Below are 72,089 nucleotides of genomic sequence, written 5' to 3'. Positions count from 1 at the left end.
TAGCAAAACAAATCCAACAATACATTTAAAAAATCATTCACCATGATCAAGTGGGATTTATTCCCAGGATGTAAATGTGGCTCAATATTTGCAAATCAATCAACTTAACACATCACATTAACAAAAGAATGGATAAAAACCATATCATCATCTCAACTGATGCAGAAAAAGCATTTGACAAAGTGTAACATCCATTCATGATAAAAACTCTCAGCAAACCAGGTTTAGAGGGGACATACCTCAACAAATAAAGGCCATATATGAAAAGCCCATAGCTAACATCATACTCAATGGTGAAAATCTGAGGATGTCCACTCGCACTGCTTTTTTCAACGTAGTTCTAGAAGTCCTAGCCACAGCCATGAAAAAGAAAGAAAAGGCATCCAAATTAGGAAAGAAGAAGTAAAACTCATATTTCCAGATATTATACTGTATATAATAAATCTTGAAGACTCCACCAAAACTACTAGACTTGATAAGTGAATTCAGGAAAGTTTAGGGACACAAAACTAATATACAGAAATCTGTTGCATTTCTATACACTAATAATGCAGCAGAAAAAGAAATTAAGAAAACAATCTCATTTATAATTACACCCCCCAAAATAGTAATAAACTTAACCAAGGAGGTGAAAGACCTGTGCTCACCATAAATTTGGGAAAGATAGCAGCCTGAACATGACCTGGATTCTTCTCCCTTTCTTTTCTCTCTTCTCATGAGAGAGACTGAGAGAGAGAGAGAGAGAGAGAGAGAAAGAAAGAGAGAGATTGAGAATAAAGCAAAAGTTTAGATAACATGGTACTGTTCCATGAATTCTCCTCTTCAGAGTCAGAACTCAGGTTTGGGGTCAAACAACCCATAGGTTTGGAAAGCCCAGGGCTCAAGCAGCTCAGCAGGGCCTGGCACCTGAGGTTTAATCCACTGCAATCTCTGTCTTGAATTTCTTAATAAATTTATCTCTGAACTTGTACTTTATATGTGAAGTATGATGGGACAATGAAGCATGCACTTGGAGCTCTGGCTCATGCAGTCCTGCCTCCTGTTGCCTGTCTGCCTCCACAGGACAGGTTCTTGGCCACTCACTCCTCCATCCCCTGGTACCTTGGGTCCCACCTGGTCTTACCCTCCTCACTTCCTGTCCTGAAAACTGCTTTTGCCTTCACCCTGGACCAGGGCCAGGGCCCAGGTGTGAGAGGATCAGTATAGGGTTCATGCAGCTTGTGGCATCTGGAGTAAGGCATGGCAGCAGCTGCCCTCCTCCCCACCAGGTGGCAGCACTGTGCTATGGCAGATGGAGGCCTCCTCTCTGCTGGAGTGAGTCTCTTGCCCACCCCCAATCAGGGCACCTAGTGTGTTCAAGTGCATAAGTTGCTCATCTGCTATAGGTTGAGATGGGGAGGCCGCTGTACGGAAAGATACCAGGTTTGACTTCTTCAGACACCGTCTCTGGCTGGAGCATGAGGTAGTGGTCCAATGGCTGCTGGCAGCTAGCAGACTGCACACACACTGACTCATCAAGTGATTACGAGGGTCTGCAGTTGGCCCAAGAGTATTCGCATGTCCATGGGAGCATGACATTAATTACAAATAAAAACACAATGACCAAGGGGCGCCCGGCTCAGGGGGTTAAGCATCTGACTTCTGCTCAGGTCATGATCTCACAGTTCGTGACTCTGAGCTCTGCATCGGGCTCTGTGCTGACAGCTCACAGTCTGGAGCCTGCTTCCGATTCTGTGTCTCCCTCTCTCTCTCTGCCCCTCCCCCACTCACGCTCTGTCTCTGTCTCTCAAAAACGAATAAACATTAAAAAAAATTAAAAAATAAAACAGCCCCCCCCCACTATGACTGATAGAGAGTGACTGTGGAAGAAAGGGAAAGCTTTATATCTAAAACTTTTAACACTATTTTTCTTCTGATTCTTGAACAAGAGTCTTCTACAGTCTAACAAATTATATAGCCAGTTCTGGATGCAATAATGCAAATAATGGCAGAACAGCATATACTATGGCAGTTGCCTCTAGACAGGATTTTAGTGAATACAAACTTAAAAAAAATTAATGTTTATTTTTGAGAGAGAGAGAGAGAAAAAGAGAGAGAGACAGAGAGAGAGACAGAGTATGAGTGGGGGAGGGCAGAGAGAGAGGGAGACACAGGATCCAAAGCAGGCTCCAGTCTCTGCGCTGTAAGCACAGAGCCCAACTGGTGCTCGAACTTATGGACCGTGAGAATGTTACCTGAGCCAAAGTCAGACACTTACTCGACTGAGCCACCCAGACACCCCTAGTGAATACAAATTTTAGACATAGATAAGAGAATTCGCAAACTGAAAAAAAATTTTGAAAAAAAGTCTACAATGAGTCATGGAAAACAAAATGATAGAAAATATGAAAATACTTCAAGTCAAAAAGGACAATATGAAAAGGTGACATATATATCTTTTATGAAAATCTAAAGTGAAAAAAGAAAATGAGAGAGAATCAATATTTGAAAAGATAATGACTGGTTTTTTTCAGAATTAATGAAAGATCCTAAACTTCAGATTCAGAAACTACAATAAATCACAAGTGGGATAAATTAAAAAAAAAAAAAAGAAAGAAACCTATAATAGTGAGACACCAAGGGCAAAGTTAAGTTCTTTAAACAAAAAAACACAGACAACCTAAAAGACACAGCTATGAGACAGTGGACTTTCCAACTGCAGCAGCAGGACCCAGCAGAGAATAATTTTAAAGTCTTAGGAGAAAACAGCAACCAACCAAGAACTGTATTCTCCGAGAAACTGTTTTTTCAAGAATGAGGATAAAATAGGGGCACCTGGGTGGCTCAGCCGATTAAGCGTCCGACTTTGGCTCAGGCCATGATCTCGCAGTTTGTGGGTTCGAGACCCATGTCGGGCTCTGTGCTGACAGCTCAGAGCCTGGTGCCTGCTTTGCCTTCTGTGTCTCATTCTCTCTTTGCCCTTCCCTTACTTGTGCTCTTTCTCTCTCTGTCTCTCAAAAATAAATAAATGTAAAAAATTAAAAAAAAAAAAAAGAATGAGGATAAAAGACATTTCAGAGACATAAATGCTACACAAATTTATCCCTAAGTAATACTCCCTAAAGAAACCCCTAAAGAATATACTTCAGGAAGAAAAAGGAATGTGAGAAGACTGTAATATAAGAAGCACTGTTGAGGAAAAAATAAAGGATTTAGATGGATATATCTAAATAAAAACTGATTGGCTGAAAAAAAAAGTCCAATGTGAAGCATAACCTAACAACTAGATAGAATCAAAACAACAGAGAAGAGCAAGCCACAGACCCGAAGAGGAACTTTGGAGGGAAAGACATTGACTTTTACAAGAAACGGGTAAAGACGTTTGTTAACTAAAGATTGCAGCACCATCTACAGTAGCTAAATTTAACAAATGTGTGTAAGATTTCTAAACTGAAACCTTTATAACTTTGAAAAAATAAAAGGTTTTACAGCAACAGGATTAACTATATTCACATATTAGAAAACTCAATATATTAAAATGTTAATTTTCCCCTATTTGATCTAGAAATTCAATAATGTACCAATCAAAATATCAGAATCCTTTTAGTAGAAATCAATAAGCTGGTGTTAAAATTTAAATAGAAATGCAAAGAACTTAAAATAGCTGAAAAACGTCCTTATTAACAAGTAGAAGTAAAGCTAGAAGACTGGTAGTGTCTGTTTTTAAAATGTAAAAGTCATCTGGAATAATCCAGAAAGTGTGGTATTGGCATTAACAAGAGACAAATAGAGTAATAAAATGGGATAGAGTCTCGACAGAAACAATTGACCTTACAGTGTCAACTGACTTTTTAAAAAATTATTATTTATTTATTTTGAGAGAAAAGAGAGAGAGACAGAGACAGAGAGGCAGAGAGACAGGGAAAGAGAGAATCCCAAGCATGTCCCATGCTTACAGTGGAGCCCTACCTGGGGCTCGATCCCATGAACCCGAGATTATGACCTGAGCCAAAATGAAAAGTCTGGTGCTTAAACGACTGAGCCACCCAGGCGCCCCTGACTTTTGACAAATGTAAAACAGCTATTCAGTGGGGAAAAAATTCTTTCAACAAATAATGCCATAACATGTGTTATATAAACATAAGGGAAAAAAACTTTTGACCCATCCTCATGCCATTCACAAAACATAAACTGAGGTCGACCACTGATCTATATGCAAGCTAAAATGACAGACTTCTAATTTTTTTTTTTTTAAATTTCTGAGAGAGAGAGAGACAGCGTGAGCAGGGGAGGGTCAGAGATCAAGGGAGACACAGAATCTGAAACAGGCTCCAGGCTCTGAGCTGTCAGCACAGAGCCTGACGCGGGGCTCGGACCCACAAACTCTGAGATCATGACCTGAGTCGAAGTCGGACGTTTAACCGACTGAGTCACCCAGGCGCCCCTGAAATGACAGGGAATAGAGGTGAGTATCTTCATATCTTTGAAGTGGACAAAGGTTTCTAAGACTCAGAAGTATTGACAATTAAAGGGGAAATACATAAATAGAACTTCATCTGAAATTAAAATTTCTGCATATAAAAAGACACCATTAAGAAAATGGAAAGGCAAGCCATATACTGGAAGACAATATTCACAAAACATATATCTGACATAGGACTTGTATAAAGACATGCTAAAATTAATGGTAAAAGGACAAACAACCCAAACAAAAAGTAGGTAAATGACTTATAATTTACAAAAGACCATTTGGGAGTGGCCAATAAGCTCATGAAAAGATACTGAACATCATTAGTCATCAAAGAAATGCAAATATAAACAACAATGACATACTATTTAATTGCCATTATAATGAAAACACCAAATATTGGCAAAAATATGGAACAATTGGAATGCTCATACATTGCTGATAAATAATTGCTTTTTAAACTTTTTCTTACAAAGTTTAATATTTGCCTATTCCATGATCCAGAAATTTTATCTCAGAAATAGAACTGAAATCAATGTCTGCAAAAAGACTTGTACAAAAATTTACAATAGGAGCTCTAATCATAAAAGGTCCAAACTGGATGACATCCAAATATGCAACCGCAAAGAAGAATGAAAAAACAAATTGAGGTATAATTATATAATGATACTATTTAAAAATAAAAAGGAGCAAACTACTGAAACATACAACAACATGGCTTTGTCTCAAAAGTCTTATATTGAAGATAAGAAGCCAGACACAGAAGAGTACATACATTCTAATTACATTTATGTAAAATTCAAGAATGGAAAACTAAGCTATAGTGATGTAAATCAGAACAGTGGCTGCCTCTAGGGATAAGAGATTGACTGTAAAAGAAAACTTTCTGATGAGGTTGAAAAATTCTATATATTATTTCACATGATGATTATATAGGTATGTATAGTTGTCAGTCTACTATAATCTCATAAATCATAGTAACTCAGCAAATTTTTAGCAAATGTGGAGTATCTCAAAAGCAACCATGGCGGGAGGGGGTGTGTGGAAATCATCTACAAAGGAAATGTAACTATACTGATGATTAATAATATCAAATTAACAGAGTAGAAAAATTTTTTCATAATCTGAGAGAAAATAACCATGAAACTAAAATTATTTACCCATCAAAATGTCTTTCAGGAATAAAATTTAATAAAAACATTTCATGACAAACAAAAGCTTAATATTTATTATTGACCGATTTTCTCACTAATGGAAATTCTAAACAAAGTATTTCAGGGAGAAATAAACTCAGGTAGCACTGAGACATAAGAAAAATTCTTGTATAAATGTAAAATACAGGTAGAGTAATCAAATTTGAGAGTGTAAAAATAAACTAGGGCTAAAATATGGAATATAATGGCATACAAAACTGATAGAGGTATAATATCAGAGTAAAGTATTCAAAAGATTATTATATTGTTCAAGAGAAGAATAAATGTATTGGTTAAATTTAGACTTGATACATCTAAAATTATTGGAGTATCATGTAAGATAGACATACAATTCATAATTTTGAAACAAGTATGAAGGAAAATTGAATCAGGAAAAAAAGAACAAGAAAAAAGGAGAAAAGAACTGACTAGAATGACAATATTGACTGAGGCATGATTAGGATTAAAATATTCTAAAGATGTAAAGGGTCTTAAGCAGATAAAAGGAAAGCACATTAATTTTTTTCATAAATATAAATGTAAGTAATCACAGTAAACATAAATGCACTAATTTGGCTGATTAAAAGCCAAAGATTGTCATACTAGAAAACACAGAAAATCCAGCTTCAAGGCATTCATTAATGAAACACTTAAAATATAAGTTTATAGAAAACTTGAAAAATCAATGGATAAAGACCCATGAATATATCAACATGAGATAAAACAGAACATGAGGCAAAAAATGAAAAAGGATTACAGGTAAGAAGCAAGGTCACTACAAATAAAGTTTCAATTCTTCAAAAGGGGTCAGTAATCCCAAAGTTATATACACCTCAAATATAACCTCGAGATGACCTCGAAATCTGAAATAAAAACTTAGGTACCTCTGAGGAAAAGTGACACATCTACCATTCTAGTGGCACATTTGGCAGAGCCCTCTCATTAATTGATAGATCAAACCAACAATGAGTCAAGTAAGCACACAGAAGATCTGGACAGTTGACTTAACAAATCTGATCTACTTTTGTGTGATTATAGTATCTGATCTAACAGTAGGAAAATGTATTTTCTATGGGTACACATGGGATATTGTGAAAACTGACTAGACACTAGGTCAAAAACTTACTCCAGCAATTCTTGTCCCAATACAGTCAGGTTATAATTAAAAACATTCATAGGTTTGTAAATTGAAATATGCATTTAAAAAACAGTTTTTGAGAGAAAGAGAGCACGAGTGGGGGAGAGGAGCAGAGGGATAGAGAGAATCTTAAGCAGGCTCCACACCCAGCACATAGCCTGACATGGGGCTCGATCCCACGACTGTGAGATCATGACCTGAGCCAAAATCAAGAGTCAGATGCTTAACCAACTGAGCCACCCAGGTGCCTCCAAAAATGCCTTTCTAGCGAACTCATTGGCCAAACAAATTGTAGCAAGGATTAGAAATTTATTTCTGAGCAATAAAGAAAACCACACTTAGGATGTGTTTGCAATATTTGTTGAATACAGTCACAGAAGTATGTAGAAGAAAAGTGATTGCCTTAAACACGCATATTAGAAAAAAAGAGAGCCTCAAGCCTAATGGGCTAAATAGCCAATTGAAGTTTTAGAAAAACAAATTCAACGAAATCATAGAAAATACGAGTCAAGATAAAATAGACTGTAATAGACAAGCTCAAAAAGTCAAAAGATGGTTCTCTTGAGAAGACTAATAAAACAGGGGTACCACATGGACAAGGAAACAAAGGAAGGCACAAATTAAATTATTAGAAATGTTAAAACAGAAGTGTAACTACAGCCACCTCCGACTAAAAAATACAGGAGAATATTACAGACAACTTTATGATATTAAAATTGATACTAAGATTGCTAACTGAAGACATAAATACATTTCTGAAAAAAATACTACTTACAAAAATGGATTTAACAAGAATTGGAATTCCAAAATAGCACTATAACCATTAAAAAGTGGACCTAACACTTAGGAATACTTCCTCCCCCCCCCCCCCCCCCCGCCCCCGTCCCATGAAATCCGGATCCAAGTAAATTTTAGCGCAAGCTTCCATCAAATACTCAAGGAACATATACTTCCAGTGTAACACAAAATCTCTCAGAATAGAGAAGCATGACCACTCCTAAGTTACATGCTGAGTCTAGCACACTCCCGATACCGAATGTGAAGAATGACAGTACACAGGGAGTAAGACTGAAGGCCAAACTCACTCGTGACATCCACACCAGAAAGATCTGAATGGAACAGCAGCAAGGAAAATCCATCAATGTACATGAAAGAGAATTCACCAAGAATTCTGGAATAGCTGGCCTATTCCAGAAATACTAGGTTAGTTTAATATAGAAATATTAATAATGATTTTCTTCATTAACATGGTAAAACAGAAAAACCAGATGAACTTTGAAGTGTAAGTAGAAAAACCTTAAATGAACTTCAGCACCGATTCATAAGCAAAATTCACCGTCAACTTGGAATAAAAGGGAACATCCTCAACTGGGTAGAGGTTAATTCATAATTGGTAATAAATATTCTGCAAAATTGTGAGAGCCTCCCTTTTAAAATCAGGAATAAGACAAGGAGGCCTGCTTTCACCCTTCTAGGAAACATTGTGTTTGAATATTCTAGCCACGCAGTCAGAATAAAAGAAAGAGAAGATATACTTAATTGGAAAGGGATTAAAAAAAAAAGTCAGTATTTGTAGGTGATAGGATTTGTAAAAATTCCAAGAGAATATATAAATAAATTATTAGAATTAATATAGGAGTTTAGCAAGATTGCTGAATAGAAAACTCAATATTCAATAGTAAGTTGTATTCTATACCACAGGAAGATCTGGATAGAAAATGTAGTTTCAAAAAACTGCATGTAATAGAGACAAAAATATAAAGCATCTAGGAATAGGTCTAATAAAAATGTCCAGGCACTTTTTGAAAAATTACAAAATATTTTTGGCAGACATATAAAAAGACCAAAATATATGGAAGGTTATATACTGTACATGAGCTGAAACTCTCCATAATGATTTAAATATTTAGACACATTATAAGAATCCGTATGATGAGAGTTTTGTGGAATTTGACAAACCAATTCTAAAAACTCATAGGCTCAAGACAGAGCTAAGAGACTCCTGGGAAAGAACAAAAGTTGGGGTCAGAGTGGGCCAGGCATTTGCACTGTCATTCATCAAGATTTGAAAAATGAAATTGTAGCAATAAAGATAATGTAGTATTTATTAAGTAAACAAATAGATCAGCCGAACAGAAGAGCCAGCTGGGAAGAAACACATAAATACATGGAAAATTGATCTATGACAAAGCAGACACTATAGGTAAATACATTATTCAATAAATGGGTCTGATGAGATTAATTATTCACATGGAAAAAAAATAAAATTTATCCATATCTCCAAGTGTATTCAAAAACTAATTCCAGATGGATTAAGGACCTAACTGTGGAAGTCAAAACTATGTGCAACTTTCAGAAAACAACATAGGAGGCTATTTTTATGAACTTAGAGAAAAAGATTTCTTAAATTGCTTTAAAAAGTCACAAACCAGGGGCGCCTGGGTGGCTTAGTCGGTTAAGCGTCTGACTTTCACTTAGGTCATGATCTCGCGGTTCGTGGGTTCGAGCCCCACGTCAGGCTCTGTGCTGACTGGCAGCACAGAGCCTGGAACCTGTTTCAGAGTCTGTGTCTCCCTCTCCCTCTGACCCTCCCCTGCTCATGTTGTCTCTCTCTCTCTCCTAGAAATAAATAAAAATATTTAAAAAAAATAAAATAAAAAAATAAAAAGTCACAAACCAATTAAGGTAAGAGCTGGTAAATTCTTCTATGATAGCAAGGACCTCTGTTATCAATAGAGATCATAAGAAGTGAAAAGTTGCATGAACTGGGATAAAATTCTTTCAATATATATATTGAAATATATAATGTCCTAGTCATTAGAATGAAACCTTGTAAATTATTCTGAAACATAAGAATAACTCAATAATGGGTAAAAATGCTCATTGAGCAGGGAGGGAAGAAAAGTTCCTCATTAATAAATGAAAATATGCTCGATAGTAATTAGGGAAATGCAAATAAATAGCACAATGACACAACTGCACATCTACTAGACTGGAAAGTTAAAGTCAGGTAATGTTGAGGGTTGGTGAGGAGGTAGCACAACGGAACACTCACCCACTGCTGGTGTAGATGTAGATTTGAATTATCTTTTCAAAAGGCATTTAGGCATTACCAAGTAAACTTGAACAAATGCATATCCTACTTTTAGTCAATTGTACTTTGAGGTCTATATCCTACAGAAGCTTTCATTTCTGTGCATCAGAGTAGGACATCCTAAACAATAATGTACATATGACGACTCAGAATCTTGTTAAAATGCAGGTAACAATCTAGGAGGTCTTGAATGAGGTCCCAGATTCCGCATTTCTAAGTAGCAGATTCTACAGTGCTGGTAATGTTCTCTTCTGTGACTTGTGTGATGAATACACGGGTATTAGTTTCAGTGCATCCTTTACATGGTATTTTTACAGGTGACAGATTGTGAACATTTTTACCACTTACATGACAGAAAAACACTTAGCTCCCACTGAGCTGTCTCTTTGGGTTCACCTGCCCCCGAGAGAGGTGTTTCTCCTTCTGATTTTGCTTCCACGGTTCATGACCAGATCAGAGAAGTGTGAAGGCCCATCTCCTTCACCAGCTCTCCGGGCTCAGTGTGTGTGAGTGAGATTGGAAGCCTGTGAAACTGGATATCAGTGCTTTTTTGGTAGATTCTCTGCTCTGATGGCCCCCTGGTTGCTGCTTGGAGGAAGCAGAAAATAACCCATTTGGACAGAGAGCCAGGTTCTATTCTCCAATTCAGCTGTACTAGGAATTTTTATCCCCAAACTACCCTCTATTTCTCAGTTGTTTCAAAACCCACAAGAGGAAGCTGCAGATTGGTATCTCTGAAATTCCCAACGAGGACAGAAGCCTGCCAGGTTCAGGAGCAGCAGAGACCCAATCCTTGCTTCTTGGTATGAGTCTGGGAAGGGGCAGTATTTCCGAGGGGAATGGAATGTGTACTCCTGGAAGGGGTGGCTAAAATCTAGGTATCGGGGCTTCTAGTTCAAAAAATGCATATAAGCTGCAGAGCCATCTGACTTTTAAGGGACCACGTGGACCAAGACAACTATCAGCAACAACCACGCTTTACAGAAGACACAAGCCTTTGGATCGGGTCTGCCTGGGTCACGTGTCAGTCCTCAAGGGATCACTGTGGGCCAATGAAAGGCGAGGTTGAAGAGTCCTCTGGAGAGCAGGGGCCACATAATACACAGTTCCCTGTACCCTATCCGGGCTTAGGATATTGCCATGACTGTGACACTGAAAAATATTCTGATTCATTGATGGTTTTAACTTATCAAATGACTTTCTGATCCAGTTAATTATTTTTTCCTGTACCAGTCTCCTCTTTCTAGTTACTTCCATTCCCTCTCATGTTACAATGGGTTGGAGAAACTATGTATATAATGGAAATAAAAGAGGACTGCAGTCTGAAAAACCAGCATCAAATCCCAATGCTGTCTATTAGTAGCTGTGTATTATTATCCAAATTATTTACCCTATCCAAGCTTATATTTCCTCATTTATAAAGATAACAATACTCACATTAGTGTTTATTATGAAAATTGAGAGAGATAATTTACATCAAGTACAAACATTAAAAGTATAGTGGTTGCTACTCTTATTTTTATTGTTTGTTTCCCAGTATTAGTCTGGCACTTTACTTGAGGGTACCTTGATTGGTGAGTGAAAAGCTTATATGAAAAGTATGATGTAGATAATCCATATTGTGGTTAATTAAAAAATTAAATCTAAATATTCTGAGAAAGCATTAATTATCTTTGTATTCAAGACTGCCTTACTTACATAACTTTATGATACCACAGGAAGCAGATATGAGAATTTTCCACAGACAAATTGCGTTCTTCATCTGAGTCCTAAAAGAAAATGCCAAAGAAACTATGATATATGAAGGTAACTTTAAGTACAAATTTGGATACAGGCAGAAAAGTCACAGAGGCACTAAACTAATGATCTAAGATGAGAGGAAGTGTAATGAACACATTTGGGAATAGAACTAATGAATATTCATGTAATACTGGTTCAATTCAGTAGCTACTCTCTGTACTTATGAACTTACTACCGTGAGTGACAAGTTTGTTATATCTGTGTTTGGAAATGGTAAAACATGTATGTATTGGTCTTCACACCCAGTTCCTGCTCATCTTTGGTCTTTGACCCGGTTCCTGAGGTAGAGCTCCTACAACTCTCATAATCTCCTGAATGATGGTGGTGGGGGGGGGGTGGGGAGGTGAGGTGGGGGAGCGGTGACACAGAGCTCCTCAGTCCCTTTTGTTCTAATGAGGCAACTCAGGGTGGGACCCTGGATGGGAACTGATCACTAGAAAGCCCAAGCCATGATTAGAAGCTTGGAACTTTTAGCTCAACCTCCCACCCTTTGGAGAGAGGAAAGGGACTAGAAAATGAGTTAATGATTGATCACGCCTATGCACTGGAGCCCCACAAAAACGAGTTTGGTAAACATGTCCACATGCTGGCAGCGTGACACAAACCAGCACCACGGGGTCGGGAGCTCTGTGCACAGGGCCCTTCCGAAGGCCTTCCATAAAGCCTCTGCCTCCTACAGCTCTTCTCTGGCTCTTCACCTGCATCCTTTATCATATCTTTTATTATAACCTCTAAATGTGTTTCCCTGAGTTCTGTGACCTGGTCTAGCAAATTATTGACCCTAAGGAGAAGGTTCTAGGAACCCGGATTTATGGACAGTCGGTCACGAGGACAGGTGACAAACTGGGACTTGCAATTGGCATCTGAAGTGGAGCAGTCTCGTGGGACCGAGCCCTTACCTTGTGGATGGGAAGTTAACTCCAGGTAGAAAATGCCAGAACTTTGAATTGTATGACACTCAGCTGGAGTCAGAGAATTAGTCAGTGTGGAAACCAACCCCCTATACCTCATGTGGTAACAGAATGTTCTTGTGAGTGTATGAAGGAAAATAGTGAGTTTTCCTGGACAGTCTTACTCACTGAAACACAATTCAGTTCATTTCCTTCTTTGATGGTTCTGAATCAGAGACGATTTTGCTCACCAGGGGACACCGGCAAAGCCTCGAGACATTTTGGGTTGTCATCTCTGAGTGCTTTTGAATGGATTTCTAAAGTCACATGTACATACTTAAAGGTTATAAGATCTGATGGCACTGTCCATAAATGACAAAGATATTCTTCTCTATGCATGTGTTTGTGTGTGTGTATAGCATTGCACATTTGGGCTTCTAACACGCAACAAAAGGAAAAGGAGTAAGCCTTTACTTCCTCGGAATTGTGTCCATGAAACTGGTAAAGATTCATAAACTCAAAGCCCTCAAATTAAAATATTTTTCAATCGACAAGTTTTGAAACAATGAATTAATAATCATTTGGCCTCTTCCGCATCACTCTACTTGTTCTCTGAAAATGAAGGTTAGGAATTCAAAAGAAGCCACAAGCTCCAAAATAAAGTCAAGATGTGTCACACGGAGTCTCTCTGGCAGTGGCGTCACACACACTTGTGTGGGAATATCAGCTGTGAGTGTGTGGCCGGCACGTGGTACTAATTAGTAGAGAGCCAATGTTATTAACGCTTAACTTCTCTTTTTGTAAACCAGAGAGGATTCAACATCACTCTCCTGCATGTGCATTCACAAATACTTTCTTGAATCGAAGGAAACAGAGTAAAAAGAAACTTGCTAGAAATGGCTTTGTAATCCAGGGAATCGCTATAAGTATGTGGCACGAGACCCACTCACTGGGGAATACTGTTACCAGTAAGGTGGTAACTGGGGCTTTCACACACTTCTTGGCAAAAAGGCCAAGGTGCAAATCACATACCAGTTCATAACTTTTAATCTGCTGTGAGATATATCTGAAAATTAGAGGCGGATTGACAATAACTTAAACATTCCTCTTCTCTAGGATTAACACATACTATTTAGCATGGATTAAATTAGGTTGAAAGCTCAAAATAAGGCAAAGAAAATGTAACGGAGATAGTTACTCAAGATTTAATAAGTTATCATTAAAATCAACTCACTGGGCCCACAACAATTGGCCTTATTGTCTGAATGCCAGGAGAAGAACACCGCAGCTCCGTCTGGGGTGAGCTAGTATTTACAAAGAACAGAAAGAGAAATAAGCACACGGGTTAGAAACTGTCCCCCCCCCCCACACTACTTTTTAAGCCTAAAAACATTAATTGTATGCTAATAAGAAAAATAAAAAATACAGCAATATTTTACATTTATCCTATTTTCTTAAATTTTTTTTTAATGTTTATTCATTTTTGAGAGAAAGAGAGAGAGATTGAGAGAGAGAGAGAGAGAGAAAGAGAGAGAGAGAGAGAGAGAGAGAGAGAAGCTGGAGTAGATAAAGAGGGAGACACAGAATCCGAAGCAGGCTCCAGGCTCTTAGCTGTCAGCACAGAGCCTGAGGCCCGGCTCGAACTCATAAACCTGGAGATCATGACCTGAGCCAAAGTTGGATGTTTAACTGACTGAGCCACCCAGGCGCCCTATATCTTATTTTCAAAGAGATTTTGTCTTTCTTCTCACATCTATTTACTGAGAAGCAATTTACATTCAGTCATGGCGTTAAACCTGGCTGTCCATGCTACATGAATACTTTTTTATGTGTAAATACATGCATTATATTGACATTAGCAGCAAAGATCTTACCTTTTATTTTTCACAGAACAAGTTGCTGGCACACTCCACTCAGAAAATGATGTTCCTTCATACTCTAACTTAATCTAAAAAAGAAGGTAAAATAGTTCAAACAAAAAATCTGCTCCAGGATTCTTTACCTGAGTACTCAGATACAGGGTTCACTTTTCTGTGTCCGTATCATTGAAAGAATGACTAAACATTTTATTGCTTTAAAATTGTACAAAATAATAGGCAAAGGAAAAGTAACTTAGCTTTTCCAAGAGACTTCAGTAGTCTCCCTCAGAAACTGTAAGATTTCTTCGGAGTTAAGACGACAGAGAAGTAGGGGCTGAGATTGCCCTGGTCCCTCAAACACAGCAGTGACTGAGGTCAGATCGCTTGGAACACCCAGGAAATCGATCTGCAGGGTGGCAGAGGGATCTCTACAGGCGGAGGGAGACATCTTGGCGGGACTGAGGTGGGTGTATAGGAAGTGGTAGAGATAAAGTGGCACCTGCTCAGAAGGGACGGAGGCCTTTCTATGCAGAGGCAGAAGGGAGCGGAACAGAGAGAGCTTGTAAAAGTCGGCATTGAGTTATCACAAAAGGAAAACCTCTCTGGACTGTGGGTGGGGGAATGAGAAATATGGAGAGTGCCAGTTTCTACTTTGCAAACAGCTTTAGGAGCTGAAACTCAGAGGTTTCTATAGTGCACGACTTTCTCTGGAGCTAAGCCAGGAGCCAAGCAGGTGCTCCTGGGGAGGGGGAAGCCGGACCAGAGCGCAAGGCAGTGTCGGGATCTCTGGGCACGCTGGAACAGAACAGTCCCCTTTCCAGAGTACTTTGGGAAGAGGGTTTATTGCCTCCCCAAGGACAAAAGACCCTGCAAGTGCCAGCCAAAGACTTTTTTTTTTTAAGTTTATTTATTTTGAGACAGAGAAAGCACAAGTGGGGGAGGGGCAGAGAGCGAGGGGGACAGAGGATCAGAAGCTGGCTCTGTGCTGACAGCAGAGAGCCCAAGGTGGGACTCAAACCCACAAACTGCAGGAGCACCTGGGTGGCTCAGTCGGTTAAGCGCCCGACTTCGGCTCAGGTCATGGTGTCACGGTTAGTGAGTTTGAGCTCCGTGTCAGGCTCTCTGCTGTCAATGCAGAGCCTGCTTCAGATCCTCTGTCTCCCTCACTCTACTCCTCTTCCAGCCTCTCTGTCTCTCAAAAAGAAATAAACATTAAATTAAAAAAGAAAAAAACACCCACAAATTGCAAGTTCATGACCTGAGCCAAAGTCAGAAACTCAACTGACTGAGCCACCCAGGGGACCCCTGCCCCCACCGTCAAAGGCCTTTTATCAGCAGAGTGGAGTGGCTGCACATCAGAACAGGGCCCCCGCTGTGTGGGATCCTTTAAGACTGGGTTTTGAATCCCAGCTGGGCTCCTAGAAGGCACTGGAGAACTGTGAGGAACAGGGCAAGCTGAAGGCCCAGGCTATTCTGTGAGGGCTGCCTGAGCAGTGGGGTTCGAGACACCCCGTGTGGGGAGGAGAGGTTGGGTGTCACCATTCTCCCCATCACCAGCACGGTGGGGCTTCTGAGAGCAGCGCAGCGGCGCCCCCTGGCGCGGGACCCCTTACACCAAACCCCGCCCTCGGAGCCTGCTAACTGCAGAGCTACTGGAACAAGGCTGACACTGAGCCAGAGCCCCTCCCCCAGGCCACGCGGCCGCCAGTCCCAGGCGCCAACAGACCACGTGTGCTGTTGCTGTTGTTGGCCCGGCTGGCTGTCTGTTTCTTTCCTTTTTAATTTCTCCCTTCTTTTTCTTCTCTTTTTATTTCTACCCCCTTCTTTTTTTCTTTTGGAATTAGGCTCATAGTTTCTGATTTCTCTTTGGTCAATTCTTATATACACACACATATATATACACAAATGTATATATATGCATACATATACATGTATATATGTGTATGTAAATATATATATATATATTTGTGTGATCAGGCATTTATTCTCCTTACACCTTTTCTATTCTCCTCCTCCTCCTCCTCCTCCTCCTCCTCCTCCTCCTCCTTCTTCTTCTTCTTCTTCTTCTTCTTCTTCTTCATTTTCCTTTCTTTTTCTCTGGATTAAGCTTTATAGTTTTTCGATTCACTGTTTGGTCTTCTTTTCTCCCCTTTCATTTTTCTCTTTTTATGGGATCAGGCTTCCCCCCTACCTTTTTCCTTTTTTTCCAGGGTTACTTCAACAAACACATCAAAGCACATTGGTTGAAGGTCCAAACACTCCACCATCACAAGCAAGGAGGAGCTCTACAGAGGGCTGACCAGTGGGATAGAACAGCCAAAACGCAACAATAGAGTGCACCAGAAACAGTCCCTGAAGTGCCAGGCCCTCAACAGTGGATGGCCCCTTTTTAATATAGTAGTACTCGCAGGTGCAGACACATAACAAGCTACTAAAACATGCAAAAGACAGAAATTAGTGCCAATGACAAAACGGAAGAATTTTCCCCAAAACAAAATTCAGGAAGAAATCATAGCCAGAGAATTGCTCAAAAGAGATATTAACAATGTATCTGAATAAGAATTTAGAATAACAGTCATAAGACTAACAGCTGGGGTTGAAAAAAGCATAGAAGACAGCACAGAATCTATTGTGGCAGAGATCAAAGACCTAAGGACTTGTCATAATGAATTAAGAAATGCTATAAATGGGATGAAAAATAAACTAGATACAGTGACAGCAAGAATGGAAGAAGCAGAGGAAAGAATAGGTGAAACAGAAGATAAAATTATGGAAAATGATGAAGCTGAAAAAAGAAAGAAAGGAAATTACTAGATCACGAGGGGAGAATTAGAGAGCTAAATGATTCCATGAAATGAAACAATATCTGTATCATAGGAGTTCCAAAAGCAGAAAAGCAAGAGAAAGAGGCAGATGGTTTATTTGAACAAATTATAGCTGAGAACTTCCCTAATCTGGGGAAGGAAACAGGCATCCAAGTCCAAGAGGCACAGAGAACTCCCTTCTAAATCAACAAAAACAGGTTAACATGATGACACAGCATAGTGAAACCAGCAAAATACAAGGATAAAGAGAAATTCTGAAAGCAGCCAGGAACAAAAGGTCCTTAGCTTATAAGGTAATACACATCAGGTTGGTAGTAGACCTGTCTATTGAACCTTGGTAGGCCAAAAAGGAGCAGAATAGGAAAAATAGGTAGTCAAGAATCCTTTATCCAGCAAGACTGTCATTCAGAACAGAAGGAGAGATAAAGACTTTCCAGACAAACAAAAACTAAAGGAATTTGTGACCACTGAACTAGCCCTACAAGAGATCCTAAGGGGGACTCTGTGAGTGGGAAGCAGCAAAAACTACAAAGGACCAGAGACATCACAAACACACATGAAATCTACAGATAATACAATGGCACTAAATCCGTATCTTTCAATAATCGCTTGGAATGTAAATGGACTAAATGTACCAGTCAAAAAACACAGGGTATCAGAATAGACAAAAAACAAAGATCCATCTATATTCTGTCTACAGGAGACTCATTTTAGACCAGAGGACACCTGCAGATTGAAAGTGAGGAGGTGAGGGGCCATTTATCATGCTAATGGATGTCAAAAGAAAGCCAGAGTAGCCATATTTATATCAAACAAACTAGTTTTTAAAACAGACTGTGCAACAAGAGATGAAGAAGCATTATATCATAATTAAGGGGTCTATCCTTAAGAAGAGCTAAAAATTATAAATATTTATGCCCCCAACATGGTGTTCCCAAATATATAAATCAATTAATCACAAACATAAGCAAACTTTTGTATAATAAAACAATAATTGTAGGAGACTTTAATACTCCACTTACAGCAATAGACAGATCATCTAGACAGAAAATCAGTTAGGAAACAATGGCTCTGAATGACATACAGGACCAAATGCACTTAACAGATATATTCAGAACATTTCATCCCAAGGCAGCAGAATACACATTCTTCACAAGTGCACATGGAGCATCCTCCAAAATAGATCTCATACTGGGTCACAAAATGCCCTCAAACAGGTTAAAAAAAATAGACTGACATCATACCATGCATATTTTCAGAACACTGTGCTGTGAAACTTGAAATCAGCCACAGGAAAAAAAAATTGGAAAGCCTCTGAATACATGGAGATTAAAGAACATCCTACTAAAGAATGAAGGGGCTAACTGGGAAATTAAAGAAGAAACTAAAAAATACATGGAAGCAAATGAATATGAAAACACAACAGTCCAAACCCTTTGGGATGGAGCAAAGGCAGTCCTAAAAGGAAAATATAAAATATATTTCCAATAAAAGATAGAAAATATCTTTACAATCTTACATAGAACATTTATCAAAATTGACCATATTTACAAAATTAGTCTTAGGCAATCTCAAAAATTATTATCATACATATGTCTTTGATAGTAATGAAATAAAATTAGAATGTCTCATAAATTTAGACAGAGAAAATCTTAGGATATGTGTAATTATTAAAATCGAATACCCAAACTTTACTTCCGAATGATTCATGGAGTAAAGGAGAAATCACAAAGGAAATTACAAATACTTATAAGTAAACAATAAAAATATTCAATGTTACCAAAATGTAGTATATAGTATAAATAACTCCTAAAATGAAATTTATAGCCTTCAACATATACAAAAGAAATAAGGTAGTTTGAAAGTGAATAAACTCGGTTTTCAGTATAAGATGATAATGAAATGACAACAGAGAAAACCCAAAAAAGTAAAAGGAAGGCTATAAAAAAGAGGAAAAAAGAAGAGTTGAAAAAAGAAAACAAATTGGGAAGGGTTAGTGGTGATGTAGTGTTTCAGTCTACTCAAATTTCCTTATAAGCAGAGAGAGAAGGATTAGGATAGTACCAATAAAACAAAACAACACTGGACAATGTCAATAATAAACCTTGGTGATAAGGTATCCCTCAAAATCCCAAAATATAAGTGGGTTAGAACAAACCAGCGAAAACAACCCGACTTACATGATATGAGCATAAGGAAGAAAAGAAAGCAAATATGGTAGGCCTTAGAAAGGAAGAGAGCTGGGGCGCCTGGGTGGCTCAGTCGGTTAAGCGTCGGACTTCAGCTCAGGTCATGATCTCGCGGTTCGTGGGTTCGAGCCCCGCGTCGGGCTCTGTGCTGACTGCCAGCTCAGAGCCTGGAGCCTGTTTCAGATTCTGTGTCTCCCTCTCTCTCTGACCCTCCCCTGTTCACGCTGTCTCTGTCTCTGTCTCTCTCTCTCTCTCAGAAATAAATAAAACATTAAAAAAAAAAAAGAAAGAAAGAAAGGAAGAGCACCTAAACCAGCGATTAGGTATTCAGTGGAAACCACAGCAGGACATTTGGAGGATAGCAACTCTAACCAGGGGTGTTGTTGCACCTGTCCATTTCTAAGTAAGTCCATGAAGTCCATGATAATGTCTGAAAGAGCATGAGAAGCTAGGACCTATGAACACCTAAACCAAGGACCCAAAGATATCTTCTAGGACAAGGATCTGTACTGAAAAATACAGGGAAAAGAATCCCAGCAGAGTTGGAAAGGGACAATAAAGACAGCGGAAAGAGAAACTACAGACAAATGAGAGAGGGAACGGAATCTGGAGGCCTCAGAGAGTACTAGCCTTATTTTTTAGATACTTTACGAAACCACCAAAGAGGTAACTAGCCATGAAGTTAGAAAAGTTATTTTGACCCACCCTCCTTAAAGATCTGGAAAATTAATTTCACATAAAAAAAAAAAAGCAACAGAAAAAGGATCACAGTCCAATTTCACATAGTTATTACAAGAAAAAGAAAATATGAAGCAGAATAACCGTAAGAACATACAAAATGTACAAGTGAAAGCTAGAACTTAATATGAGGGTTAGTTTTATGTGTCAACTTGGCTAGATCATAGTATACAGTTATTTAATCAAACCTGGGTTTATCTGTGAAGATATTTTATAGATGTGGGTTACATCTCCAATCAGTTGACTTTAAGCAAAGGAGAATACCTTTAATAATGTGGATGGAGCCTTTTCCATCAGTTGGAAACCTTCAGAAAAAAATGGAGGTTTCCTGGAGAATAAATTCTGCTTCATCACTGCAGCATTAACTCTTGCCTGACTTTCTAGCTTGCTGGCTTGATCTAAAGGTTTCAGAGTTGTTGGGGTGCCTGGGTGACTCAGTCGGTTAAGTGTCCGACTTCGGCTCAGGTCATGATCTCACAGTTTGTGGGTTTAAGCCCCATGTTGGGCTCTGTGCTGACAGCTAGCTCAGAGCCTGGAGCTGCTTCGGATTCTGTGTCTCCCTCTCTCTCTGACCCTCCCCTGCTCATGCTGTCTCTCTTTCTCTCTCTCTCTCACACACAAATAAATAAAAACATTAAAAAAAATTAAAGGTTTCAGAGTTGCAAGTTCCCACAATTACAGGAGTCAATTTCCTAAAATAAATCTCTTAAGATAAATACGCATACATTCTAAAATGCTTCTGTTTCTCTGTAAGAACACTGGCTGATACATGTACTATTTTGAAATGAGGCAAAATAAATACAGAAATGATAGAAGTTAGGAAAGGACAATATAAATCAGAATTGGAAATTCATAAATAAGCTAGAACTCAGGAAAAATATAAAAATAAAAGAAAAAGTCATTTCAGAAAGAGACCAAATTAGAAAAAACACAACTGTGAATAAGCAATAGATAAGGCCTTGAGATAAATAGCTCTTTAAGAGTCAAAGAGATAAAGAGTAATTTGAGAGCAAGGGACAAATATAAAAGAGAGGCAAAGAAAATCCACAGTATGTATAGTTGGGAGATCCTGAAGAAGAAAACCAAAATGTTTGGAACTGAACAATAAAACCAATGCTAACTGAAAGTCAAGACTACGATGTGAAATAAAATAACTTCGAACAACATATTAAAAAGACACAGCTCATATCTACGAAAACAATTAAGAATAATTATAAAAGTAAAAACAATCAGGAGCTATATTAATAAAAAGCACTGGGCTTAAAAAGAAACAGTTTGGGGATCCTACCAAAACAACAAGAATAACTAGAACAACAACAACAACACACGTTATTCATAAATGAAAGAAAATCATATTTCCGCCAGACGTTTTGGAAGCAACACTTTTTGTCAGAGACAATAAAGTAACATATAGAAAAGGAAATAAAACAGAAGCCAATAATTTTTATATCCAGATACACCAACTTTTTTAGACATCAAATTCATAAACTCTTATGACCATAAAATAATTCAGGTAATATTACTCTTAGGAGCCCTTCTGGAAGAATTTGCTAGAAGAGCTTCAGACTACTAAAATGACTGCATAGATAGCAGCATAAGGACTGAGGCTAAGTATTACATAAGAATTTTGTTGTGGAACCACGTCTGCATGGTGGGTATAAAAAAAGGACATAGTTGCTAATTACTGTACTCTGACAGTGTATCAAAACATGAGTGGTGGAGGGATTATCGTTTGCCCAGGTAATGGTGGCCACGTAAATTCAACTCTCTCCTCATGTAAGTTCAACTCTCTCCACACATTTCCAAAAAAACACACAGATCAACAAATAAAACCCAGAAAAGTCTACATTACAGTGTAGCAAGAAGACAAAGCACACTACAAAGGTCAACAAACCTGTAAGTAGAAAAATCAACTATCTTTAGTGTAACTCTCACTCAAGCTCCTATCATAATCCTTTACGGAGAGTGAGGAGGCCCCTGAAACACTGCAGGGGAAAGACAGGAAACAAAAGGTTAAGACTGAATTCAGATCACCCACACAGAGAGAAAGCGCTCCCTAGGTGCAAAAATAGAATAGAAAAAAACCCTGGGAAATCAGAGCGCTCTGAGGACAGGAATTAAAGGCATGTGAGACTCAAGGTGGGACCCTCAGAAAGGTGTCACTTCAGCAGAGAAGATACAGAAAAGGGAAACACCCTTTGGATAGAGTGGTGATGGGGAGAAGAATCTAGAGGGGAAATTTAGGACAAGGTAAGTTAAAAAACCAAACCAAACCAAATCACCAAGGAAATGCAACACTACCAATAAGAAGCCATCAGTTAAGGAAACTGCACTTTGCTACAATGAGAGAAGTTAAGTTTATCTAGGAATCTTTCAACAATATAAGCTGCCAAACTGCTCATAAAATTCAAAGATATAATCAGACTTTATCTATAAAAAGCCACTCTAAGAGGACAGAGAATAAAAATAAAAACATTTCAGTTCATAAAATTCCCTTCAAAAAAACCAAATGAAAAGCAGAAGAAAACTGCAAACTGATATTTAATCGAATAACATATCCTCAAACAAGCATTTGGTGATAAGAGAAAGAAAAATCTTGAGTAATAAATTCATGAAGTAGGTGAATCACTATGTCCTATACCTGAAACTAATATAACACAGTATAGTTATACTTTATTGAAATAAAGCAAATTCATAAGCTAGGAACAGGAAATGAAACAGAAATAGAAGAGTTGATTAAACCAGCACATAAAATAGATGATAAGGGAAGTGAAGATTAAATTAAAAGTTACTGGTAGGAAATTATATGTGAATAAAAACTGAACAAATGGCATTGAAGAAAGGCAGAAAAACAACCAAGAGACTCTAAGTGGAATAAGGAAGGAAGAAAAAAAGGAGGCTCTGTCAGCACAGAGAGAGATGTCAGGCTCGAACCCACGAATCATCAGATCATGACCTGAGCCAAAACCAAGAGTCAAATGCTCAACCAACTGAGCCACCCAGGTGCCCTTCAACTGCTGCAGCTTTATAGTTAAGTTGCAAAGTCAGGAACTGTGAGTCTTCTAACATTGTTCTTTTTCAAAAATGTTTTGTGTATTCTTTTTTTCTTGAACTTCCATGTGAAATTCCATGTGCATTTCCATATGAAATTACTAAACTCACTTAGTAGTTTTTTAGTGGTTTCATTAGGGCTTTTTATATTAATCATGTCATCTGCAAACAGAGGTAATTTATTTTTTTCCTTTCCAATATGAATGTTTTTTATTTCATTTTCTTGTCTAATTGCCTCCACTGTGGTCTTTTTTTTTAAAGAGTATTAGGGTTGCTTTTTTTTTTTTAATGTTTATTTATTTGTGAAGGAGAGAGAGAGTGTGAGCACAGAGACTGTTTGGGATTCTCTGCCTCCCTCTCTCTGCCCTTCCCCTGCTCTCTCTCAAAATAAACTTAAAAAAAAAAAAAACTATAGAGAAAAGGGTGCCTACGTAGCTCAGATGGTTGAGTGTCTAATTTTGGCTCAGGTCATGATCTCACAGTTCATGAGTTTGAGCCCCAAATGTGCTCACTTCTGTCAGTGCAGAGTCCTCTTTGGATCTTTTGCTCCCCTCTTTCTCTGCCCCTCCCCTACTTGTGCTCTCTCTCTCTTAAAAATAAATTAAAAATATTTTTAAAAAAACAACACAGAGATTGATGGAACAGAATAGAGAGCCCAGAAGTAAACCCATGCATATATGGTCAATTAATTTGCAACAAAGGAGATAGAAATATACAATGGAAAAAGGACAGTCTTTTTAATACAAGGTGTTGTGAAAACTGGATTGCCATATACAAAAGAATGAAAGTAGACCACTATCTTATACCATATACAAAAATGAACTCAAAATGGATTAAAGACCTGAATAAAAGACTTGAAACCATAAAACTCTGAGAAGAAAACATAGGCAGTAGCTCCTTGACATTGGTCTTGGAGATGACTTTTTTAATTTTTTAATTTATTTTTTATTTTATTTTATTTTTTTTAGAGACAGAGAGAAAGACAAAGCACAAGCAGGGGAGGGGAAAAGAGAGACACACAGAATCTGAAACAGGCTCCAGGCTCTGATCTGTCAGCACAGAGCCCGGAGCAGGGTTCGAAATCAAAAACCAATTCAGAAAAGTTACAGGATACAAAATTAATATACAAAACTCTGTGCTATTTACTAACAATAATGTACTAACAATAAAGTAGCAGAAAGAAATTCGAAAAACAATACCATTTTCAATTGCATCAAAAATAATAAAGTACCTAGGAATAAACTTAACCAAAGAGCTGAAAGACTTGTACTCTGAAAAATATAAAACACTGATGAAAGAAATTGAAAATGACACAAATGGAAAGATATTTAATTCTCACAGATTAGAAGAATTAATATTGTCAAAATGTCCATGTTATCCAAAGCAATCTGCAGATTCAGTGCAATCCCTATCAAAATATCAATAGCATTTTTCACAAAACTAGAACAAATAATACTAAAATTTGTGTGTACCCACAGAAGACCCTGAATAGCCAAAGAAATCCTGAGAAAGAAGAATAATATGAGATATGGCTGTACTGATGCCATTTTGTTAACTGTATTCTGGCTGGTTTGTAGTTTCTCTGTGGTTCCTTCTCTCCTCTCTTGCTTTGTGTTTTGTTGCCTTTTGTTTGTGGCATACTTATATTCCTTCTTCCTTATCTTTTGGGTATCTACTATAGGTTGTTTGCTTTGTGGTTACCATGAGGCTTACATGCAAAAACTTGTAACACTTTATTTTATGTAGATAATATAGATAATAATTTAAGGTTGATCACAATGTAAAGTGCTACATTTTTGCTAACCCCTTGCACATTGTTTTTGATGTCATAGTTTACATCTTTTTATCATGTGCATCCCTTAATTATTAGTTATATTTTTAGTACTTTTGTCTTTTAACCTTCACATTAGCTTTACAAGTAATTAACCCACTACCTTTACTATATATTTACCTTTCCAGTGAGATTTATTCTTTCATGTTTTCTTGTTACTAATTAGCACCTTTTCTTTTCCAGCATAAAAAGTCACCTTCACATTTCTTATAAGGCTAGTTTGTGATAATAATGAATTCCTTTAGCGTTTGCTTATCTGTGAAACTATTTCTCCTCCAATTCTGTATGAAGACTTTGCTGCATAGAGTATACTTGCTGGGAAGTTTTTTCCTTTCAGCACTTTATGCCACTCCCTTCTGACCTGCAACGTTTCTGCTGAAAAATCTACTGATAGTCTAATGAGGTTTCCCTTGTATGTAACAAAAGTTGTTTTTCTCTTGCTCCTTGTAAAACCTCTCCTCGTGTTTAACTTTCAATGTTTACATTATAATGTGTCTTTGTTGGGGTCTCTTTAGGTTCATCCTATTTGGAACTCTCTGGGCTCCCTGATTCTGGATGTCTGTTTCCCTCTCCAAGTTTTAGGGAAGCTTCGGTCATTATTTCTTTTAAAAAAATTCAGTCCCTTTCTCTCTTCTCCTTTTGGGCCCCTATAATGTGAATGTTAGTCCAGTTTATGTTATTCTGTAATATCTTTAAATTTTTCCCCACTGTTTTTTCTTTTTATTGCTCTGTTTGGGTGAATTCCACTGCTGTGTTTTCAGGTTCACAGATCTTTTCTTCTGCCTTGTCTAGTCTTCTACTGAACCCTGTGGTGTACCTTTTCAGTTCAGTTACTGTATCCTTCAACTCTGTGACTTCTCTTTGGTATCTTCTTATATTTTGTATCTCTTGGCTGAAGTTCTGTGTTCACCCATTCTTCTCTTGAGTTCAAAGAGCATTTTTATGAATATCACTTTGAACTCTTTATCAGGCAAATTACTTACCTCCATACAGTAAGCCCCCCCCCCAAGGTTTTATCTTATTCTCTTGTTTGGAACATATTCCTCTGTTTCTTCTATTTTCTTGACTCTCTTGTGTTCATTTCTATGTGATAGATAAAGTCTTGAGAAAGTGGCCTTGTGTAAAAAATGAACCTTATCATTTAACTTTGCCCTAGGTCTTGGTTGTCCTTCAAAACTTGTGATTGTCCAAGAAGCCTACTTTAGTTTTAATAACTCCCAGTAGTTGAGGATGTTCCCAGTCCTGTCATTGTCCCAAAGGGAGGATCTCAGTCAACACCTAGATTCATGTTGACTGGAATCCAGACACTCAAGCAGTAGCTTTTAAAGTATACAAACATATATAGTCCTATGGGACTACAAGTGTAACCCTTCCTGGCCACCAGAGCCAGGAAATCTGGAGGTGTCCTGTGGGTTACAAAAACTAGGCCCTAGACAAATGCATCAGCTCCATTCTGGGAGATACTGGCAAGCTGCAGTGAGACAGAAGGGAAATAGAGAGATGGCCTCCAACTCAGAGAACTTTCATAGGTTCCTGGATGTGTGTCAAATGTGAATCCTGCCCCTTATGCCAAAGCTCCCAGAAAAGCAAATAGGTAGAGAAAAATTGTTTTAAAATGTTTTCCATCAAGATTTACAAAATGTTTAATCCCTAAAGTGTCTTCTGTACACTTAATAACTTCTTTCTTTCTCTGAGTATCACTTGCAAGGAAGCTGCTATACCACTGGTTTTAGCATCTACTCTCTTGCATTTTGTCTACCTTCTTTGTGGACACTCAAACTCTGGCTCCCAATTTGTGTTTCTGTAAGGACATAATTCCATGATTTTGGTTACTAATTATCAATTAAAGATGATACATTTCTGTCACTGCCCTAAAAATTATAAAGAAACAGTAGAGATCAAGAAAGGAGATTTTTGGGGGTGCCTGGCTGGCTCAGTTGGTGGAGCATGTGACTCTTAATCTTGGGGTTATGAGTTTGAGCCCCATGCTGGGTGTAGAGATTACTTAGGAAAAACAAGAGATTTTTAAAATGACTAATAAAATGGTCAAAAATACAGCAAAGCTGTTCAAGAAACAAAGATGAAATAGATAAATGATATTAAGGAAATTAGCTACAAATAACAATTTAGGTAATAAGTACAGATTTAATAAGAAATGGATAGCAATGGATTTAAAAACAAATGACATTGTTTATATAGGTTCCTTTTGCCTGACTTTGACTAATGTAATAAATTTTGAATAATGTAAATACAATGATATATATAAACATAGGTAGACTATAAGTGTAAACTGATATAATTATTTTGTAAAAATCTTTTGCATCACTTACTAAACCTTAACACATACACATTCCCTGGGACTTACCAATTCCACTCTTAGTCATACACCCAGCAGAAATGCATACATATGTTAACCATATATACATTCATAGTAGCCCTAATCATATCAGACTAAAAATGGAAACAACCTAGTTGCTTATCTAGAATAAAATGATGCCTACATTATGGCATGTTAATTCAAGGGAAGAGTATACAGCATTGAAACTAAACTGCAGCTACATTAAACATTAAATACTGTTTTTCTAGTATTTTGCTGGTATTATCTTTTGTTCTATATATACATGTTGACAACATCTGAAAAGATAATGCCAGAAAAATACTAGAAAAACAGTAAGTTGTTTAATTGATGGTGGTTCATTTCATGGAGAAAGTAAGGTGAATACATACTTTATAGTATATACAAGTGGACTCCAGGTTGATTTCTGACCTATATTTGAAAGTTCAAGATATAAAGCATATAAAAGAAAAAACAGGATAAATATCTTTGCAACTCCAGGTAGGAGAAGATTTTTCTTAAGTAAGACTCCAGGGGCACCTGATGACTTGGTTAAGCGTCTGACTTTGGCTCAGGTCATGATCTCACAGTTCCGTGAGTTCGAGCCCCACGTCGGGCTCTGTGCTGACAGCTGAGAGCCTGCAGCCTGCTACAGATTCTGTCTCCTTTTCTCTGCACCTCCCCCACGCATGTGGTTTCTCTCTCAAAAATAAATAAACATTAAAAAAAAGACTCCAAAAAATGTAGAAAGGACAAGGTCAAAAATGGAGGGGCAGGAGGGGAGGAATGATTTTGTTCAACAAAAGTCGGCCTTTTCTTAAAAAATAAAATATCCATGGACAAAGTTAATAGGTGAGTAGATGAGAGACAAGAAAATGATAACTCAAACTTTTTTTTAAGTAGGCTTCACTCCCGTGCAAAGCCCAACATGGGGCTTGAACTCACAACTCTGAGATGAAGACCTAAGCTGAGATCAAGAGTTGGACATTCAACCGACTGAGTCAACTAGGTGCCCTGATAAATGAAACATTTAAAACCAATACTCAACTAATGCAGAGAGTGGAATGTATATAGCACTCTATAAATAAAAAAGAAAAGGGCATAAATTAAATGAAAAATGGGCAAAAGGTTATGACCAGGCAATTCAGAAGAGAAGCCTGTGTAAATATGGTACGAGATGCTCAAAGTCACCTGCCATCAGAGAATTGAAAATAACAGGAGTGATAATCTATTAGCACATACAAATGACGTTGGTGAAAAACAGAAAATTCAGTAATACCAGACTTTGGTGAAGATGTGCACTAGGTGAGAGTAGAAATTGTGATTGCCATTTAAGAAAATTCTTACAGAATTTAGTTAAATTAGTTATATTAGCTGTCTGCTTTCCCTGTGACCCAGCAACCATAACTGAAAAATGTTTGCACAGACCCATAGAGGACATGTAGAAGGGCATTCTTCACAGTGTTATTTGTGGTGATAGAAAGCCATGTGTCCATCATTAAGGGAAATATATAAATAAAATAAAGCCACACACACACTAGTAAGCAGGCAGCATTCAGAAGAAATGAACTAGACAAAGTACTGAATAAAAAAAGTAAACAGAGAATGACATCTACAGTTTTGGTGACCATATATCCTGGTTTGTCTAGGCAGTTCCAATTCATACCTGCTGTCCCAGCAGAAATATTAATATCTTTCATTTTCAATAGTTTATACAATACATTGTATAGGCATGTTACTTGTGAATATTAAGTCACAAAAACACACTCAAAACCACACTATTTATTTTTGCTACATACACATTTAAGGACATTCATTGGCAGGGGGATTTATGTTAGGATGATAAATGAGACAAAGGAAATGAAATAAAAATAAATGAATGATACTTCGGTATACAACTGAGTATAAAATACTGCTCTTTGCTCTAAGGTAAAAAATAATTCTTGACTATAGTTTGAAAAAAATTAAACACTTACAGTACTTCTGGTACTAAAAATGCGGTAGTTTGGGCTGTTACTGGAATACCTGTGGAGGAAAAGGTGGAATATAAATATTAAAACTAATTTCTCCTCCAAATAAGAGGGATTCTACAGTAAACCCTGAAGCCGACATAAGGGCCGAAGGACGTTCTGTGTAGGACAGAGATGATATTCAAGAAATGGAACTGGAAAATGGATCTGGATTCATACGGAGAAAGAAATGATTCCAGATCATTGTAGATCATTAAAGAAAGCCAACTCCAATGTGATAATAAATGTCAAAAGCAAAATGTCAATGATCTTAGTAGGAAATCTGGGCAAATATCTCTTCGACTTTGATGAAAGGAAGAATTAGTTAAATTAGACATCTACCCTGAATTTTGCCTGCAACTTTGCCTTCACTAATTATCTCAATGAAATTTAGCATTCTCGGCAATTACGAATGTAGATCAGGGGGTGGCAAACCATGCCTTACAGGTCCATTTCTACCTGTTTGTTTTTAAAATAAATATGCATGCACACACAGCCACACCCACTGGTTCACTATTGTAGGGGTGTGCGTGAATCCCTAGGATAGCAGAGTTGCCTGCATCACCTGGAAAGCCCAAAGTATTTACTATCTGACCCTTCACAGAGAAGTTTGGTGGTCTCTGGGGTACAACGTAAAGTTGATAAACACTTAGAATTCGCAGGCCGTCCTTTATAATATCCCCTATCCTTATTTATCGATCCATTGTTTGCCAGGTCTCTGCTGGGAGCTGAACATAGCTTTGCATTCAAGCCTCACGACCACCCCACGACACAGGTTGTATTTTCCTCACCTTACAGAGGAAAAAAATAGAAGCTACAAAGTACTAGAAGCCATCAGCCCCCTAGTCATTCTACGTGCCCTCGCCCCCTGCCTCCGCTCCCCGGGGGTGACTCCTGGGTCCCGTTTGCACCACTTGTCTTCTGGGAGGAACCAGAGCTCAGCAGGAGGAAACGCGTTTAGGGGTTCGCGGGGGCTCATCTGTCCCCCGGCCAGCCAGCCGCGCGAAGTCCCCGAGACCATGGAGTAGCAGAGCCCTAACGCCCCTCCTCATCCCCGCCCCCGTTCCTGGAAAACTGGCGGAGGGGGGCGGCGGGGCGCCGGGGCCGGGGGCTGGGGCTCCAGACGCTGGTCCGCAGGCGCGGGGGCGCCCCCGCCCGGTGTCCCAGGGCGCCGCAGGCGTCTCTCTACCTCCACAGGGCCGAGCCGCAGCAGCTCAGCCACGACAGCAGCACCGCCACTCCCTGGGCCGACATGGCGCCGGGGTCGCGTCGCCCCAACCGCCCGGGGCGCGCCCGCCCTGCCCTCGCGCGCTCCCCGGGAGCGCGGGCCGCCCGGCGGAGGCGGCGCCGCAGGGCGGGGTCGGCCCCGCGCGCGCGGGGCAGCGCGTGTGCGCATGCGTGCTGGCGCGCGCCGCTACCTGCGCTCTCCCTGAGCTTGGTGGTTGGGAGAGGAAATGTAAAACCAGACCGGAGGAAAGGCAGAAACCATGCTTTTTGGGAGTGAAATAGCAAAACCAGCTCGGAAAACCCCAGCTGACTGATCGAAGGTGAAGCTTTTAAGTGACTGCATCTTTTCGCCCAAGTCTTCATTGTGACAGTATATAAATATTGTAATAGCAAATACACGTCTGGCAGTGCTCTCCAGGATCCAGCACTCCTAAGGTGGTTTTTAAGCTCCACAGAAATGAACAATGACGGGGACTCATTGAGAACCTACTTTAGGCCCGACGCCACCTCGTGCACTTGAGTACAAAGAAATATGACAGCTTTCTGGTTTTCAAAGGGGTTTGTCATCTTGTAAAACTAAGATAAACAAATACCAGATGTCAGTTTTCTAATTTATCTGTGTATTTGTTGGTACACCAAATAACCTGAGTCCCTGAGTCCTGCAACTATCTTTCCTCCTCCTCATGTCCTCAGCGCCCAGTACTAGAGTTTGTACTAGGTCCTCAATGTTACCGACAACGGATCATTATGTAAAACTAGTATAATACTAAAATACACTCTAGGTACCACTAGAGAACGTGATTGTGCGTATAGGATATATATACGTAGTAGACATTGCATTTAATGCGACTCTATTCGCACTTTTTTTTCCGAAGCAACTTCATATCAGAATTACAGGTCATAGTTAATTTCAAAAGCTAACCGCAACTGAAACACGAAGAGGAGTGGAATATACAAAAAAGGCCTGGGCTCTCTTGGTACCAATTCACTAACATTTCAATCCTACAAAATAAGGTCAAGAGAGTATTACTTACCTTACATGGTTGTGGGGATTAAAAGAGTTAAGTGCATCACAGTATCACAGTATTTGGCACAAACTATACATCAGTATTCTCCTCTCTGAGCTTCTGTTACTAATGTGTAAAATGAGAAGAGTTAGAACTTTACTTGATCTCTAGATGTTCGGTTCTAATGTCCTCTATTGCTCTACTTTTGAGTTTGCCCTTTTTGATCCTTGTCCCGTCTCCTCCAGGTCTTTCTTTCCCAGTTCTTTTTTTTTTTTTATTTTTATTTTTTTATTTCTAGGAGAGAGAGAGAGACAGTGTGAGCAGGGGAGGGTCAGAGAGAGAGGGAGTCACAGACTGAAACAGGCTCCAGGCTCTGAGTTGGCAGCCAGCACAGAGCCGGACGCGGGGCTCGAACCCACGAACCGCGAGATCATGACCTAAGCGAAAGTCGGACGCTTAACCGACTAAGCCACCCAGGCGCCCCTTTCTTTTCCAGTTCTAAATCTATACATTCCAACTCCATCCTATTTGTATTATGTAATTCCACCCGTGAATTTCGCACACGCTATGTCGTCCCTTAATAGAGACGAGTCGTTAAAAAAACAATTCGAAGATGAACGTCTGCAGACGGCAAAACACCATGGCTTCAGAAAACGTCGCCTCCGCCCAGAGCGTTGCATGCCGGGAGCTGTAGTCCGACGCTCGAGCACGCACCTCCGCGCCTCTCCAGTTTGAAACGCGGGAGAAGGGCGGGTAGGCGGGGCGATGCGGCGAAGTGCGCTCGAAGCCCCGCCCCTGCCCCTTCCTCTCGCAGGCTCCCTCAGGGGTGGTGCGCCAGGCTGCGGAAGGGGCGTGGCCTCAGTCCCGGGTGGCGGCAACCGCCGCCGCCGGGGCCTCTTCCTGCCGGCGGTGCTGCGGCGGCCGGCCTGCGCGGGGCAGTCATGGTCGCCCCTTGAGTGGGCTGTGGCGGGAAGCGGGGCGGGGCCTGGCTGGAGGGGGCGGCCCGGCGGGGGCGGGGGCGGGGCCGGCCTCTGGCTCGTTCTTCCTCCGCATGTGGCTGGCGGCCGCAGAGCCCTTCAGTCCGCGCACTACTCGCAGTCCGCGCTCCTTCGGGCTCTCCTCGCGTCATCGGAGCCATGGCGTTCTCCGAGAGCAACCCGGCGGCATCCTCCCTGCCCAACGGCGACTGCGGTCGCCCCGGGGCGCGGCCCGGGGGGAACCGGGTGACGGTGGTGCTGGGCGCGCAGTGGGGCGACGAAGGCAAAGGCAAGGTAGTGGATCTGCTGGCGCAGGACGCCGACATCGTGTGCCGCTGCCAGGTGAGGCGAGCGGGCTCTGACGCGAAGCCGGGGCCCGGGAGCGCGGGCGCGGAACCCGGATCCGTCGTCCAAAAGGAGGTGTCACCTTGAGGTGCTCTCTTGCTCGGAGCGGCGGCGACGTGGAGAAATGGCGGGAGGTCAGAGACCCCCCTGACCCGACGGGTTGGGGGTGGCTCCGGAGGAAAACGGGGGTTGAAGGGGCGCCGTTGAGAGACGCGCGATGCCTCGGGAGCTGCCGTCCTCAGCGTGGGGGGCAGTGGCCGGCGCCGGGGGTGGGGCCGGGGTGGGGACGGCATGCGGCCCGAGTTTGAGGAGCCCCCGCCCGAGGCCTTCTCCCGACTCCGGGCGGAGACCCCGCGCGGCCGCAGCCTCCTCCCCCCACCCCAGCCCGGGGAGACCGGGTGGGAATGGGTGGTTTCGAAGCGCCCGGAAAGCCGCTCGCCGCCCCCCCCCCCCGCACCTGCGGGCCCCCTGCGTGCAGACCTTTGCCTCCTCGCGTCCACTTTGTTGACACGAACGCCCGGCCTCCGGGCTTCGCACCGTTAACGGCCCCGGGGTTTGACTCCGCACCCCGTGTATTCATATTAAGGGTAGATTGTTTTTTACTTGCCGGTCCCAGAGGAAAGAATCCTCGCTCCTTTACGCGCGAGGCAAGTAAACACGCGGATGTCAAGCGTGGGATTTAGAAATATTTACATTGTTACGCTCACAGGGAAAGTGAACTTTCGGGAAATGGAACGGTAATGTACTTCCTACGGGGAGACACGTGGTGTTCAGTGTAAGCTTTCTTCTGATTTGTCGGCTGCTTTGAAGCAGCCTCTAGGCTGGGTAGAGGCTCTTAGATAACTATTACCAGTTTCAAAATTCGAAGTAGTTGGGCAATAGCCACTTTCAAAACAAATTGTCATGTATTTGAAATTAACTGCTGTTTACCTCGCCGGAAGGCCCCTTCCTTCCTCGTGAAGGGTGTGACGGTGCCGGGCTGTGTTACGTTGTAACAAGTTAGTAGGCCCAGTTGATTGAAAGCTTTCTACCTGAATAATGTCATTTGAGCAAGCGGAAACTGTCATCTTTTAGGAAGAGCTAAATGCAGATATTCTGATTTGTCGTGTTTTGGTTTTGTTTGTTTACTGTTTTTTGCATGCAGAAACTCATCCTGCCCACTCCTTAGCTAAGACAGTGTCTTAGCATGGCCACTTAGCCCCACCACTACCTCTCTCCACCTTCAGATCTCTCTTCCTCCATCCCTCTGGCGACCCACTTACCTTACTTACTTACCTACCTTCCTCCCAAGCATGTTTACGTGAAAGCCCTGCCCCATATTGCCTTAGGAGCTGCTCCCAAAGCCAGCTTTCGCCTTGCTTTTGTCTTAAAATCAGATCTGGCCATGCTAGAGGGAAACAAGTATGAGAATACCTAACTCTCTCGCTGGGTAGAAAGGGAGAGAGGCTGGGCCTCTTTGTCCCCTTCCGTGTCATCCCTGTGATCTTCCTTACCGGGGAAATAGTAATGCTTAGGCTGGGTAACACTGGGTTGTAAGAAGGTTTGGGGAATGCAACGATCAATGGCATTTATTCTAAAAAATCCTTGATTTCAATATTTCCTTGAAAATTAGTAGAATCAATTTGTAGACCTGAGAAGGTGTTTCTGTGTTATCGTGAACGTCCTCTTGAAAAAGGTCATGGACCAATCTCATCTTATGCCCTTGGAAAGCCTAGAGAGAAGTGACTGGAAGGAGCCAAGTTTGGCTTTAAACTGTTAGTGGAAGATAGAGGAGGAACTTTTGAGCAGACCTGTTAGGCAAACTTTTGTCGCCTGTCAACTCTTGACTTACTGCCATCCTTATATAATTCTAAAGTCTTCCTGTACAAGTGCCTTTTAACAGCTCATCATTGGAAGGACTCTCACTAGTTTTGCTAGTGAAAGTAGTTACGTAATGAATAGATTTAAGCATCTCTCTTGTGATTCACCTTGGTAACTTTATATTATTTGGTCAGCCCTAGTAAGCTGACTCCTACTTGATGAAGTTCTCCTGGCTTATAAAACTGAAGAATATGGAATGTTGACATTCCTAGGGAGTGTATATAGAGCACTGGGAAAAGTCAACGTTAGAAAGACATTTTTAGCTTAAAAATGCCTTGTTTGGTGATTTAAGTTTTGTGTATTACTAGAAATCTGTACTTCGCTAGAACTTAGTATGTTTTTTGTGGTCATATTCATGCCATGAACTCAGATTTTATACAGATTGTGTCTCTAGAAGTAGATACAGATAATGTGTTCATGGTTTGACAACGGAATCATAAAGGAATTTTTTCCCATTTAAAATAAAGTTTTTAAAAGAAAAACTGACATTGCATTTAACTGTAAATATATCAAATGCCTTTTTTGGAAAGAATAGATGCAAAGCTAGTGGCATTTTCATGAACACACTTGAGGCCTATATTTCAGATTCAGGATTTATGCGGAGTTATTTCTAATTTGGTAAATTCTCTAGATTCGTAAATAAATGTGGAGGGCTTAACATCAAAGAACGACCACTACTGATATCTTAATTTTAAGTTGATGTCTTTTAAGGAAAAGCAGTAAGTATAAGACCAACACCAGGCATATTTTATTTATCCAACAATCACCTAATGAGTGTTTTCAGGGCATGAAGGGGAAACCACTTCGTCCCAGAGTCCGGAAGCTGAGAAAGGCAGGAACTGTGTCCACAAGGAGCTTACAGTCTGCTGGACAGTTGCTGCATAAACACGTATTGTCAGGTCGGGATTGCAGGAAGATACTGGTACAGGTTTGCCAACGAGTTAAAGTACCAGGTGTAGGAAGGCCCCTTTCTGGCAGCATAAAAGTAGCTTTGTTGGGAAGTCTGTTGCTGTCACCCTCCCCAACCCCCCCCCCCAGTCCTCCAAAATAAACTGTTAGACTTTATTTTCTTTATTTTGTTAGGTAGAAACTACAGAGGTTTTTAACTGTTACAGTTTCTACCACCTGTTAAGCAAGGTTTATTTCTTGTTCTAGAAAGCAAGCAAGGTGGTCTTGGTTAACCGTGAAGTTGCCTGTGATCGGGAATAGTTAGGACAGTATCCCCTTCCTTTGTGTTTCTCCCCTCAGGGTTTTAAAGTTAATATAAAGAAAAATAGTAACTGAAATTAATAATGAAGGAAAGTGTGTCCTGTCACTTGCTGTATGTAAAGGCTTGCCATGAAAACAAATACAATGAAGAAAATGTTAATTTGTAGTAGATGCTGACATTTGCAGAAGTCTCTCAAACCAGCGATTAGTAAGTTAAAAAAAAAAAAAAGTATAATAGATCTAACAGCAGCAAGCTGAGACTTTTTTCTTGGAATAATCAGAAAAATTGAGAGATAATTTAAAAGGGATAACTAAGGTGTTTTTCTTTTAATTTTTTTAATTCTTTTTTTTTTTTTCTGAGAGAGAAAGACAGCGCGAGCAGGGGAAGGTTAGAGGGAGAGGGAGACACAGAATCTGAAGCAGCTCAAGGCTCTGAGCTTGCTGTCAGCACACAGCCGACACGGGGCTTGAACCCATGAACCAGGAGATCATGACCTGAGCCGAAGTCGGACGCTTAACCGACTCAGCCACCCAGGCACCCCACTAAGGTGTTTTTAAATGCCTTGACTTTATACAGCTAAAATTAGCTCCCAAACCACTTCCCACAATTTTAAAGATGGTAAAGAATTAGCACTTAAGGTAAACTGTTCTTCCAGGTTTATAATAATTGCTATTTCTGTGTCCCCTATCAACAGTTTTTATATAGTTCATAGTATTTCCCAAGTCCAGAGATGTATCCCAGTGTGTGGTGTACTTGGTTAAATCTTGCTTTCTTGGATTACTGTGTTTTCCCTGCTAGAATATAAATTTTCTCAAAAAGAGGACTTAATGCTTTTCTTGTTGTTTTTTTCCATAGCACCAAGTACTTTGTGAGGCAGAGAGGAAGTAAATCCTCAACAGTATTTATTAGGTGTCTGGATCACGTCTAGAAATTTCTTTGAGACCAGTAGCTTAACCCTTTCCTGGATTACTTTTAACATCTCCCTGTACAAGTTAAATTGGCTAATGGCATGAGTTTAAGGTGGAATCTCCAGTATTTGTTGGATTAACATTTGTTATTTAGTATTTTAACTAATACTTTTATATTGTGCCATTATTTTCAGAGGCTTTAATGGTTTATATCAAAGTCTTATCTCTTGGGTCTGCTTGAAGAGATAGCTGATGTTTGTAATTTTTTGTGTGTATTTCCTCAGCATATTTCAGTTGAATGCCATGTCATTCTAGTAAATAGTTTTTGTCTGCTGAGGGCAGTAGATCTGAAAGTTTAGTTAATGAGGGTGTCCCAAGTTGTTTACTATCTAAGTCTCTTCTGTTGATATAGATAAACATAGATAATATATATAATGATATATATAATAGTAGAGTAGGATATAATATATAATTTTTTAATGTATAATCTCTACTTTTGAGGCATAAGTTGTTAAATCATGAGATCATCTCTGTGAGCCTGATCAATATTATTTTGTTTCTTTAATTTTGGTGGCAACGGGTGAGTGAGTTGGGTAATTTCAAATTATCCTTAGGTCAAACTGTTGCCCAGAACAAATCCAGAGTGAAATGGTAAATTGACATATAGCTACTAGCTTTCTATACCTGGACATGAATTTAGCTATATTATCTTTTGGGGACTATGTCGCATTTTGACACTAAAGATCAGTATGGATGAGCCATTCACCAATAAGTGGAGATCAGTGACCATCATTGGATGGACTGGAACTCATGCCATCAGTCAATTAACTTGTACAGGGAGATGTTAAAATTATTTCCAGGAAAGGGTTAAGCTCCTGGTCTCAAAGAAATTTCTAGACGTGATCCAGACTTTAACCGGTGTAAGAAAGGAACACAGGTGGGAACCGTGAACAGAAGACCACTCTGGCTCCAACGTTGGACAGCTGTTTGCATTGAACCAACTTTTGATTCTATGTAATTCAGATTGCGCAGATTTTTGTCTATATTGAGCTTTTTAAAACCTTTTTAAAGGAAGAGTTTTATTCATGAGAAAAATATTTTTTAACTTGATATCTGCAGTTTAATTTCAGTTTTTAAGAAAATGTCTTTATAAAAGTAATGATTAGGTGAACTTTTCTCAAGCTTTTACAAAAGTCACATCCCACATTGTTGGTTTATGCATTGTTTGGTTGCATGTCTGGTCTTCCCATCCATGACCCTGGTGTAGTAAGTATGTGTATTAGAGTTTAGTGCCTACAAAGGGTCTTGATTAGGAACCTAAGATCCTCCAAAGCTTTTCATCATGTGTGTGACATTTATCTGTGCACGAAACTGGAAGGTAACCGTAATAATGTAAGGTAAAGAGGGTATCTTAAGCCTTTAAAAGAGAACTGAGCAGTGTGCTTGGATGTCTTTGTTAAAAAGAAATTCAGATACCCAGTATATGTTTTCTCCTCCTCTCTAGTGTGTCTGGTTACCGTTGAATAGTTTAATTGATCGACTTACCGGTAGTAACTTAACCTGTTCTCCTTTGAAATCATAAGCCAGTTGCAATGATAGGAATGTCTTCATAAGACGGTAGTCATCCTTACTTTATTGCTGTGGATTGACACGTGTTTTAGTTTTGGCACAAAGTGAAATGTTTCCTGTGGAAAGACAGGCACAGGTCTCACACTATATGAAGAAACCAGCACAGGTAATAAGCACGGTCTCAGAAGACTGTTAGGTTTCTAAGATGCTTAAAGACTCGAGGCAGGAAATAGGAACCCTTGCCTGCTTGCTGGCATAGTTGGGAGGCGCGGGGTCTGAGGCACGCCCGCTCTCCGCGGAATCCAGAGCAGTAACTGTCGTGCATGGATGTTCACTTTGAGCTCTATGATTATAGTGCGGTGTTTGTGCATTCAGAGCAGAAGGATAAAGCGAAGACGCACAGACCATGTTAGAGGCCTCAGTGGCCTGAGAGCCTCCAGGCTTGCGCACCAAAGTGTCAGCTCTGGACTCTTGGACACCTGTCGCTGCAGACACCATTGTTTTGGGTTTATAACAGGGCAGGAGGCCCTTTACTGTGTCTTCACCTCCGCTGTCACAGCAGGAACTCAGAGGGGTCATTTGGGGAAGAGGAAGATCTAGTAGCAAGTTCAGTCAGGGAATCAGAAGTCACTTTTTTTTTTTTTTTTTGGAGTCAGTTTTGCAGACTAATGTCATTTCATTCCCTTCCAAACTTTTTCTTTTTTCTTTTTCAATGTTTATTTATTTTTGAGAGAGAGACAGAGACAAGTGTGGGAGGAGCAGAGAGAGAGAGAGAGAGAGGGAGACACAGAATCTGAAGCAGCTCCAAGCTCTGAGCTGTCAGCACAGAGCCCGATGCGGGGCTTGAACCCACGAACCATGAGATCATGACCTGAGCTGAAGTCAGATGCTCAACCGACTGAGCCACCCAGGCGCCCCCAAAATTTTTTCTTTAAATCTCCCTTGGACTTTTGGAGCTTTTTAATTAGAAACTTTTGCATATCACCATTTTCTGATCCAGGCCTTTTATTCTAGAGTTAGGCTTGACAGCCTCTGGTTCTGAGGAGCCATGGAAAGAAAATTGTCTCCTTTCTTAGGCTTAAAACCAAATTGGTAAGTGTACAACTGAGAACAGTTACAAAATAACTGAATAGTGTTATATCATCCCTGTGTGTTTCAGTTTTGTTCTTGACAGCATGCATATTAACATTTGGAAGTGAGTCATTTTTTTATATTCAGTTTGTCACTAGCGCAAGACATGAACTTGAGACAGGCAGCTGTATGCATACGGTATGGCCATTAGTTCGTGTTGTGAATCATTTGGAGTCTCTTGTTTGCAAGCAATGGAGAGAGCCTCTTAGGCAAAATGGGGATTTGTTTGAAGCAAGGGTGGGGTAGCCAGTCCTCACAGTGGCCTCAGGTAAAGGCAGCTCCTGGGAACTCAGCAGCCAGACTGGCAATCTTATCTTATCTTTTCTTTTCTTTTCTTTTCTTTTCTTTTCTTTTCTTTTCTTTTCTTTTCTTTTCTTTTCTTTTCTTTTCTTTTCTTTTCTTTTCTTTTCTTTTCTTTTCTTTTCTTTTCTTTTCTTTTCTTTCTTTTCCCTTTCCTTTTCCTTCCTTTTTCCTTTCCTTTCCTTCCCTTCCCTTCCCTTCCCTTCCCCTTCCCCTTCCCCTTCCCGTTCCCCTCCCTTAGGTGACCTGTGTCCCCTAACTAACTCAAAATCAAATTCCCAATAGGGGAGGATCTTGATTGGCTCAGGCTTTCGGACCAGGTTTCCCAGTAAGGATCAATTACTGTGGACCGGAGGGGGGTGATTACTGTGATTTACAAAATAAAGGAGTTTGTGGGGAAGGGCAAGAAAAGGGACTGAACACATAAAAGGTCTAGCTGAGGAGAGTTAATTTCATATAGGAAAATGCACAATGAGGAAAGACTAGTTCCTGGTTATTTTTATTTGTGAACTGTTTGCTAACAGTCTTAAATACACTGTGGACCCACAGCTTTTCTAGAGGGAAGAATGTTTGGAATTAAGTGGGTTTTTATTGGGGCACCTGGGTGACTTAGTTAAGCATCCAGCTTCTGCTCAGGTCATGATCTCACAGTTCCAGAGTTTGAGCCCCACATTGGACTCTGCTGTCAGCTTAGAGCGCACCTGGGATCCTCCGTCTCCTTCTCTCTCTCCCCTCCCCTGCCCTCTCTGTCTCTAAAATAAACATTTGAAAAAAATGTGTTTTGATTATTTTAACTATAATTAAAACAATGAAAATGACCTATCTTAGGAATGGTTTATAAAACTAAAGCGTATATCAAAAATTTTGATCTTTACCTTTGAGAACATAGAATTTTATTTCTCCTTTCCCTCCCATCATAATGTTCTAGTTTATGTCAATGAGAGACATTTTATTCTTGGTCATTAAGCAGCTTATTTAATATTTTATTTGCATTTAATCTTAAAGCAAGAATAATAGTAGAAGAGAATCAGTAAAAATAAATACCAAGTTAGGGGATGTTTTGTGACTGATGAGACCTGTTTGGATTTTCTTTCATATGTTTATTTTTTACTTCAATATAGTGGATTTGCATTTATTCGTGATATTCAGTATAGGAAAAACATTTAAAGCATTATAAACTTATGTTTTCCCTCAAAGTAACAACACATAGTATGCAGTTATTTTGGGTTCCCACTGGGTTCTTTCTTTTAGAAAGAAATTTAGAGTTTAGAGGGTAAATTTCAAAATTTAAAATGTTTAAGAAATTCAGACATCTGAGAATTATTAAACAATATTTTCTCTATTGATATCATTGATCTGGAAAACATTAATTGCTAGTCCACAGCTTTTTTTTTTAATTAAAAAATTTTTTAAATTTATTTCTGAGAGAGAAAGAGCAAGCGCGTGAGCAAGGGAGGGTCAGAGAGAGAGGGAGACACAGAATCTGAAGCAGGCTCCAGGCTCTGAGCTGGCAGCACAGAGCCCTACACAGGGCTCGAACCCACGAACCCTGAGATCATGACCTGAGCCAAAGTTGGACACTTAACTGACTGAGCCACCCAGGCGCCCCTCAGCTCGTTTGATTGTGTAACAATTAAACACGTTCTGTATTTTTAGTTAAGTAACATAAAACCTACAGCTTTGATAATTAAAAGTGTGAAATGCTACATGAGTGACTAGGATCATGCGTGATGTGAATTTAACAAAACAGCAAGAGATAGTTACGTGTAACTATCAATATGAATATATGAATATGAATATATGACTGTAGTGGGATAATTTATCAAGTTTGTTTTGCAGAAATTTTGCGTTGAGAAGTGAGTAGTACATCTCCGTTAAAAATAGACAAGAAAATATTTGTCTCCTATCATTTATATATTACTCTCTGGCCTCCCCAGTGCTACTTACGAGAATTATAAGTATATATGTTCTATTACATACATATATACATACACGTATATATGTTATGTGTTATAAGTACATATGATTAAGTACATATGTTCTTGTTATTTATTCTTGGCACTCGTAGAGCTGCCCATGTGAGAGGCGTTGTGATCACAGACGTGGAAGCCTGCGGTTCACACACTCTGCCCTCCTGATTCACTGCAGGGTGGAGGGAGGGTGAGGCGGTGGTTGGCAGAGGTGCGCATATCCAAACCATGTTGTGCTGTTTGCTAAGATACTGACCTCTCCTTGGACTGGTATAGTCTGTTTAGAGACAATTGCCTGAGCTCTCAAGGTGAATTTTGTCTATTGCACATAATTTATGAATATTTTAGGTTAGCAGCCAAATAGACACTTCAAATTTGAAGCGGCATCTGTCACATTTTGCAAAGCACGACAGTTTATTAAAACTTGTTTCGTGTATAGATCACCTTGTCAGGAAGCTCCTTATGGGTAACTCCCCTCTCAGTTCACCTCAGGAGTCTTTTCTGCAGAGTTGTGTGTTTGGGGATTAGAAGCAGACCTACCCCAGTTCCCCTGGGGCACTAATGAGCAGATATACTAATAAGCACACTTAACATTTTCTCCCCTAGCTCCTTAAGAGGATAATCTAGGGTTATTCTGGGTATATTTAACCATATTTTCAGGCTCAACCAAATAGAATTTAAATGAGATTTAAATCCTGTGGTAAGCCTGAATATAGGACATTGGTTATTGAAAAGGCTGATTAATGTCTGAATGAGCTCAGCCATTCACTAAGGTGCGATTTTCAAGCCTTTTTGCAGCTGAACTTTTCCAGCCTGAGCCACCACCTGTAAACTTGGAAGAACGTAACGAATTACACCAGTCTATCCCCCAAGCTTCATCTCTCACAACCCGTGACAAACAATCCGCTTTATTAGGTTACTGCCACCGTCACAGCCTATCTGGGTAAAATATTATCTACGAGAGTAGGGTTTGGTTACACAGTAAGAACGTGAGTGGGCAGCACCGAGTTAATAATTGTTTCACCGAATGATTCTATTAGTGCATCTGTAAAAGTAGTTTTGTGTAAATTAGGAGACTGACCTTAGAGGTTTACTCCAAAAATTGTGGTGTAGTTTTGTATCTTAGGCAAATGGTGGACTGAAAAAATAACCGATTTTGCAGAAGTAATAACGCTTTACTGGTTTTGTTGTTATAAAGTCACTCATACTTTATAACAGTTGCAGACAATTTATTAGATTTAGCGGTTTATAACAATTCAGAATTAATAACAAATGAGTGTCTTCATAGCATCTCCAGAAATTTTAATGAGCTTTATATTCCACAAAGATTTCTCCTGAAAGTTTGGGGGAGGTTTCCTAAATCATAAAAAGTCACTATCAGAAAAGCTAATGTTGGCATGAGGGACGGAGTGGAAGAAAAGCTATAAACACCAAGTAAGAATTGTCCTGGGAGTTATTTTTATTTTAGGACTCTATCAGAATTGGTGGCAAACTCGCAGAAGTGTGAAGTCACGATAAAGTATGCACCAGGAAGTGCTACTGTGACATTGTCTCTGAGGACAAGAGGTTGGAAACACCCCGGACGCCTCTCGTGGGAAATGAATTATGCCTGTGACCCTATAAAAAGCTGTACGGTAGGACCTTGAAGAGAATGAGGTGGTTCAGTTTGCAAGGTATGGAACGCGTGCTCAGATTTGCTAAGTAAAAACAAGCTGCCCAAGAGTATACAGTTCGCTGCCATTTGGATGTGTGCAATAAAACAGTATACAGACACCTGTTTGCTCATGCAAATTACCTCCGGAGGTTACACCAGAACCTGGTGGTGACAGTGACGGGTAAGGAGGGGCTGGTGGGCGCATCCTTCAGAGCCTCTTATCATATGCAGATGTTTCTTATTACAATAGTGAGGAAATACACACGCGTCCCCTCGGTATATGGAGCGGGGGAAGTGTTGCAAGTCCCTCTTCCTGCTTCTGTCTGTCCCCTGTCCTGCTCCCGGCCTGTTGTCTTCCAGACTGAAGGCCCCCACTGTCCAGGCTTTTTCTGTATTGTTTTAAACCTACCTGACACAGGCAGATGCTAGTCTTAACGCAGGCAATTCTTTGTGTTTGTGGAGAACAGTATAAATAGGCATTTCCTTTTTTCTTTCTTTGCAAGACCTGTTTTCTGGCAGGTTTTGTGAATTCGTGATTAGTGATGATTTGGTAAAAAGTAAATAACATTCATTTCGTCAAAAATAGCCTTGGGATAATGTTAAACTAGTCGTTCTCAGGACATAGAGTTTTGATTGGAATTTTTTTTTAGTGTCCAGCAAGGATGTTGTTAAAGTATCTATTTGTTGCAAATATATTCCCAGTTTGTTTACTTAAAACTTTTTGTTAATATTATGTAGAAGTTTAAACATATCAGTTGATTTGTGGGTTTTTTTTTTTAATGCTTTTTAAGCTTAGAAATTGGAAGATTTGGGCACCTGGGTGATTCAGTTGGTTCGGCATCCAACTGTTGATTTTGGCTCAGGTTGTGATCTATTGGTTTGTGAGTTCAAGCCCCAGGTCAGGCTCTGAGCTGATGGTGCAGAGCTGGCTTGGGATTCTCTGTCTCTGTCTCCCTTTCTCAAGATAAATGAATAAACTTAAAAAAAAAAAAAGAAATAGAAAAATTATCTGGTCACTTAATAATCAGTCTCCTATGTACCTAATTTTTGTAATCTGACCTCATATTTTGCTTTGTGTTGACTATTTTAGGCACCTGCTTCACAGAGTGGAGATTTCACTGTGGGGTTATAGTGTATTCCTCAGCTTTAAAGATTCCTTGACCCCAGTGTATTACTTTCTCCAGATATGAGCGGATTCGGGGTTGTACTAAACGAACTCACAAGACGGACTTACACATTTAAGAACTGGAGGCTCAAGTTTCGGATTCTGTGTCTCCTCCCCCCCCCGCCCCCCGACCCTCCCATGCTCACGCTGTCTCTCTCTCTCTCTCAGAAATAAATAAAACATTAAAAAAAAAAAAAAAAAAAAAAGAACTGGAGGCTCCGGATAGCCAGTATTTGAAGGAGTTACTTGGAGATTTCCTAGCTGATAAGTCCCTGTAAGAATACAAATTTCAGGTCACAGAGCTGCCTGACAGCATCTTAGTACAGTGGGAATTACATGAATGTTTATGCCAAGTTAGGGCAACTGGCATGATTACTCTTCTGATCTAGGGATTTTTCTGTGTTTGGATAAAATATCACAGATAATGAATTAGATCGCTGCGTATCCTCTATAGTGCCCAAACCAGAATAACTAATTGTTCCCTGTATCTTTTCTCACATTTTTCCTCTTTTAAGAGGGGGAGATGTCTTTCTACCTTCTAGAAACCTGAATTTACTAGTTTTCTAGATCCTGTCAGGAAAAACCACACCAGGGTACTGTGGTGGGGAAAGAGGGGATAGCTGAACTATTGTAAAGCCTCTAAAGAATAAGTGTTTGTGGCAAATATGTACTTGGGTTTTCTTCAGTTATACTGACATTTTAAAAGAAATTACTAATTCACTTTGGAAGGGAGATGTATTATTTGTCATATTTATCGTCTGGGTCAATTGTCCCCTGTCTTATATTTTCAGGGAGGAAATAATGCCGGCCATACGGTTGTTGTAGATTCTGTGGAATATGATTTTCATCTTTTACCCAGTGGAATAATTAATCCAAATGTGACCGCATTCATTGGTGAGTGTATAAACTGAACTGTTTGGGGTTTTTTCCCTCAGTTGATAATGGTGTTCATTTTTCATTATCCAAGTTGATTTCATCTCTCACTGCTCAAATAATCACTGATCCTTTATTAATCTTGACCTTCGTACCTTCTGGAGTATACCTAACTTTGGCTATTTTACAACTCTGTCTTGTAGCACTAATACTTTTTGGAATAATTTGCATTTAACTGTGGTCATTCGCAACCTTAATTTGATAAAGTAGTATTAGATCATCAAATCAGCTTTCCAAACACTGATGCACAGTCAGAAACACAAGAGGTGTTCCATGGATTGATTCTGAACCCTTATAACAATGATGATGCAGTCTGAAGTTTTTTATCCTAGTTTTTTTATCTTTAAAAATGCTAATCACAACCCACTAAGTTGATTTTACGGCCACCAAGAGGGTATGATTCCCCAATTTTAAAGACATCGATTTAGCGTCATAACCTGGCGCAGTTTGCCTAGACCGACCTAACCAGGTTCTTTCAAAACAAGTTTCACTTTGTTTCAAAGAAATTTCAAATTATATTGAATGTAATTTTAGTGTTGTGTATTCTGTGTGTATTTACATTACGCTCCTGTTAAAAACTTGGAATCATTTCTGTGGTAACTCCCTGATAGATCAGATAGTCTATTTGTTTAGTCCTTCATATATCTGCTGCTCCAAATGAGGATTATCACAGATGTCTGTATTTTAGTATCCTTATGTATATCTGTATTATAAGTATAGATATTTAAGGTTTTTTGTTTTTGTTTTTCTGCTTTCCTTTAGGAAATGGTGTGGTAATTCATCTACCCGGATTATTTGAGGAAGCAGAGAAAAATGTCCAAAAAGGAAAAGGTATGAATGACTGACCGCTTTGCCTGGTAACTGGTTTGTTTATTGTAAAGTTTGTTGGAAAATCTCATGCCGGACAACTTAACATTTTGTCTTATACTTTAATTTTTTTTAATGTTTATTTATTTTTGAGAGAGAGAGCGAGAGCGAGCGAGTGAGTATGAGAGGGGGAGGGGCAGAGAAACAGAGAGAGAGAGAATCTGAAGCAGGCTCCAGGCTCTGAACTGTCAGCACAGAGCCCGACTGGGGCTTGAACTCAAATGAAGATCATGACCTGAGCTGAAATCTGACACTTAACTGACTGAGCCACCCAGACACCCTTAATCCCAGTCTTTTGGGAAAGGGTGCTATTCCCCAGAGTAACTCCCTTTTCTTTTTTCTTTTCTTTTCTCCTGCTCTGCAACTAATTCCCCCTCCCCTGCTTCTAACAAAAACATTTCCCCACCATTTGCTTTTGGATTCTTAGAGAAGTATTTTATGTGGCTCTGAGTGACTTGAGTTTAAAGCGCTTTAGAGTTAAACATTCAGAAAGATAGAATTTGTGCATAAGCTTATCTGTAACGAATGACAGATCAGAACATTCCTGTTAAGTATGTATCCTATACAGAAGACAAGATGTATAAGTGAGTACTTCCGTGAAAAAACACTTTGAAACATTGTATCTCTAAAGAAATTAAGGTTTAAAAATTATACAAAATGTTCAGTTAACTGTATCTTTTTTCTCCTTCCCTTTAGGTCTGGAAGGCTGGGAAAAAAGGCTTATCATATCTGACAGAGCTCATATTGGTAAGGGGCACATCAGGCATTTTCTTATAACTGCCTTATTCTCAGAAAGTTATCACATTTGGTAGCCTTTTTTTTTGTTAATTTTACTGAAAACTAAGTAGGATGGATTATAATAATTCGGCTCCAGCGACATGAAATGTTAGTAATTTTTTTTTCTCTTTTGATAAAGGACTAAGCTAAAATTTACCTATGTCTGAAGAAAGAATTAGCTAACCAAGTGAATAACATAAGCGGCATTTCATGAGACATTTCTAATTCTGTTATAAAATAAAGTGTTTTAGGGACACGTGGCTCGCTCAGTTCGTTAAGCATCTGACTCTTGATCTCAGCTTAGGTCTTGATCTCCGGGTTGGAAGTTCAGGCCCCGCACTGGGTGTGAAGTCTACCGAAAATAATAACATAAAATAAACCATATCAAATATGAAGAGCATTTATTTGCGCATTAAAAGGCCTGTAAAAGCAGGCCTTCTGTCCGGCAAAAATATTTAGAGTGACTCTTTGTGTGTAAAATGTACCAGTGTGGCTTTTTCAGTGGTTCAGACTTTAGTCAGTGTAGCCCCCTCATCCACTGTTAGAGCAAACTGGATTCTAAAATTCATTTCGACTAGCTGGCAGTGAGTTTGAAGTTTGTCTCCGCGTTACTGTTCTGCCTTTGAGGTGATAGAATTGTTAATTATCAGTAACTTGATTTTGAGACACTAACAGGGAAGCAACAGAACTGACTGATGCAAACTCTTAAATTGTATTTAAATACAAATGTCTCCCGTAAGAGCAGCCCCATCAAGGTTCTTAAGTATCAGCCAAGTAACCGAGCCTCCAAATTACCATCAGAGGCTTGAAGCCTATGGGTAACCTTACTAACCCAATAAAATGATATCTCTGAAGTAAACTGTGCTGGACTGACATACTTTGGGGGTTGAATTTGCTCGCTTCTTCTAGAAGCTTATTAGATCATTGACGTTAGACCTTTCTTTTCTAATAAAAGCATTTAAAGCTGTAAATGTGTCTCTAATACTACTTTAGCTACATTCTACAAATAGTGACATTTTGTACATTTATTCCCATTCAGTTGAAAATACTTTGTAACTTTTTGGTGATTTCTATTTTTGACCCATGAGTTATTGAGAAATACGTTTAAATTTGTAAATATTGGATGATTTTTCTGATTTCCCTTATTTATTCCTGACTTTGTTGTAGACAGAGAATATACTCAGTGTGTTGTGTTCTCGGTCATTTTAAATTTGTTGAGACTTGTTTTGTGGCCTAGCATAGGGCCCGTTTTGGTTAATGTTCCACGTGCACTAAGAATATGTGTTCTGTTGAGAGTGGAGTGTTCTTTAAAAGTTTTTTTAATGTTTATGCATTTTTGAGAGACAGAGAGAGACAGAGAGTGAGCAGGGGAGGGTCAGAGAGAAAGGGAGACACAGAATCCGAAGCAGGCTCCTGGCTCCGTGCTGTCAGCACAGAGCCCGACGCGGGGCTCGAACTCACAAACTGTGAGATCATGACCTGAGCCGAAGTTGGATGCTCAACCGACTGAGCCCCCCAGGCGCCCCTGGAGTGTTCTTTAAGTGTCAGTTAAACAGTGTTCATGTCTTCTGTGTCCTCGCTGCTTCTGTCTACTTGCTGTCAGTCATGTAGGGGCACCTTGAAACCTCCAAAAATAACTGGGTTTGTTGGTTTCTCTTGTCAGCCCTTGTCAGTTTCTGCTTTGTGTGCTTCGAAGCCCAGGTGGACGGTGTGTCTACTTAAATTTACATTTTTGGTGAATTAACTTTCATTGTGATGAAATGTCCGCATGTATATTGATACTCACAGGCATGCACTGTGGTAATATTCCTCAGTGAGAGAGCCAGCAGGCCTTTCTTAAGATCGGCGTTTGCATGACGTACCTTTTTCGATCTAATCATCCTTAACTTATGTATATTTTTGTATTTGCAGGGCATTTATTATAGACGAAATATAGGGTCTTGCTTTTTATTCATTGTGGCACTGCTGCTTTTAATTGGAGTTTTTAGATCATTTATTTTTATTTTTATTTATTTTTTAATTTTTTTAATTTTTGTTTTTTTAATTTATTTCTGAGAGAGAGAGAGAGACAGCATGAGCGGGGGAGGGTCAGACAGAGAGAGACACAGAATCTGAAACAGGCTCCAGGCTCTGAGCTGTCAGCACAGAGCCTGACGCGGGGCTTGAACCCATGAACCGCGAGATCAAGACCTGAGCCGAAGTCCGACACTTAACCAACTGAGCCACCCAGGCGCCCCTAGGTCATTTATTTTCAAATACAGTTAATTAACATTATGGTTGAATTTATATCTGCTTTTTGTTTTCTATTTGTTCCTTCCATTGTCTTTTTTCCCTCATTTCCTGAGTTCTTTTTGATTTAATATTTTAAATATTATCTGCGCTATTTATTGATGGATTAATTATACCTCCTGTTTTGTGAATTTTGGTAGTTGCTCTGGAATTTATAATATGCAGCTTTAAATCATCATTATCCGCCTTAACATGATACCACGTTTAACCCAAGACTTGTACAAGGCAATGTTTATATGCCCCTTCTCCAGTCCTTTGTGTTATTACTGCCCTACGTTTCATGTTTTTGTTGTTAGAAGCTCTACAATGCATTCTTAAATTTTTGCTTTAAACAGCTAATTTTCTTTTAAGGAAATGTTTAAGTGAGTCCATTGTTGGCCAGTTTTTTACATTAGTATACTTAAGCAGGCATTCAGGGAACCACTACAGTATAATTACACCCTGTCACATTGAAACTCCTAAGAAAATTTGTAATGTAAGAGGTGCTTATTGATGGAAAGAGACCTGAGAAATGGCTCAGACTTTACATTTCTTGAAACATTTGAAATCCAGGTTGTTTGGTGTCTGTGCTTTGATTCAGCGACTATCTGTTGAGTGGCTGCCGTGTGCCAGGCGTAGTGGTGGGCACTGAGGTGTGGCAGGTAGGGCAGACAGATGGCAGACAAGGCAAATATGGAATAAACGCCCCATGGCATGTAATGATGTGTTCTGAGGAGAGAAGGGAGCCGGGGGTCGCGTCTGGCAGTTTGGAGAAGGTGGGTAGCGATTTATAATTTCCGATAAAGTGGCTTGTCACTGCCAAGATGACGTTCGTGTCATCTCCCGAGGGAGGTGACCAATGAATAAGTTCTAGAGACCTCCTGTATGACGCTGAGGCTGTAGGCAGCAGTGTTCTCTTGTGACTTAAACATCTCTTAAGAGGGTAGATCTCATAGTAAGTGGCCACAATGAAAAAAACCCAAAACACAACTTAGAGGAAAGAAGAGCCGAGAAAATAGAGGAGAAGCAAGCAAAGTGGGTGTGACGGATACTGAGGCTCACGTGGACACATTAATATGGTGTAACATTAATCGTGTTCATAACACTTAACTATAATAATAAAAGATGGTGTTAATAAAACTTACCTAGTGAGAATGCATAATTATCTTTTATTTTAAAAATTGGACTGAGTCCCCAAGGCAGCATTTTTTGTTTTCAGTATGTAGGCTATAGACGTTGGAAGAGATATTCACAGCAACCTCACACAAAGACTGTTCTTTCAAAAACAGTATTAGTGGGGGTATTAAAGCTCCGTGCCACGACGAAGCCTTAGGAAAGTAATTATTCTGATTTCACTAATAGCTCCCCAGGGCCTAGGAAAATCTAAGAAAACATTAGCTCAGTGGCAAGGTACTAAATCCAATTTCTGAAAAATATGGTTTGCCTGCTTTCCATCAGCCATTTATTTGTGGTTTGCAAGTTGCCTCTGTAACTAATTTGGGCATAGAACATACAGCAAATATTTAAATGCAAAATGTTTTTTTTATTCAAAAGAAATAGCTTCCTCCAACATCTCGCTTTTTTGCTAAGTCTGAGTTTTAATGAAACCACTGCTAAAGAACTCTTCTGGCCCCTCTAAAGTAAATTAGAATGGTTATTGGCCGTACATGGTAATAAACTAATCCCTAATAGTGTATGATAGCTATTATTAGATGTAAGTAATCATTTTAACCTACCACACACTACAGCAAAATGCACAGAAATTGTACGCATATTTTACCCCTCTAATCACTGTCTACCTTGTTAAACAAAGCCTTTCTAGTGCCCTGAGAAGCTACTCTGCTAGCCAAGCATGTAAAAGACCCGTACACTGATCTTGATGAAAGAAATTAAAGCAGACATGAATAACTGGATTGGAAGAATCCATGTTGTGAAAATGTCTGTCCTCCCCAAAGCACTCGACAGATTCGGTGCAGTCCCCGTCATATTTTTCACAGAAATAGAACAAACAGTCCAAAACACCTGTGGAAGTACAAGAACCAGAACCGTCAAAGCAGTTCTGAGAAGGAAACACCCCAAGCCTCACAAACTTCAAAGACCCCTTGGTAGTTGCTGGGGGCAGGCGGCTGGGCGGTGTGCCAGATTGGTGAGGGTGGTCAGAGTTACACACCTCCAGTTACAAATGTAAATCATGGAGCTGTAACGTGCAGACGGTGGCTTTAGTTGATTCTGCTGCATGGCACGTTTGAAAGTTGCTAAGATCTTAGAAGTTCTCATCACAAAAGACATGTGGCTCTTTATGGTGAAGGATGTTAACTGTGGCAGACATTTTGCGATACATACAAGTATCGAATCTTTATGTTGTACACCTGAAAGGCATGTTCGAGGTTAGTATATTCCAGTTAAACAAACAAAATTACTCTAATGACCTTTCCTAGTGCTTATCTACTCCCTCTCACCAAGGGTAACTACTGTTCCCTCACTGTAGAGTGGCTTTGTGTCGTTTGAATTTCATGTAAATTACACATTTATCTAATCTGTTGCGTCTGCTTCCACTCAACAGTGTGCCCGTGAGATTCATCCTTATTGTTAAATGAAGCAATATTTTATACTTTTTTTCATGGCTGAATAGTATCCCTTTGTATGAATATGCCACAATTTATCCATTGTACATTAATGAAATTTTGACTCATTTTCAGTATTGAGTTACTACAAATAATATTGCCCAGAACATTCCCATAGAGACCTTTGGGTGTGCAGGATGCCGGTGTAGTTTAAGGATGCCGTTGCTACCGGGTTCTGCGGCACTAAAACAGATGGTGATCTACGGGATAATTTTATATCACCCAATAACAATGTAGTTTCTGTATTGTAATCACCTAGTGTAAGAAGTGTCAAAACGCCCGTTCGAGACCACTAGGGAAATCTGTTAACCACACACAGCTGGGTTGAGGACTGCCTTGATAATGTTGTAGCCTCTCGGAGGACGAAATTAGGGCAGAAGAAGGTTGTGGGGTCTCAAGTTAATCAGAGGGGAGGTTAAATTAAGGTCAGGTTTCCTAGAATTTTTCTAGTTTCAACATCTGTAATTACGATAGTAGACTTCTTTTTTAAAAATTTTTAAATGTTTATTCAATTTTGAGAGAGACACACACAGAGAGCATGAGTGGGGGAGGAGCAGAGAGAGAGACACAGAATTCAAAGCAGGCTCCAGGCTCTGAACTGTCAGCACAGAGCCTGATGTGAAGCTCGAACTCTTGAACTGTGAGATCATGACCTGAGCTGAAGTCAGACACTCAACTGACTGAACCAGCCAGGCTCGCCAGTAGTAGCTTTCTGATACCGCCAAATAGTTCTTTTACCCAAGCCACCATTGCTTCTAGGAAGCTTACATCGATCTTTCTGTGTAAAATGTATACATTTCAACTTATTTGGAAGCAATAACATTAGGGAAAGGAAGCCATCGTTTCATGTATGGAAAGTAATTAAACTGCACGCTGCAAGCAGGTGAATTTTATGGTGTGTAAATTATATTCCTGCCTGGCTTTTTAGAAACAAAAGCCTTGGTTAAAAGTTCTAAGACAAAATTCTAGGCCTGCCTGTTCCATCAATTAGCTGTTTATTCAGTCGGTAAATATTTGAGAACTTGTAGACACAGGAAACCAGCTGGTGAGCTGACACGGTCCTGAGACTCCTAAAGCCCTGGTGGGAAGGCGCGCGGGTGTGAGCGTGCGCGCAGGTGTGGAGGGGACACATTCACACACCAGCGTCCGCCAGTTGCCATCAACGTAAAGGAATGCCCGTGCGACCCAGAGGCAGAAAGGGGACCAGAGCACACGGCACCGGAAGAGAGGCCACCTAACAGAGTTCTGTCTTTTTCTTCTGAGCAACAGAAAGCCATTGAGTTTTTCAAGGCTTCAAGTTTTTCAAGGTAGTGACATCATATTTGTGTCTTGGAAAGATGGTTTTGCTGCCTTAAGAGTTACGAGTTAGAGACATTCTGAATTTCCAAGAGTGGAAATATGCACACTCATTAGGAGGCCACAGTTGTGAGAGCCGATTGGCGTTTGGGACTGGTGAGGGAGGGGAGCTGTCAGAATAACGCACAGATGCCTGGAGGGTAGAACTTGAAGAAGAGAGGGTGTCCTAGAAGATGGGGCTTCGTGGAATTGTATGGCAGGCTCCAAAGTTACCCTCTTACTGACCAGTTTTATTTATTTTTATTTATTTATTTATTTTTAAAAATTTTTAACGTTTTTTATTTATTTCTGAGAGAGAGAGCATGAGCAGGGGAGGGGCAGAGAGGGGGGAGACACAGAATCAAAGCAGGCTCCAGGCTCTGAGCTGTCAGCACAGAGCCTGACGTGGGGCTCAAACCCACGAACCTTGAGATCATGACCTGAGCCGAAGCCAGACTCCCAACCGACTGAGCCACCCAGGTGCCCCCTGACCAGTTTTAAATAGTATAGTTTGCAGTTATTAATAGGAATGAACGATTGGTCATATTTTCGTATTAGTATACCTGTTGGCGCTGAAACTTAACTCCCACCATTACTGCTGCTTTTTAAAATGCATCCATTTGATTCGTCATGATGAAATTAGGCCAAAGGGATTTATAACTTAAGTCATTTAAAATGCACTATGTTTTGCTCCTCCTATGTGATCTCTGTTTCAACAACTGTGATTTGGTGTTTCTTTCGTCAGTATTCGATTTTCATCAAGCGGCTGATGGTATCCAGGAACAGCAGAGACAAGAACAAGCGGGAAAAAAGTATGTGTTTTTGTTTTTGGTGCAGGTTAAGCAAGCAGACCCCGACCCTTATGTTTAACTTCTGGGCCAGAGGTTTAAGAAAGACCATTAGCATATCTGTTTAGAGTTCAGAGAAAATCCAGAGGAACGTGACAGTAAACTTAGGGAAAATAGCATACACAGGAAATAGTCGAAGTAACTTCATTCTTTGCAATGATCCGACCGCAAGAAGTGCATCTTTCTTGTCTAACTCAAAGCTCATTTGGATTTATTTTAAGCTTGGGCACCACAAAAAAGGGCATTGGCCCAGTTTATTCTTCCAAAGCTGCTCGGAGTGGACTGCGGATGTGCGATCTTGTTTCTGACTTTGAGGGATTCTCTGAGAGGTAACTAACTTGCGTTTCCGAATAGAAAGAGCAAATGTGATTTTGGGAATTGGTCCTATCCAGGATGCAAATTGGTAAAATCAGAAGTCTGGTTGCATAGTGGTGGTTGGCTCTTTTGTTTTGTTTGGAATATTAAAGTTATTTTTTATTACTTTATTTCAAATTAACTTCGTGAAAAGTAGCACCTTGGTGATATCGTAGCAGTACCCCAACGAGGCAAAGCCAGAATTACACATAGGGACTGGGGTTTGGTATAGTTTGCTAAGAAATGGATTCCGGGGGGTGTGGTGGTACTGTGGCCGGGTTACCATCCCCTGGAGTCTTGACCCCTCAGGTTTTCAGTTCCAGAGGGAGACTCCCCCAGCCTAGACATGATTAGGCTCTTAGGTACTGGTGAACAATTGTGTACCAAGCTCACCTTAAAAAATAGGAATTGCCTCATGGATGCTCATGCACTAGCAAAATCTCCATGAGAAACCTCATAATCATCAAAGCTGTATGGTGACTTGGCAACAGGGAGTTAATTGCTTGTGTTTAATAAGAGGTAGCATCCTAGATCCAGCGGCTGTATCCATTTTCAGGCCATGGTTTGTCTGTGCCGACAGGGCACCGCCACTGAAAATAGAGATCAGTTGCTAAATTCTGCCTCTGTCTCTTTAAAATGCATTGTGTAGCTTGTCCCCTTTTGTTTCTCACACAGTGTAATCTAATTTATACTAATATAAATTACACAGATGTAAGATCTTAGTCCGTCCCCTTCCCTCCCCACACATCACCCTAATTATATGATTGGTATTCCTGAATTTGAATAAAAAATATCTTGAGTGTATCACTTATTCATATGACTGATCTCCTGTTTAGATTTTATATCTTAGAATGTAGCTTCAGTTTGGGATTGATTTGTTGCAAAAACCACTTATCTACAGAAACCATTTGAGTCAAGTGATACTATTCAGACTATTTTTAAACAGAGCTAACGTCTTGATTTATCCATATTTCTCAGGTTCAAAGTTCTGGCTAACCAGTACAAATCTATATACCCCACTTTGGAAATCGACATCGAAGGGGAATTACAAAAACTCAAGGTAATGCTTTCTGGCCTCTTTAATGTCCTTTTAAAAAGTCGTTTGCCAGACCGACCTCTAAGATGGTCCATTCTTTCGGGCATTGTGTTAGGAATTGCAAACATAAGAATGAAGAGTGTACAGTCTCTAATTCCCTTTATGGAAGTCACACTGTGGTTGGGAAGATGTACATTAAATAATTTGTAATATAATCAGTGCCACACAGACACGCATCACATACTGGAAATAAGAACTTTTTACGTCTAAAAGCATATGGGCCCACCGGAAAGGTCAGGGCCTGTTTGAGGCACCTCGCGTGAAGTGGCTGGAATGGAATAGTGAGGGAGGGAACAGGAGCCCACAGGTCTTCTGTCGGTCTTCTGTCCAGCGGTAGCAAGTTTCGCTCTTATCCTGGAGTTAAGGAAGAGCTATTGAGTAATTCTGAGCAGAGAAAAGACTCGATTTGGATTATGTAAAAAAATCCCTCCTAGCAGTGTGGAGCAGAGAGCGACCGCGGGACAGCAGGGGATGCTGACTCGTAAAGCTGGCCAGCACCTTGTAGAAGGAGGCCCCAGGGGGCCAGTCTCTTTAGCACCAGACTCTTCCGAGACCAAGGTGACTGGCAAAGGTTGGGCCCACGTTTGGCAGCTGTTAGGTGTCGGGGGGCCTGAGTTAGTAGAAGAACCTCCTATCCTCTCCACCTTCTATTCCTCCCTGATCTTTGGTGAGTTTCAAGCTGCTTCACATGTGTCTGATTGTTACTCCTCTTCCCTAAATCTGTGTGAACATCAACTGCAGAACTGAATAGGAATTTACAAACCTCCTATGTTATTCTAGAATGATTGTAGACTTTAGGCCTGTCTCCTCACTAAATTCCTTAAAAAAAAAAAAAAAAAAAAAGACCTCCAAGGAAGAGTCTGAATGTTGAGTATTTAGATTTCAGTATACTGGTCATTGCTCAGGATATGCTGCCATCTTTTTTTTTTTTTTCATTCTGTCATACAGCAAATATTTTAAATTGATTGCCAGCAACTTGGAAACATTTATGTGAGAAGTATGGTTATGGCTTTTGACATGTTTCATGTGAATGTGAAGTAGTGAATAATAATGAACAGAATTGGGTAAGAAGATTCTTAATCGGTGAACCAGTTATTACCCACCATTTATCAGTGGGTGTAATATACCCTGCTGAGTTCATGAGTGGACCTTGGATTTCCATACTAGTCTGGCTAAATATTGAAACACAGTTGAAACTAGAGGTTTGCTTGCTTATTTGTTTTTGAGAGAGGGAGAGAGGGCGTGTGCACATGTGCATTCATGCGAGGGTGGGGGGCAGAGAGAGAGGGAGAGAATCTTAAGCAGACTCCCCTTCTAGCTCGGAGCACGACTGTGAGATCATGACCTGAACCAAAATCAATAGTCAGACGCTTACTTGACTGAGCCACCTATGTGCCCCGAAACTAGGTTTTATTGTATTTATACTTTAGACCTTGGGGGAACTCTTGTTTATATTACATTTTTAATTGAATTTGAAAATTAAGCAGTATTATTAATTCTTTTAATATGTTTTGTGAACATTTTACAGTGCTCACGTGTAAAATAGTATTCGATATTACCCACTAGTAATACTGCTGAGCTATTGCTATAATGGAATACAATGGCAAAAGAGTGTTAACAGTCAGATATCAATATTTGCATGCCTGGCAATGACACGTGTGACCCGCACCAACATTTTGACTATCACCCTGATGCAAGTTTCAAAACTTGTGGTTACAAATGGATTATAAATGGGGCTTTTTCAAGACTTCACAGAATACAGAAGCACAATGTAATGTACTCAGTACTTTTATTTTCCTGAAAGCTGGTTGATGAAGAACAAGTCTTGGCCATGAGGAATATTGGCATCATACCTTGCAGTAAGGTTAATGTGGAACCTCTGAACTTGACTGTTTCTCTACTTCCCTTGAGTTAGGGTCTCCTTTCTGGTTCTGGAGAACCAGGGCAAGAGACCAGAGCTAGTCCCGATGTCCAGTAGACTGAGTACTGTCGCCCTCCCTCCTATTTTGCGTTAGTTAAGTCTTCACGGTCATTGAGTCTTACAGGTAAATCTTACTGGTACTGATCATATTGTACACTTATTATTCCACACTGGAATTGGTTTTTGTCTTTGCCTATAGGGTTACATGGAAAGGATTAAACCAATGGTGAGAGACGGAGTTTATTTCCTCTATGAGGCGCTCCATGGGCCACCGAAGAAAATCTTGGTAGAAGGTGCGAATGCAGCCCTACTAGATATTGATTTTGGTGAGTGAGCTAGGACTCATGGGAGCTCAACCGAGCCCTGAAGTTCTTACGGTATAAATAGTTAACATTTGCCTTACAGGATTTTAAAGCCCAGCTTGTATATTCAGTAATGATGGGAGTTCGTCATCTGCTACTCATCTGTCCTTTGAAAGGAATACTGTGGAAAATACACGTGTTAAGTTTTGTAGTTTATGCGAAAAATGAAATCAGTCTTTGGGCCAGTGGGTCTGGGATTCTGTAAGCCGATTTTCATTGTTTGGTTCATGCTCCATTTGAGGATGAGAGGAAGCCTATGGAAAGCTCTTTACTTTTAATTCAGCCTTTCTTTAAATATAAGAACTAATAGACACTGTCCTCAAACACTCTGAGGCCTGTGGAAATCTGTTTAACTCCTTGAGTGTGAGATTCTGAACGGATTAGGGCATTTCTTCCGTCTTGGAAAAGTGAGCAAGTTAGTACCTTCCAGCTCCTGCCCCATTAGGTTGTTGGCTCTCCGTGTGAGCCTCATTTCTCAGCATAAGTCTGAGTGTTCTCGGTTCTTACTGACCTTTCTTGGCTTTTGACTCGCAGGTAACCCAGTTAAAGAGAAAGTGTATTTCTATTACGGTAGATCATGTATTTTTGACTCCATAATATCCCTGTGCAATCTGGAAGGCAGAGTGTCCGATGAGCTCAGTGAGTAGTTTAAGTGCTCACAGGATTTTTGGGGCTGGGGGAGTATACCTCTCTTAGTGTCCCTTGTCACTGTGGGGACTCTTCCCTGAACAGAGAGCAGAGGGTAGGATACTGAAGACCACAGGCTTCTTCGTGTGCTGCTGTCGCTCTAGGTTGCTGCTGTGTCTTAAAAATCTGTATCAAGGGAATAAAACAAATTTGTTCTCGAACTAACAGGAGAGTGTTAGAAGTACATAGCTTGTAAGTCCACTCAGTGGACGAGCACCCAGGTTTTGGCATCGCATCATTTAGCAGTCCTCAAGGTAGCCACCGGGCAGAGCTGGGTGAGCGCGCCCACGCAGCCTCTCCGGGTCCCGCGCTGCGGGGCCAGCTCTGACCACCTGTGCGGTTACCTCATCACGGACAAAAAGGATCAAGAGTAGGACGATGAGGTTTTGAGGGGACAGTCCCAGGCAGGTCTGTCTGCTACCTAGAATATACTCAAATGCGGATTTTTCCTAGTAATTCTGTTTCCGAGTAATGTATGTCCATGTGTGTATAGTTTAATGTTTGTTTCTCTTTGTAGGTACTTATCCTTTCGTGACCTCTTCAAACTGTACGGTCGGAGGTGTCTGTACTGGGCTGGGGATGCCCCCTCAAAATGTCGGGGAAGTGTATGGGGTCGTGAAAGCCTACACGACTCGAGTTGGCATTGGTGCCTTCCCTACAGAGCAGGATAATGTAAGCCTGGTTTTCAGTTGATCTAATTCCAAAAGTTTTTTCTTTTTTTCTTTTTTTAATGTTTATTTTTTTTGAGAGAGAAAGAAACATGAAAAACCGTTTCTACACATGAGGAAACTGAGGCATGGAATGGGGGAGGGGCACAGAGTGAGGAGACACAGAATCTGAAGCAGGCTCCAGGCTCCGAGCTGTCAACACAGAGCCTGATGCAGGGCTCAAACTCATGAGCCATGAGTTCATGACCTGAGCTGAAGTCGGACGCTTAACCCACTGAGCCACCCAGGCGCTCCTGAAAAACTTCTGGGGGTGCTTGGTTGGCTCAGGTGGTTGAGTGTCCACTGATTTTGACTCAGTTTGTGGTCCCAGAGTCGTGGGATTGAGCCCCGCGTCAGGCTCTGCCCTGAGTGTGGAACCTGCTTGGGATTCATTCTCTCTCTCTCTCTCTCTCTCTCTCTCTTTCTCTCTCCCTCCTTCTCCTCCCCCTTCCCCCTTCTGCTTTTTTCCTTAACAAATTCTTACCTTCCCGTGCACTTCACTGAATTGGCGGCAGATTGACAACACAAGAGAAGCATTAGAGGGCACTTACAGGTACGCGTAGGTGCAAGTTCCTGAGGGAGATCGAGGTGCTGGCGGAGAAGGAGGTGGTTAATAACCTATTAGGAGCCTATTAGGCTATTAGGAGCCAGGGCTGAGGAGAGTGACCTCCGGACCTGGGCTAAGCCTTGCTAATACTCAGTGGTGGTGATGGCGGGCCATGCACTGTTGAAGGGTTATATACTTGGGAGCTCTGTGGACCTCACGACAGCTCAGGGAGCTGGGACGTGTCGCCATCCCCTTCTCCACATGAAGAAACTGAGGCACGGAGAGCTGCCATAACTTGCAGGTAGATGGATGGAGCTGGGATTTGAACCTGACAGAGCAGCAGCCTAAAAACAACACATAGTTGTATCGATGTCAGAATACGAGAGGTAATGAAATGATGACTTTAATCAGGAAGGTGTAAAGTAGGAAATAGATCACGGGCGAAGGGTTAGGTTGTAGACCATGGCTGCGGCTTGGAGCTTTGAGCATTGCTGTCGATCTGTGAAAGGGAGTTGTGCTGTCAGTAACTCCTTGCTGGCTGAGAGTTTGTGTTCCGGTTTTCAGGAAGGTGACGGAACTACAGTTCTTGGAACAATTCGCTTAACTTGTCTATTTTAATAAATACTTAAACTTTGTTTTTCATATGTGGCATTTATTATTTTTATATGTTGATCTAAATTTTGAGAAGTTATCTAACATCATAAAAATGACTGGTTTTAGAGACATGGTTAAAAATGAAGTCAAAGGTGGATTGCTTCCAAATGATGCCTTACGTAATATCCATCATCTGAGTGGAATTCTATCTTCCACTTAGTTGTATGTTCATCTCTAGGAGACTTTGGCTTGTTATATGATCTTAGATATAATTCTACTAGATTTACAGCATTGGTTTTATAGTCCTGTTTCCTGCTTCCCAGGAAATTGGAGAATTACTACAAACGAGAGGTCGGGAGTTTGGGGTAACCACTGGAAGGAAAAGAAGGTGTGGCTGGCTGGACCTCGTTTTGCTCAAATATGCTCATATGATTAATGGATTTACCGCGTGAGTATTCTTAGAAATGTTGATTTCAGGAAACTACAGGAAGGCTCTTGACCACAGGTTAGGTTTTGTGGAGTGCAACCTTGAGGAGTAGTATCCTGATAGTAGGATCACTCGTTAGCCTCCAAAGGCAGTTGTAGCTCAAGGTACAGGTGGGCCAAAATCCAGGGAAACGGTACCCAAGGGAAAGGACCCCACTCTGTCTTCCTTGACGTCCAGGGTTGGGGAAAGGAATCCTGACCCTCCACATGACTGTGAGTGTAGAGGGAAGTAAGATCGCTAGATAGGTAGGTGCGTGGCACACTTTGCTTGTATGGATGGGAGGCTGCATAACCGATTTAGTGCACGGGCTTGATGGGTGTCTAACTCAGGGTTTCAGATCTCAGGGTCATGCACTGTGCTGTGACTTTTGGGCAGGTTAATCTTTCTGTGCCTTTTTCACCATCTTTAAAATCTAGATGACAGCATCTGCGTCTTGCAAGTATCTTGAAAATTAAGCAGGACATATAGTGAGAGCATATAGCACGCTGCCTGGCTCCCTGAAAATGCTCAGTAGAAGTTGCTATTAATATATGTACATAAATATGTAAATAACCGTATTCACATCTGTATTAACTTGGCTTAACTTGTAGCAAATAGCGAAATAAAGGATAAAAAGATAATGTGTGGGTGAGAATCTCAAACCTATTTTATCTAAGTCCATAGATTTCCCCTTAAGGCTATTTCCCAGTCAGTTTATTGGGAGATCGGTGTTTGGGGAAGAGGCCCTCGATGTGGTTCCCTCAGTCTGCTCTGACAGTTTCTGAGCAGAGGGGCAGAGGTGACGTGACGGTGACCAGAGGGACAGAGAGGAGGGCCTGCGGTGGATGTGTACATGTCCTTGTATCTTGTCATCCGCTGTGTGGGAGCAGCGAATCCTGCTGGGTCCCATGGAATGTGCCCTTGACCCCAGGCCGCTGCCCCTCACCTCTGTGCTGATCCCTCATACGAAAGCGAAGCAAGATGGTCAGTCAGGGAGAACGGAACTAGTAGAGCTCCTCGTAATTGTTCAGTTAATCATTTTTCTATGGTGAGCATGCATGCTTCATGTGTGGCACACTTTAGAATATCCTCCCAACCAGTGTTCAGACCTGCTTTGGAAGGCTTAGCTCGGTATGAATTCTCCTTTACTTTGTCACCATGTTAGATGTTAGGGCCTCGAAGAGTCTGCGGTTTTTAACGTTGCCTTCCCTTCCACTTAGGTTGGCACTTACCAAATTGGATATCTTGGACATGTTTACGGAAATCAAAGTTGGAGTTGCTTACAAGCTAGATGGTGAAATCATACCTCATTTCCCAGGTACGTTTTTCAGTCTGCGGTGCAAAGAACATTATTAGGGGAATGTGTTAGAGCATCTCATAAAGCCCTTCCGTGCGGTTGATGATACATGGCCCCAGGGGTGCCGTGTTCCGTGTGAATCGCGCAGGAACAGTCACTTGGCCCCGGCATTGGTTTTGTAGCTGCCACGCGTTTGGGTTCTGGGTCTCAGAAAGCGTGTGTTCAGACTCAGGAGAGAAGAAACGAGGCAGCTCTGCGGCCCCTGAATCTCACCTTCCCTATTTTGAAAGTAACTCCTGTGTAGGCGTTCCTCTCCTGGAGAAATGTCAGGCAGGAGAAGGGAGGCAGGCTCTGAGCACACTCGCCCACCCTGCCCTCCACACCGCGCGAGTGCCTTTCCCTAGTGTCCTGTGTCAGGAGTGGGTGGTTGTAAAGAGGCTTCCTACATGAGGCAACGTGTCTTTGAGCATCTCTGTAGCTGCAGGGTTTCTTCAGTTACTCAGGAAGTTCAGTAAATGTTACCTACTTCCAGAAACAGGAACCAACTATTCATTTGTTTAGTCATCCTGGAAGGGCGAGACCGCCAAACAAAGGACTGTCAGCAGCTTAATGAAGCTTGGTAGGTTGATAGGTTTGTGACTTGCTAACGACACCAGTCCCTGGGAGCTGCAAGTTCTCAGGAACCCCTTAAAGCTGTTACCTGTTGGTGTGACACCTGGGCTGTCTCCACTCTGCTTTCTCTTGACTGGTTTTAGCTTGATTGTGGCTCACTTTTACTACTTTCTTTCTTTAGTTTTTTTTTTTTTAAGTCTATTATTTGTTTTTGAGAGACAGAGAGTGAGTGGGGGAGGGGCAGAGAGAGAGGGAGACAAGAGAATCCGAAGTGGGCTCCACACTGTCAGCACAGAGCCTGATGCGGGGCTCAAACCCACGAACCGTGAGATCATGACCTGGGCCGGTGTTGGACATGTAACGGACTGGCCACCCAGGCGCCCCATGGATCACTACTTCTGTCACTAGTGACTTCTGGGTGAACGCGCTTCTGTTGTGGTGACTCCGATTCCACTGTCTTCCTCTGAAGAGTATTGGTTTTTGTTTTAGGGGACAGTTGAATTACTGGCTGATCATCTTGAACTTGTATGTGCTTGGTTTTCCACTGTGTTTGTACAGTTTTGTGAAGAACCCAAGGTGCTTCCCAAACCTCTAACCTGGTGTGAGTCCATCTACAAAATGCGTTTCTCTGTGGATCTTGGCAGAGCTGGGTGTAAGGCTTTGTTGTCGAGGGTCTGCAGTCAGGTGTTCTCTGGTGCATCACTTTTAGTTTTCTTCTAAATGTTTATTTGAGACAGAGAGAGAGCGCGCGCGCGCACAAGTGGGGGAGGGGCAGAGAGAGAGGGAGACACAGAATCTGAAGCAGCTCCAGGCTCTGAGCTGTCAGCACAGAGCCTAATGTGGGGCTCGAACCCACGAACTGTGAGATTTTGATGCGAGCTGAAGTCGGACGCTTAACTGACTGAGCCACCCAGGCGCCCCTGGAGCAACGTTTTTTAAAAGAAGCGGCATGTCTGCTATCTCAGCTGCCACCAGGAGAGTCACTGGGGTGGAGTGAGCTCTCCAGTCTGGCAGTGCTGGTGCTCCAACGTGCCCTGTCCCTTCCCTCCCGTCAGCACGTGTCCTCTAGGATCTGTCCCTCTCAACTGGGCCACCTGCTGTCCGTAAGCCTCCAGGGGCCTCTTCCTTAGCATGTAAACTTGAACGTTAGCCACGGGACTTGTACAGGGCCTTCTGAGGGCTAGGAGCTCTCTGCGTAGCTCCTTCCTTTCTCGCACTTGACCGTGATTCAGGCTGCTTCAGCATCCCTGAAATCTGGCATCTGCCTTCTCAGTCAGTGGGACTATTGTTCTCCTCTGACTCGTGTCCCAACCCTCAGTCGTCAGGACGTTGTCCCTGGGCAGAGAGTGGAGTCATTCTCAGGATTTGCTCATGAGTTTCCTCTTTCTCAGAAGCTGCAGTTTTGTGCTGCCTGTTGTTCACGTTGACTGGTCGTGGGGTACGGGGCGTTGCAGGGGGGTGGCCCCTTTCAGAGGAGGGCGCTCTCTGAGAAGATTCCAAACCTGACCCTCAGCCGGGCGGGGGGAGGGGGGGGAAGGGGTCAGCGGGAAAACTGGTCAGTACACCACAGCAGCCAACGTACTGTCTCTCGTCAAAGAAGCTATTCTTATCTTCATCCACTTTTAGTTTCTATCAGGAGATACAGAGAAAATGGTCAGGCGAGATCATGCAGGAATTACCAGCCAAGCTTCTGTGCAGTCACAAAAATAGTAGATTTCCCCGATGAGAACGAGTCTGTGAGGCTCCTTTCTGGGAGATTGCTGCCTTTATGCCCGTCTGCAACCTCTGACCCACAGTGGGGAATTCTGAAAAGCTCTAAAAATAGAAAGTTTGACACCAAAGTCAGACCTGAGTTGGGTTGATACTAGAGCCAGTAATCTATCTGCTTGGAGTGAATAATCCTGCTGCAGCAGGACTGTTTGATTATAAAAATATTTCCTCAGATGTAAATGCAGTGTCTGACCTTCCTAAACTCTGAAAAATCCCACATTTTTTTGTATATTTCAAAGCACAGCCGGCTCCAAGGATTTTGAGAAGAGATCAGGAGCCTGTGACATAGCAGAAACGTATTTAGCGGTAGACAAGGTTGTACCATGAGAAAACGTCCATCCTCTTTAACTTTCAGCAAACCAAGAAGTCTTAAATAAAGTCGAAGTTCAATACAAGACTCTCCCAGGTTGGAACACGGACATATCAAATGCAAGGACGTTTAAAGAACTACCTGTTAATGCACAAAATTATGTTCGATTTATTGAAGATGAGCTTCAGATCCCAGGTAAACATAAACACCTTATGAACAGCCGTCTCTACTTTTCTCTGCTTCTAACTTGACTGTATCTTTGAGATAGGATAAGAGAAAAGATCTGTGTTCCTCTGCAGCATGCCTATGATTTGTATAAATGCCCAGGAAGATACCAAATAATCTTATTTCTTAGAATAAATATAATCACCTTTCTTTAATCCTTCAGACAGCAGGTTATGTCATTCCCTTTTGACCCCGTCTTAATTCTCTGTGCTGGTTTTTGCGCTGTTACAGTCATGCCCGTTGGGAACAAATCCTTTTGTATCTTCACCTCCACCGAAACTGGTCTGTGGTCTTCTATTCCGGGCAAAAGCACCCTTGGGAGTTGGGGGGTTGTCTCTTGAATAATTAGGAAATAACAGGTACAGAAAATAGGAAACCCAATTTGAAAAGGTATAAAAGAAGAGGAAAGAATAAAACCGTAAGGCTTTAACACATTGCTTTCTTTGTTCTTCTGCTCATCTCAGATAGTCTGGTTTTCCACATTGCTAGCTGCCCTGACCAGCCCCATGTCTGATTAAGCCGGCATGTTTGCTATGGCTCTCAGTCAGCATTGTTTTGAAATACACACAATGGTGACATTAACATTGACTTGTGTAAAATACCGTAAAGGTGTGGTACGACGTTGAGAGATTCCTGTGGACCGGTACAGGCTGTGCAAGTTAAAATGGTACTTGCTTCCAGATACTTCTACATTTCGGAGATACAAAAGTTACACTGATACTTGAGTAACCCCCTAGCATCCTGTATTTATTAGATGCTTATCTAGTTATTAGGGATTTGATCAAGAGTTCTTTCGGTCTCTGCTGGTTCGCGCCAGTACCTTTCTAACCTAATTATTAGGCATTGAGAACTTGGAAATAACCTGCAGTTAAACCTGGAACAGCTAAGGCTCACACCTGTGCTGGATGCCGATGGCACATTCAGTTTAGAAATCAGCACGTTCTGCTGTCAGCCACGGACCGCAGAAGGCACCTGGCAAGGCTAAATAGTGACACCGAGAAAAGGGGGGATCTTTTCATCCCAAGGATCGAACATTATAAACAAACTAACATTCTTCTTCTACTTTTTCCCCATCCCAGTTAAATGGATCGGTGTAGGTAAATCCAGAGAATCTATGATTCAGCTCTTCTAAGGATCTCCGCCGACACAATAAGCACTCCTTCAAAGGGAGGGGGGAGAGGACTTTAACTGTTTCATTTCTGACCTGCAAATGTCAAGAATAAAGACATTGGAGTGAGATTCAACCCCTACAGGGTTTCCAGGCATCGCAGGCGGCTGGCTGGTGTGGAGAGGAACCTGGGCGTGGTCCAGCGTCCGCCGCCTCGGCTGGCAGAGTCGCCGAGTCACGTTTTCCTCCCGCTCACGGTGCCATGTTTTCCTTGTGTTTAGTCCTAGTATGACCCACGTCGTTCGAAATCTACGAGAATTCCTTCCCGTGTAGTTTCTCTTCATTATTGTCACTGTGCATTGTTAGGTTTTACCTCTGTTAAATGGTAAGAACAATTAATGCAGTTTTGCACAAATATTTTTACATTCTGGTCATCCAACGTGTCGTTGTAATCTTTGCTGTTAGAAAACGATGATGAAAACAAGGGTTCTGTAAACTTTTGTAACGCTATAAACTCTGTTTACCTTGTGGACTGTTGAGTTTCCACTGAGACCATTGCAAATTCGAGCTTTGGCAGGGAGGGAGGGGGGGCTGTATCTGTGTGTCCTTTGATTTGTACAGAACACAAAACTTATTTCTCTCTGTAAATTATTTAACACATTGGACATTGAATTAAAATGGAGAAAGGCGTTCCCTTAAGACAACAACCTTAATGTTAAAAAAAATAATCATTAAAAGATCATTGTGCTAGTTGGTGGATATTTTTCTTTAATTTCAGGCATTAACTCTGAAATGTATAGCCATTGCTTTTTATCTTCCCATTATTTTTAAATCTAGTGGATTGATTTTTCAACATTGTGCCTGCCGGTTTGCCTACAAAATCATCTATAAGTGTCCAAATGAATTCAAATTGTTGGTCATGATTTTGATCATGCCTTTATTTTTTCCTCTTGGGAGAAAAAGAGGTGTTGTTTTGACAATTAGGCTTCACGTAGTGTGTTGTAGATTATCCTTTGAACTATTTTAAATGTTTAAATTAGGTGCCACTTAAATTTATTTTATTATACCATCAATAGCTGATTAAAATGAACCAAATATTTCTAGTATGGTTTGTGTATTGTGTTTTTGTTCTGGTAAGAGAAGTATTAGCAATACTTACATAAGAAGAAGCAGCTTTCTCCCTGGAGAATGTAGGGATGGGGTGGGGAGAACCTTAGAAAGGAGTGTTCATCTCTTTTGTCTTCACTAGACATATTTTCATCGATAACTTAGTTCAGAAACTTCTACAAGAGAGGCAGCCTCGGTGGCTTCAGTAAACCAAAAGGACCTTACAGGTGATCTTACAAGCCCATTACTGATCAATAATGGCTTTTATGTGAAAATAACTTATATTTTATATATAATAAATAATTCTTATTTTTTCCAGTGGAAATTGAATGGGCTTTTATTTCTCCTTTATCTTCCTACTGAATGTCAAATTAGGTTGAGTTGAAATTAGGTTTTTAAGTCCATATTCTACATCCTCAATAATTTTAAGTCCATATTACTGAAACGTAATTTTAGCAATGGTCCAGAGGCAGTGATGTGAAGAGTTATTTGGTGGATGACTTATTTGCCAAAGAGATTACTTAAAAAATAAATAAATAAACTTAAAACAAAAAAAGACAAAACAAAAACTGTCATGATGTGCCTGGCTGGCTGAGTCAGAAGAGCATGTGACCCTTGATCCTGGGTCATGAGTCTGAGCCCCATGTTGGGTGTAGAGTTTACCAAAAAAGTAAATTAATTAATTTAAAAAAACCAAACTCATTCTCTGAAGCAATGATTTTTTTTTTTTTTTTTTTTTTTTTTACCAAAAAAGTATGAATCTCTTACAGATGTTGAGAGACACTGACTCCTTTTTGACTAGGTTGAGTGATTCCTCTCTGTGAGCTGTTTGCTAATTAAACTGGTTAAGATAGGGGTTCTGCTCATAGATGTATTTCAGTCTTTGAAATCCCAGGTAACTATACTGCAGTAATAAATCCTCACTGAACAAGTGTATATGCTGGAATCTGCCGGGTGTTGGGTATTTTGTCATGGGCCAGCATGTCAAACATACTTGTGAGTGCTGTGTGCTGCATGGGAAATGCTGTGAAATGGAACTTAATGCAAGTCTGGAAAGGGTCAGAGAAGTCCTTTAGCAGAAATAGCATTCAAACGGACCGAGAGGATGAGTAGTCAGAGGGACGTGCAAAGGCCCGGAGGCTGCAGACACTTGGGAAGGTTGGAGGAACAGAATGAGTGAGGGGCCGGTAAGGTCGATGAGGTTGGCAAGAAGTCGGAGAAGGACACACCACAAAACCAGACTATGTTCCCGCTAAAAGGAAGGGACTAGGCCAGAACGGAGTAGACATGCTGAAGGGGGCAGACGGGGGAAACAGAAAAACAAACAGGAACATGCGCTCCCAAACCTTAAAGTCAGCAGAAGGGAACCAGGTGGCAGAATAAGACGTTTCCATGGGGAGACGGCCTATTTAACGTATGCTTTTTATATATTAATTGACCGATCTAACTGAATGTCCTCCAGAGATGAGCATATAAATTTAACGCCATTCTGGTCAGAATTGCCAGGGGGTTGTCTGACTGGACAAAATTGCGTTGAAGCTTGGGTGGAAAAATGAATGTGCAAGAATTGCCAAGATGTTTTTGAGAAAAGAATGTGTTGAGAGGTATGGCCCCACCCGGTGGTTAACGACATTATAAAGCTACTACGGTCGAAGTCGTGGGAATGAACAAAAACAGAAGGGAAGCCGACTGGACGTTTCAGAAGTAGACGTGACATACATGCACGTGGGAGCTTGACACAGGCTAAAAATGCCATTTCATGTCATTGGGAAAAGAACACATTAAGAAAATGACAGCAAGGAGGGGTTGTGGGGGGTGATGGGCTTAATGGGCAAGGGGCATTAAGGAAGACTTGTTTGGGGGCGCCTGGGTGGCTCTATCGGTTAAGCATCCGGTTTCAACTCAGGTCATGATCTCATGGTTCATGGGTTCGAGGCCCGTGTCGGGCTCTGTGCTGACAGCTAGCTCAGAGCCTGGAGCCTGCTTCAGATTCTGTGTCTCCCTCTCTCTCTGACTCTCCCTCTCTCTCTCTCTCAAAAATAAACATTAAAAATTTTTTTAAAAAAAGACGATTTGTTGGGATGAGCACTGGGTATTATATGTAGGGGAATGAATCACTGGATTCTACTCCTGAAATCATTATTGTGCTAGATTGAGTATAAATTAAAAAATAAATAAGTAAAAGTTTAAAAAACTGACAGCAAATAGCATCTCAAAATAGGAACTTCAGATTGAATAAAATTCAAATTAAAAAATTTTTAATTAATGAAAGTCATAAAGGAAAATAACTTCAGGAGAGCCTTCTAAAGAGAAGTAGGGGGGCGCCTGGGTGGCTTGGTTAAGCGTCCGACTTTCGCTTAGGTCATGATCCCGCGGTTCGTGGGTTCGAGCCCTGCGTCGGGCTCTGTGCTGACTGCCAGCTCATAGCCTGGAGGCTGTTTCAGTCTGTGACTCCCTCTCTCTGACCCTCCCCTGCTCACGCTGTCTCTCTCTCTCTCCTAGAAATAAATAAAACATTAAAAAATTAAAAAAAAATAAATAAAGAGAAGTAGGAAACTGGTAAACCCTAAGGAAATACAGATTTGACCAAAGTAAAATTTTTTTAAATGCTTATGAACAAAGCTCATTTAAAAAACAAACAGCCCTGGGTTAACAAAAAGCAAACTGGGAAAAAAGATTTCATTACATATCCTTGATATACAAAGAGCTACCACTAGTAAGAATGTGACAACTAATGAAAGATGGGCAAAGTAATATGTGCCAGTCAATCCACAGAAAAATAAATGTAAACAGCCCCAAACATGAGAAGGCATTCACCTTCGCCTGCTGACGGGAAGACGTAAGTTAACACAATGCGATACCAGTTCTCATTTCTCAGTGTCGAATACACAAAATCAGTGCTATGGTGTTTTCATGTACTGCCCGCAGGGGGACGTTACTGAAATATGGGGGAATCAATTTGTAATTTCTGATATAATATGTACTTGAAAATGCTTTGACTCATCATCAATCCCATCCCTCCATAAGCAGCCCTATGTTGCATGTAATTATAAAATTGGGGACACATGAATGTCCATTAATGGCATACCATGGTCTTCTATGACACCTTTAAAAACATCTAGTTAGGGGCACCTGGGTCTCTCAGTCGGTTAAGCGCCCGACTTCGGCTCAGGTCATGATCTCGCGGTTTGTGGGTTTGAGCCCCGCGTCGGGCTCTGTGCTGACAGCTCAGAGCCTGGAATCTGCTTTGGATTCTGTGTCTCCCTCTCTCTCTGCACCTCCCCCGCTCATGCTCTGTTTCTTTCTGTCTCAATAATAAATAAACATAAAATTTTTTTTTTTAATCTAGTTAGATCGAGATGTATTGATTAGAAGATGACCATGACACACTGATGTGAGCACAGCAAGTTTCCTACTTTGTGACCCCGTTTGGAAAGAGTGGGGAAGGGAAGAAGAAAATTGAAAACCATAAATATTTGTTGATCTAAAGCGAGGTCACAGTATGTGTGGGTATATATCAACTTGTTAGCATTAGTCACTAGGAGAGGACTTTGAGGTTTCTCTGATGCATCTTTGTATTATTTAAATTTTTAAAAGGGTATGATTTTAACAAATCATAACAAATTTTAACTGACTGGGTGACCCAGACGCCCTGAGGTATAACTTGTAGACCATAAAATTCACCTGTTTTAGGAAAGCAGTTTGGTGATTTAGGGCCACCTGGGTGGCTCAGTCAGTTAAGCATCTGACTTTTGATTTAGGTTCAGGTCATGATCTCACAGTTTGTGAGTTCAAGCCCCACTTCGGGCTCTGCTGACAGCTCAAGAGCCTGGATCCTGTTTCGGATTCTGTGTCTCCCTCTCTGTCTGACCCTCCCCTGCTCATGCTGTCTCTCTCTCTCTCTCTCAGAAATAGTATTAATTAAAAAGAAAACATTAAAAATAAATAAAGAAGTATTTTGCCTCACTCAAGGTCATGTTTGCTGTCTAGAGGTCACTCAACTTTAGATACAAAGATACAAATCGGTTGAAAGTGGACGAATGGAAAAAGATATTCTGATAATCACAAAACAGACTAGGTCAAAAACTATTACAAGAGACAAAGGGCTTTATGTATTGATAAAAGGGCCAAGTCATCAAAGGATGTAATAATTATAAATATATAGTCACCAAACAACAGAACCCCCAAATATATGAAACAAATGTTGGTGGATTTGAGGGGAGAAATAGTTCTACAATAATTGTTGGGAGCTTTCAATACCCCACTTTCAACAATTCATGGAACATTTAGATGGAAGATCGGTGAGGAGATTGAAAACTGAATCAACACTGTAAACCAGCCAGATTTAGACATTTATGGAACCCTTCACCCCAAAATAGTAGAACACACGTTCTTTTCATGTGCACGTGGGACAATCTCCAGGACAGACCCCATGTTCGGTCACAAAACCAGTCTCAGACCGAAAAATACTGAAATCGGACAAAGTGTCTTTGATCACAACGGCGTGACGCTAGAAATCAATAACAGAAAGAAAACTGGAAAATTCACGGTG

At 40.8% G+C, this 72,089-nt stretch overlaps 2 protein-coding genes across 6 annotated transcripts in view; one reads left to right on the top strand and one right to left on the bottom strand.

Annotated features, from left to right (window-relative positions):
- CATSPERE (catsper channel auxiliary subunit epsilon) overlaps nt 1–30,667 on the bottom strand; it is a 151,842-nt gene extending 121,175 nt beyond the window's left edge. For all 4 annotated transcript variants that reach the window (XM_039237502.1, XM_039237501.1, XM_039237505.1 and 1 more), the window contains exons 1-5: nt 30,589–30,667; nt 29,367–29,415; nt 14,437–14,510; nt 13,797–13,866; nt 11,571–11,641 (exon numbers count right to left, since the gene is read on the bottom strand). In XM_039237502.1, coding sequence (XP_039093433.1) covers nt 11,571–11,641; nt 13,797–13,866; nt 14,437–14,510; nt 29,367–29,415; nt 30,589–30,653 — 329 coding nt within the window. In that variant the 5' untranslated portion in view covers nt 30,654–30,667. The remainder of the gene's footprint in view (nt 1–11,570; nt 11,642–13,796; nt 13,867–14,436; nt 14,511–29,366; nt 29,416–30,588) is intronic.
- Nucleotides 30,668–32,672: 2,005 nt separating this feature from the next.
- Nucleotides 32,673–67,536, top strand: ADSS2 (adenylosuccinate synthase 2). 2 transcript variants are annotated; one of them, XR_005529358.1, is made up of 14 exons: nt 32,687–32,952; nt 45,514–45,616; nt 46,418–46,486; nt 47,219–47,269; nt 54,272–54,338; nt 54,596–54,703; nt 55,707–55,788; nt 57,945–58,071; nt 59,312–59,466; nt 60,966–61,090; nt 62,329–62,426; nt 65,143–65,292; nt 65,787–65,989; nt 66,402–66,463. XR_005529358.1 is itself a non-coding variant. In XM_039237485.1 (13 exons), exons 1-13 carry the CDS (start codon nt 32,770–32,772, stop codon nt 66,452–66,454), a joined length of 1,371 nt encoding a protein of 456 aa, XP_039093416.1. In that variant the 5' UTR covers nt 32,673–32,769; the 3' UTR covers nt 66,455–67,536. The 2 variants fall into 2 exon arrangements, 1 of the variants encoding a protein (XP_039093416.1); XM_039237485.1 differs by lacking the exon at nt 65,787–65,989 and having other exon boundaries at nt 32,673–32,952; nt 66,402–67,536.
- Nucleotides 67,537–72,089: the final 4,553 nt, after the last annotated feature.

The sequence above is a fragment of the Hyaena hyaena genome, unplaced genomic scaffold (assembly GCF_003009895.1).
Source record: "Hyaena hyaena isolate Hyena2069 unplaced genomic scaffold, ASM300989v1 scaffold_127, whole genome shotgun sequence".
NCBI lineage: Eukaryota > Metazoa > Chordata > Mammalia > Carnivora > Hyaenidae > Hyaena > Hyaena hyaena.
The sequence above is the reverse complement of the archived record's forward strand: the minus strand, read 5'-3'. Positions and strand labels throughout refer to the sequence as shown.

Bases quoted from the DNA above. Each gene is read 5' to 3' on its own strand.
- ADSS2 (XM_039237485.1), top strand. From the start codon at position 32,770: ATGGCGTTCTCCGAGAGCAACCCGGCGGCATCCTCCCTGCCCAACGGC. The intron at 54,339-54,595 runs GTATGTGTTTTT...ATTTATTTTAAG, and splicing joins CAAGAACAAGCGGGAAAAAA to CTTGGGCACCACAAAAAAGG. The intron at 54,704-55,706 runs GTAACTAACTTG...CATATTTCTCAG, and splicing joins TTTGAGGGATTCTCTGAGAG to GTTCAAAGTTCTGGCTAACC.